Source organism: Chiloscyllium punctatum, chromosome 13 (assembly GCF_047496795.1).
Source record: "Chiloscyllium punctatum isolate Juve2018m chromosome 13, sChiPun1.3, whole genome shotgun sequence".
Lineage (NCBI taxonomy): Eukaryota > Metazoa > Chordata > Chondrichthyes > Orectolobiformes > Hemiscylliidae > Chiloscyllium > Chiloscyllium punctatum.
In genome coordinates, this window is record NC_092751.1 from 32,820,663 (window position 1) to 32,892,751 (window position 72,089).

A 72,089-nucleotide genomic window follows, 5' to 3' on the forward strand; every position below is an offset into this window, starting at 1 on the left:
GAGACAGACATGGGGGCTAGAGAGAGATCGGGGCGATGAGACAGACTGGGGTCGAGAGAGAGATCGGGGTGTTGAGACAGACCGGGGGCTAGAGAGAGATCGGGTCGATAAGACAGACCGGGGGTGAGAGAGAGATTGGGGTGATGAGACAGACCGGGGGCTAGAGAGAGAGATCGGGGTGATGAGACAGACCGGGGCTGAGAGAGAGATCGGGGCGATGAGACAGTCTGGCGTCGAGAGAGAGATCGGGCGTTGAGAGACAGGGAGCGAGAGAGAGATCGGGGCGATGAGACAGTCCGGGGGCAAGAGAGAGAGATCGGGGTGATGAGACAGACCGGGGGCTAGAGAGAGAGATCGGGGTGATGAGACAGACCGGGGGCGAGAGAGATTTCGGTGTGATGAGACACACTGGGGGCGAGAGAGAGACCGGGGTGATGATACAGACCGGGGGCTAGAGAGAGAGATCGGGGTGATGAGACAGACCGGGGGCGAGAGAGATTTCGGTGTGATGAGACACACTGGGGGCGAGAGAGAGACCGGGGTGATGAGACAGACCGGGGGCTAGAGAGAGAGATCTGGGTGATGAGACAGACCAGGGGCGAGAGAGAGATCGGGGTGATGCGACAGTCCGGGGGTGAGAGAGAGATCGGGGCGATGAGACAGACCGGGGTCGAGGGAGAGATCGGGGCTATGAGACAGACCGGAGTGTGAAAGAGAGATTGGGGCGATGAGACAGACTGGGGGCTCGAGTGGGATCGGGTGATGAGACATACCGGGGTTGAGAGAGAGATCGGGGTGATGAGACAGACCGGGGGCGAGAGAGAGATCGGGGTGATGAGACCGACCGGGGGTGACAGAGAGATCGGGGCGATTAGACAGACCGGGGGTGAGAGAGTGATCGGGGCGATGCGACAGACTGGGGGCGAGAGAGAGATCGGGGTGATGAGACAGAACGGGGGCGAGAGGGACTTCAGGGGGATGAGACAGACATGGGGGCTAGAGAGAGATCGGGGCGATGAGACAGACCGGGGGCGAGAGAGAGATCGGGTCGATGAGATAGACCGGGGGCTAGAGAGAGAAATTGGGGTGATGAGACAGACCGGGGGCGAGAGTGATTTCCGGGCGATGCGACAGACCGGGGTTGAGAGACAGTTCGGGGCGATGAGACAGACTGGGGGCGAGAGAGAGATTGGGGTGATGAGACAGACTGGGGGCGAGAGAGAGACCGGGGTGATGAGACAGACCGGGGGCGAGAGAGAGATCGGGGGGATGAGACAGACATGGGGGCTAGAGAGAGATCGGGGCGATGAGACAGACTGGGGTCGAGAGAGAGATCGGGGTGTTGAGACAGACCGGGGGCTAGAGAGAGATCGGGTCGATAAGACAGACCGGGGGTGAGAGGGAGATTGGGGTGATGAGACAGACCGGGGGCTAGAGAGAGAGATCGGGGTGATGAGACAGACCGGGGCTGAGAGAGAGATCGGGGCGATGAGAGACAGGGAGTGAGAGAGAGATCGGGGCGATGAGACAGTCCGGGGGCAAGAGAGAGAGATCGGGGTGATGAGACAGACCGGGGGCTAGAGAGAGAGATCGGGGTGATGAGACGGACCGGGGGCGAGAGAGATTTCGGTGTGATGAGACACACTGGGGGCGAGAGAGAGACCGGGGTGATGAGACAGACCGGGGGCTAGAGAGAGAGATCTGGGTGATGAGACAGACCAGGGGCGAGAGAGATTTCGGGGCGATGAGACAGACCGGGGGTGAGAGAGAGATCGGGGCGATGAAACAGACTGGGGGCGAGAGAGAGATCGGGGCGATGAGACAGACCGGGGGCGAGAGAGAGATCGGGTCGATGAGACAGACCGGGGGTGAGAGTGAGAGACCGGGGTGATGAGACAGACCGGGGGTGAGAGAGAGAGACCGGGGCGATGAGATAGACTGGGGGCGAGAGAGAGATCGGGGTGATGCGACAGTCCGGGGGTGAGATAGAGATCGGGGCGATGAGACAGACCGGGGTCGAGGGAGAGATCGGGGCGATGAGACAGACCGGAGTGTGAAAGAGAGATTGGGGCGATGAGACAGACTGGGGGCTCGAGTGGGATCGGGTGATGAGACAGACCGGGGTTGAGAGACAGATCGGGGTAATGAGCCAGACCGGGGGCGAGAGAGAGATCGGGGTGATGAGACCGACCGGGGGTGAGAGAGAGATCGGGGCGATTAGACAGACCGGGGGTGAGAGAGTGATCGGGGCGATGCGACAGACTGGGGGCGAGAGAGAGATCGGGGTGATGAGACAGAACGGGGGCGAGAGGGACATCAGGGGGATGAGACAGACATGGGGGCTAGAGTGAGATCGGGGTGATGAGACAGACCGGGGGCGAGAGAGAGATCGGGTCGATGAGACAGACCGGGGGCTAGAGAGAGAAATTGGGGTGATGAGACAGACCAGGGGCGAGAGTGATTTCGGGGCAATGCGACAGACCGGGGGTGAGAGAGAGATCGGGGCGATGAGACAGACTGGGGGCGAGAGAGATATTGGGGTGATGAGACAGACTGGGGGTGAGAGAGAGACCGGGGTGATGAGACAGACCGGGGACGAGAGAGAGATCGGGGGGATGAGACAGACATGGGGGCTAGAGAGAGATCGGGGCGATGAGACAGACTGGGGTCGAGAGAGAGATCGGGGTGTTGAGACAGACCGGGGGCTAGAGAGAGATCGGGTCGATAAGACAGACCGGGGGTGAGAGAGAGATTGGGGTGATGAGACAGACCGGGGGCTAGAGAGAGAGATCGGGGTGATGAGACAGACCGGGGCTGAGAGAGAGATAGGGGCGATGAGACAGTCTGGCGTCGAGAGAGAGATCGGGCGATGAGAGACAGGGAGCGAGAGAGAGATCGGGGCGATGAGACAGTCCGGGGGCAAGAGAGAGAGATCGGGGTGATGAGACAGACCGGGGGCTAGAGAGAGAGATCGGGGTGATGAGACAGACCGGGGGCGAGAGAGATTTCGGTGTGATGAGACACACTGGGGACGAGAGAGACCGGGGTGATGAGACAGACCGGGGGCGATAGAGAGATCGGGGGGATGAGACAGACTGGGGTCGAGAGAGTGATCGGGGTGTTGAGACAGACCAGGGGTGAGAGAGAGATCGGGGCGATGAGACAGACTGGGGGCGAGAGAGAGATCGGTGTGATGAGACACACTGGGGGTGAGAGAGAGACCGGGGTGATGAAACAGACCGGGGGCGATAGAGAGATCGGGGGGATGAGACAGACTGGGGACGAGAGAGTGATCGGGGTGTTGAGACAGACCGGGGGCTAGAGAGAGATTGGGGCGATAAGACAGACCGGGGGTGAGAGAGTGATCGGAGTGATGAGACGAACCGGGGGTGAGAGAGAGATCGGGGTGATGAGACAGACCGGGGGTTAGAAAGAGAGATCGGGGCGATGAGACAGACCGGGGGTGAGAGAGACTAGGGTGAAGAGACAGACCGGGGGCGAGAGAGAGATCAGGGTGATGAGACAGACCGGGGGTGAGAGAGAATGATCGGGGCGATGAGACAGACCGGGGGTGAGAGAGAGATCGGGTGATGAGAGACAGAAGGCGAGAGAGAGATCGGGTTGAAGAGACAGTCCGGGGGCTAGAGAGAGAGATCGGGGTGATGAGACAGACTGGGGGCGAGAGAGAGATCGGGGCGATGAGACAGACCGGGGTCGAGAGAGAGATCGGGGTGATGAGAGACAGAGAGCGAGAGAGAGACCGGGGTGATGAGACAGACTGGGGTCGAGAGAGAGATCGGGGCGATGAGACAGACTGGGGTCGAGAGAGAGATCGGGGCGATGAGAGACACTGGGGGTGAGAGAGTGATCGGGGCGATGAGAAGACCGGGGGTGAGAGAGAGATCGGGGCAATGAGACAGACCGGGGGTGAGGGAGTAGATCAGGGTGATGAGACAGACCGGGGACGAGAGAGAGATCGGGGCGATGAGACAGACCGGGGGCTAGAGATAGACAGGGGCAATGAGACAGACCGGAGGCGAGAGAGAGACCGGGGTGATGAGACAACACCGGGGGCGTGAGAGAGACCGGGGTGATGAGACAGACCCGGGACGAGAGACAGATCGGGGCGATGAGGCAGACCGGGGGCTAGAGATAGACAGGGGCAATGAGACAGACCGAGGGCGAGAGAGAGACCGGGGTGATGAGACAGACCGGGGGCGAGAGAGAGAGCGGGGTGATGAGACAGACGGGGGGCGAGAGAGAGACCGGGGCAATGAGACAGACCGGGGGTGAGGGAGTAGATCAGGGTGATGAGACAGACCGGGGACGAGAGAGAGATCGGGGCGATGAGACAGACCGGGGGTGAGAGAGAGGTCGGGGCGATGAGACAGACCGGGGACGAGAGAGAGATCGGGGCGATGAGAGACACTGGGGGTGAGAGAGTGATCGGGGCGATGAGAAGACCGGGGGTGAGAGAGAGATCGGGGCAATGAGACAGACCGGGGGTGAGGGAGTAGATCAGGGTGATGAGACAGACCGGGGACGAAAGAGAGATTGGGGCGATGAGACAGACCGGGGGCTAGAGATAGACAGGGGCAATGAGACAGACCGGGGGCGAGAGAGAGACCGGGGTGATGAGACAACACCGGGGGCGAGAGAGAGACCGGGGTGATGAGACTGACCGGGGGTGAGAGAGAGATCGGGGTGATGAGACAGACCGGGGGGTGAGATAGAGATCGGGGTGATGAGACAGACCGTGGTCGAGAGAGAGAGATTGGGGCGATGAGACAGACCGGGGGTGAGAGAGAGAGATCGGCGCGATGAGACAAACCGGGGGCGAGATAGAGATCGGGCAGATGAGACAGACCGGGGACGAGAGAGAGATCGGGGTGATGAGACAGACCGGGGGTGAGAGAGAGATCGGGTGATGAGAGACAGAAGGCGAGAGAGAGATCGGGTTGAAGAGACAGTCCGGGGGCTAGAGAGAGAGATCGGGGTGATGAGACAGACTGGGGGCGAGAGAGAGATCGGGGCGATGAGACAGACCGGGGTCGAGAGAGAGATCGGGGTGATGAGAGACAGAGAGCGAGAGAGAGACCGGGGTGATGAGACAGACTGGGGTCGAGAGAGAGATCGGGGCGATGAGACAGACTGGGGTCGAGAGAGAGATCGGGGCGATGAGAGACACTGGGGGTGAGAGAGTGATCGGGGCGATGAGAAGACCGGGTGTGAGAGAGAGATCGGGGCAATGAGACAGACCGGGGGTGAGGGAGTAGATCAGGGTGATGAGACAGATCGGGGACGAGAGAGAGATCGGGGCGATGAGACAGACCAGGGGCTAGAGATAGACAGGGGCAATGAGACAGACCGGAGGCGAGAGAGAGACCGGGGTGATGAGACAACACCGGGGGCGTGAGAGAGACCGGGGTGATGAGACAGACCCGGGACGAGAGACAGATCGGGGCGATGAGGCAGACCGGGGGCTAGAGATAGACAGGGGCAATGAGACAGACCGAGGGCGAGAGAGAGACCGGGGTGATGAGACAGACCGGGGGCGAGAGAGAGAGCGGGGTGATGAGACAGACGGGGGGCGAGAGAGAGACCGGGGCAATGAGACAGACCGGGGGTGAGGGAGTAGATCAGGGTGATGAGACAGACCGGGGACGAGAGAGAGATCGGGGCGATGAGACAGACCGGGGGTGAGAGAGAGGTCGGGGCGATGAGACAGACCGGGGACGAGAGAGAGATCGGGGCGATGAGAGACACTGGGGGTGAGAGAGTGATCGGGGCGATGAGAAGACCGGGGGTGAGAGAGAGAGATCGGGGTGATGAGACAGACCGGGGGCTAGAGAGAGAGATCGGGGTGATGAGACGGACCGGGGGCGAGAGAGATTTCGGTGTGATGAGACACACTGGGGGCGAGAGAGAGACCGGGGTGATGAGACAGACCGGGGGCTAGAGAGAGAGATCTGGGTGATGAGACAGACCAGGGGCGAGAGAGATTTCGGGGCGATGAGACAGACCGGGGGTGAGAGAGAGATCGGGGCGATGAAACAGACTGGGGGCGAGAGAGAGATCGGGGCGATGAGACAGACCGGGGGCGAGAGAGAGATCGGGTCGATGAGACAGACCGGGGGTGAGAGTGAGAGACCGGGGTGATGAGACAGACCGGGGGTGAGAGAGAGAGACCGGGGCGATGAGATAGACTGGGGGCGAGAGAGAGATCGGGGTGATGCGACAGTCCGGGGGTGAGATAGAGATCGGGGCGATGAGACAGACCGGGGTCGAGGGAGAGATCGGGGCGATGAGACAGACCGGAGTGTGAAAGAGAGATTGGGGCGATGAGACAGACTGGGGGCTCGAGTGGGATCGGGTGATGAGACAGACCGGGGTTGAGAGACAGATCGGGGTAATGAGCCAGACCGGGGGCGAGAGAGAGATCGGGGTGATGAGACCGACCGGGGGTGAGAGAGAGATCGGGGCGATTAGACAGACCGGGGGTGAGAGAGTGATCGGGGCGATGCGACAGACTGGGGGCGAGAGAGAGATCGGGGTGATGAGACAGAACGGGGGCGAGAGGGACATCAGGGGGATGAGACAGACATGGGGGCTAGAGTGAGATCGGGGTGATGAGACAGACCGGGGGCGAGAGAGAGATCGGGTCGATGAGACAGACCGGGGGCTAGAGAGAGAAATTGGGGTGATGAGACAGACCAGGGGCGAGAGTGATTTCGGGGCAATGCGACAGACCGGGGGTGAGAGAGAGATCGGGGCGATGAGACAGACTGGGGGCGAGAGAGATATTGGGGTGATGAGACAGACTGGGGGTGAGAGAGAGACCGGGGTGATGAGACAGACCGGGGACGAGAGAGAGATCGGGGGGATGAGACAGACATGGGGGCTAGAGAGAGATCGGGGCGATGAGACAGACTGGGGTCGAGAGAGAGATCGGGGTGTTGAGACAGACCGGGGGCTAGAGAGAGATCGGGTCGATAAGACAGACCGGGGGTGAGAGAGAGATTGGGGTGATGAGACAGACCGGGGGCTAGAGAGAGAGATCGGGGTGATGAGACAGACCGGGGCTGAGAGAGAGATAGGGGCGATGAGACAGTCTGGCGTCGAGAGAGAGATCGGGCGATGAGAGACAGGGAGCGAGAGAGAGATCGGGGCGATGAGACAGTCCGGGGGCAAGAGAGAGAGATCGGGGTGATGAGACAGACCGGGGGCTAGAGAGAGAGATCGGGGTGATGAGACAGACCGGGGGCGAGAGAGATTTCGGTGTGATGAGACACACTGGGGACGAGAGAGACCGGGGTGATGAGACAGACCGGGGGCGATAGAGAGATCGGGGGGATGAGACAGACTGGGGTCGAGAGAGTGATCGGGGTGTTGAGACAGACCAGGGGTGAGAGAGAGATCGGGGCGATGAGACAGACTGGGGGCGAGAGAGAGATCGGTGTGATGAGACACACTGGGGGTGAGAGAGAGACCGGGGTGATGAGACAGACCGGGGGCGATAGAGAGATCGGGGGGATGAGACAGACTGGGGACGAGAGAGTGATCGGGGTGTTGAGACAGACCGGGGGCTAGAGAGAGATTGGGGCGATAAGACAGACCGGGGGTGAGAGAGTGATCGGAGTGATGAGACGAACCGGGGGTGAGAGAGAGATCGGGGTGATGAGACAGACCGGGGGTTAGAAAGAGAGATCGGGGCGATGAGACAGACCGGGGGTGAGAGAGACTAGGGTGAAGAGACAGACCGGGGGCGAGAGAGAGATCAGGGTGATGAGACAGACCGGGGGTGAGAGAGAATGATCGGGGCGATGAGACAGACCGGGGGTGAGAGAGAGATCGGGTGATGAGAGACAGAAGGCGAGAGAGAGATCGGGTTGAAGAGACAGTCCGGGGGCTAGAGAGAGAGATCGGGGTGATGAGACAGACTGGGGGCGAGAGAGAGATCGGGGCGATGAGACAGACCGGGGTCGAGAGAGAGATCGGGGTGATGAGAGACAGAGAGCGAGAGAGAGACCGGGGTGATGAGACAGACTGGGGTCGAGAGAGAGATCGGGGCGATGAGACAGACTGGGGTCGAGAGAGAGATCGGGGCGATGAGAGACACTGGGGGTGAGAGAGTGATCGGGGCGATGAGAAGACCGGGGGTGAGAGAGAGATCGGGGCAATGAGACAGACCGGGGGTGAGGGAGTAGATCAGGGTGATGAGACAGACCGGGGACGAGAGAGAGATCGGGGCGATGAGACAGACCGGGGGCTAGAGATAGACAGGGGCAATGAGACAGACCGGAGGCGAGAGAGAGACCGGGGTGATGAGACAACACCGGGGGCGTGAGAGAGACCGGGGTGATGAGACAGACCCGGGACGAGAGACAGATCGGGGCGATGAGGCAGACCGGGGGCTAGAGATAGACAGGGGCAATGAGACAGACCGAGGGCGAGAGAGAGACCGGGGTGATGAGACAGACCGGGGGCGAGAGAGAGAGCGGGGTGATGAGACAGACGGGGGGCGAGAGAGAGACCGGGGCAATGAGACAGACCGGGGGTGAGGGAGTAGATCAGGGTGATGAGACAGACCGGGGACGAGAGAGAGATCGGGGCGATGAGACAGACCGGGGGTGAGAGAGAGGTCGGGGCGATGAGACAGACCGGGGACGAGAGAGAGATCGGGGCGATGAGAGACACTGGGGGTGAGAGAGTGATCGGGGCGATGAGAAGACCGGGGGTGAGAGAGAGATCGGGGCAATGAGACAGACCGGGGGTGAGGGAGTAGATCAGGGTGATGAGACAGACCGGGGACGAAAGAGAGATTGGGGCGATGAGACAGACCGGGGGCTAGAGATAGACAGGGGCAATGAGACAGACCGGGGGCGAGAGAGAGACCGGGGTGATGAGACAACACCGGGGGCGAGAGAGAGACCGGGGTGATGAGACTGACCGGGGGTGAGAGAGAGATCGGGGTGATGAGACAGACCGGGGGGTGAGATAGAGATCGGGGTGATGAGACAGACCGTGGTCGAGAGAGAGAGATTGGGGCGATGAGACAGACCGGGGGTGAGAGAGAGAGATCGGCGCGATGAGACAAACCGGGGGCGAGATAGAGATCGGGCAGATGAGACAGACCGGGGACGAGAGAGAGATCGGGGTGATGAGACAGACCGGGGGTGAGAGAGAGATCGGGTGATGAGAGACAGAAGGCGAGAGAGAGATCGGGTTGAAGAGACAGTCCGGGGGCTAGAGAGAGAGATCGGGGTGATGAGACAGACTGGGGGCGAGAGAGAGATCGGGGCGATGAGACAGACCGGGGTCGAGAGAGAGATCGGGGTGATGAGAGACAGAGAGCGAGAGAGAGACCGGGGTGATGAGACAGACTGGGGTCGAGAGAGAGATCGGGGCGATGAGACAGACTGGGGTCGAGAGAGAGATCGGGGCGATGAGAGACACTGGGGGTGAGAGAGTGATCGGGGCGATGAGAAGACCGGGGGTGAGAGAGAGATCGGGGCAATGAGACAGACCGGGGGTGAGGGAGTAGATCAGGGTGATGAGACAGACCGGGGACGAGAGAGAGATCGGGGCGATGAGACAGACCAGGGGCTAGAGATAGACAGGGGCAATGAGACAGACCGGAGGCGAGAGAGAGACCGGGGTGATGAGACAACACCGGGGGCGTGAGAGAGACCGGGGTGATGAGACAGACCCGGGACGAGAGACAGATCGGGGCGATGAGGCAGACCGGGGGCTAGAGATAGACAGGGGCAATGAGACAGACCGAGGGCGAGAGAGAGACCGGGGTGATGAGACAGACCGGGGGCGAGAGAGAGAGCGGGGTGATGAGACAGACGGGGGGCGAGAGAGAGACCGGGGCAATGAGACAGACCGGGGGTGAGGGAGTAGATCAGGGTGATGAGACAGACCGGGGACGAGAGAGAGATCGGGGCGATGAGACAGACCGGGGGTGAGAGAGAGGTCGGGGCGATGAGACAGACCGGGGACGAGAGAGAGATCGGGGCGATGAGAGACACTGGGGGTGAGAGAGTGATCGGGGCGATGAGAAGACCGGGGGTGAGAGAGAGATCGGGGCAATGAGACAGACCGGGGGTGAGGGAGTAGATCAGGGTGATGAGACAGACCGGGGACGAAAGAGAGATTGGGGCGATGAGACAGACCGGGGGCTAGAGATAGACAGGGGCAATGAGACAGACCGGGGGCGAGAGAGAGACCGGGGTGATGAGACAACACCGGGGGCGAGAGAGAGACCGGGGTGATGAGACTGACCGGGGGTGAGAGAGAGATCGGGGTGATGAGACAGACCGGGGGGTGAGATAGAGATCGGGGTGATGAGACAGACCGTGGTCGAGAGAGAGAGATTGGGGCGATGAGACAGACCGGGGGTGAGAGAGAGAGATCGGCGCGATGAGACAAACCGGGGGCGAGATAGAGATCGGGCAGATGAGACAGACCGGGGACGAGAGAGAGATCGGGGTGATGAGACAGACCGGGGGTGAGAGAGAGATCGGGGGCGAGAGAGACTGGGGGCGAGAGAGAGACCAGGGTGATGAGAGAGACTGGAGGTGAGAGAGAGATCGGGGTGATGAGACAGACCAGGGGGTGAGAGAGAGATCGGGGTGATGAGACAGACCAGGGGTGAGAGAGTGATCGGGACGATGAGACAGACCGGGGGTGAGAGAGAGATCGGGGTGATGAGACAGACCGGGGAGGAGAGAGAGATCGGGGCGATGAGACAGACCAGGGGCTAGAGATAGACAGGGGCAATGAGACAGACCAGGGACGAGAGAGAGATCGGGGCGATGAGGCAGATCGGGGGCTAGAGATAGACAGGGGCAATGAGACAGACCGAGGGCGAGAGAGAGACCGGGGTGATGAGACAGACCGGGGGTGAGGGAGAAGATCAGGGCGATGAGACAGACCGGGGACGAGAGAGAGACCGGGGTGATGAGACAGACCGGGGGTGAGAGAGAGATTGGGGGCGAGCGAGACTGGGGACGAGAGAGAGATCGGGGCGATGAGGCAGATCGGGGGCTAGAGATAGACAGGGGCAATGAGACAGACCGAGGGCGAGAGAGAGACCGGGGTGATGAGACAGACCGGGGGTGAGGGAGAAGATCAGGGCGATGAGACAGACCGAGGGCGAGAGAGAGACCGGGGTGATGAGACAGACCGGGGGTGAGGGAGAAGATCAGGGCGATGAGACAGACCGGGGACGAGAGAGAGATCCGGGTGATGAGACAGACCGGAGGTGAGAGAGAGATCGGGGTGATGAGACAGACAGGGGGCTAGAGAGAGACCGGGGTGATGAGACAGACCGGGGATGAGAGAGAGATCGGGGCGATGAGACAGACCGGGGGTGAGAGAGAGATTGGGGTGATGAGATAGACCGGGCGCTAGAGAGAGAGATCGGAGCAATGAGACAGACCGGGGGCGAGAGAGAGATCGGGGTGATGAGACAGACCGGGGGTGAGAGAGAGATCAGGGCGATGAGACAGACTGGGGTTGAAAGAGAGATCGGGGCGATGAGACAGACCGGGGGCTCGAGAGGAATCGGGGTGATGACACAGACCGGGGGTGAGAGAGAGATTGGGGTGATGAGACAGACCGGGCGCTAGACAGAGAGATCGGAGCGATGAGACAGACCGGGGGCGAGAGAGAGATCGGGGTGTTGAGACAGACCGGGTGTTAGAGAGATTGATCGGTGTGATGAGACAGACCGGGGGTGAGAGAGCGATCGGGGCGATGAGACAGACCGGGTGCGAGAGAGAGATTGGGGTGATGAGAGACAGAGAGCGAGAGAGAGACCGGGGCGATGAGACAGACTGGGGTCGAGAGAGAGATCGGGGCGATGAGACAGACTGGGGTCGGGAGAGAGATCGGGGCGATGAGAGACACTGGGGGTGAGAGAGTGATCGGGGCGATGGGAAGACCGGGAGTGAGAGAGAGATCGGGGCGATGAGACAGACCGGGGACGAGAGAGAGATCGGGGTGATAAGACAGACCGGGGGTGAGAGAGAGATTGGGGGCGAGCGAGACTGGGGGTGAGAGAGAGACCAGGGTGATGAGAGAGACCAGAGGTGAGAGAGAGATCGGGGTGATGAGACAGACCGGGGGTGAGAGAGAGATCGGGGCGATGAGACAGACCGGGGGTGAGAGAGAGATTGGGGTGATGAGACAGACCGGGCGCTAGAGAGAGAGATCGGGGCGATGAGACAGACCGGGGGTGAGAGAGAGATACGTGCGAAGAGACAGACCGGGGGTGAAAGAGAGATCGGGGCGATGAGACAGACCGGGGGCTCGAGAGGGATCGGGGTGATGACACAGTCCGGGGGTGAGAGATAGATTGGGGTGATGAGACAGACCGGGGGTGAGAGAGAGATCAGGGCGATGAGACAGACCGGGGGTGAAAGAGAGATCGGGGCGATGAGACAGACCGGGGGCTCGAGAGGGATTGGGGTGATGAGACAGTCCGGGGGTGAGAGAGAGATTGGGGTGATGAGACAGACCGGGCGCAAGAGAGAGCGATCGGAGCGATGAGACAGACCGGGGGCGAGAGAGAGATCGGGGTGATGAGAGACATGGAGCGAGAGAGAGATCGGGGTGATGAGACAGATGGGGGGCGAGAGAGAGATCGGGGTGTTGAGACAGACCGGGTGTGAGAGAGATTGATCGGGGTGATGAGACAGACCGGGGGTGAGAGAGAGATCGGGGCGATGAGACAGACCGGGGGCGAGAGAGAGAGACCGGGGTGATGAGACTGACCGGGGGGGAGAGAGAGAGATCAGGGCGATGAGACAGACTGGGGTCGAGAGAGAGATTGGGGTGATGAGAGACAGAGAGCGAGAGAGAGACCGGGGCGATGAGACAGACTGGGGTCGAGAGAGAGATCGGGGCGATGAGACAGACTGGGGTCGAGAGAGAGATCGGGGCGATGAGAGACACTGGGGGTGAGAGAGTGATCGGGGCGATGAGAAGACCGGGGGTGAGAGAGAGATCGGGGCAATGAGACAGACCGGGGGTGAGGGAGTAGATCAGGGTGATGAGACAGACCGGGGACGAGAGAGAGATCGGGGCGATGAGGCAGACCGGGGGCTAGAGATAGACAGGGGTAATGAGACAGACCGAGGGCGAGAGAGAGACCGGGGTGATGAGACAGACCGGGGGCGAGAGAGAGAGCGGGGTGATGAGACAGACGGGGGGCGAGAGAGAGAGACCGGGGCAATGAGACAGACCAGGGGTGAGGGAGTAGATCAGGGTGATGAGACAGACCGGGGACGAGAGAGAGATCGGGGCGATGAGACAGACCGGGGGTGAGAGAGAGGTCGGGGCGATGAGACAGACCGGGGACGAGAGAGAGATCGGGGCGATGAGAGACACTGGGGGTGAGAGAGTGATCGGGGCGATGAGAAGACCGGGGGTGAGAGAGAGATCGGGGCGATGAGACAGACCGGGGGCTAGAGATAGACAGGGGCAATGAGACAGACTGGGGGCGAGAGAGAGACCGGGGTGATGAGACAGACTGGGGACGAGAGAGAGATCGGGGTGATGAGACCGACCAGGGGTGAGAGAGAGATCGGGGTGATGAGACAGCCCAGAGGCGATAGAGAGAGACTGGTGTGAAGAGACAGACCGGGGGCTAGAGATAGACAGGGGTGATGAGACAGACCGGGGGCGAGAGAGAGATCGGGGTGATGAGACAGCCCAGAGGCGATAGAGAGAGACTGGTGTGAAGAGACAGACCGGGGGCTAGAGATAGACAGGGGTGATGAGACAGACCGGGGGCGAGAGAGAGATCGGGGTGTTGCGACAGACCGGCGTCTAGAGAGAGATCGGGGCGATAAGACAGACCGGGGGTGAGAGAGAGATCGGGGTGATGAGACAACACCGGGGGCGAGAGAGAGACCGGGGTGATGAGACTGACCGGGGGTGAGAGAGAGATCGGGGTGATGAGACAGACCGGGGGGTGAGATTGAGATCGGAGTGATGAGATAGACCGTGGTCGAGAGAGAGAGATTGGGGCGATGAGACAGACCGGGGTTGAGAGAGAGAGATCGGCGCGATGAGACAAACCGGGGGCGAGATAGAGATCGGGCAGATGAGACAGACCGGGGACGAGAGAGAGATCGGGGTGATGAGACAGACCGGGGGTGAGAGAGAGATCGGGGGTGAGAGAGACTGGGGGCGAGAGAGAGACCAGGGTGATGAGAGAGACTGGAGGTGAGAGAGAGATCGGGGTGATGAGACAGACCAGGGGGTGAGAGAGAGATCGGGGTGATGAGACAGACCAGGGGTGAGAGAGAGATTGGGGTGATGAGACAGACAGGGGTCTAGAGAGAGATCGGGGTGATGAGACAGACCGGGGGTGAGAGAGAGATCGGGGCGATGAGACAGACCGGGGGTGAGAGAGAGAGAATGGGGTGATGAGACAGACAGGGCGCTAGAGAGAGATCGGGGTGATGAGACAGACCGGGGGTGAGAGAGAGATCGGGGCGATGAAACAGACCGGGGGCTAGAGAGAGAGACCGGGGTGATGAGACAGACCAGGGGTGAGAAAGAGATCGGGGCGATGAGACAGACCGGGGGCTAGAGAGAGAGACCGGGGCGATGAGACAGACCGGGGGTGAGAGAGAGAGAACGGGGCGATGAGACAGACCGGGGGTGAGAGAGAGATCGAGGCAATGAGACAGACCGGGGGCAAGAGAGAGAGACCGGGATGATGAGATAGACCGTGGTGGGGGCTGGTGGGGATAGACCAGGGTGATGAGACAGACCAGGGGTGAGAGAGAGATCGGGGGGATGAGACAGACTGGGGGCTAGAGAGAGATCGGGGCGATGACACAGACTGGGGACGAGAGAGAGATCGGGGTGTTGAGACAGACCGGGGGCTAGAGAGAGATCGGGGCGATAAGACAGACCGGGGGTGAGAGAGAGGTCGGGGTGATGAGACAGACCGGGGGCTAGAGAGAGAGATCGGGATGATGAGACAGACTGGGGCTGAGAGAGAGATCGGGGCGATGAGACAGTCTGGCGTCGAGAGAGAGATCGGGCGATGAGAGACAGGGAGCGAGAGAGAGATCGGGGCGATGAGACAGTCCGGGGGAAACACAGAGAGATCGGGGTGATGAGACAGACTGGGGTCGAGAGAGAGATTGGGTCGATGAAACAGACCGGGGGCGAGAGAGAGACCGGGGTGATGAGACAGACCGGGGGCTAGAGAGAGAGATCTGGGTGATGAGACAGACCAGGGGCGAGAGAGTGATCGGGGTGTTGAGACAGACCGGGGGTGAGAGAGAGATCGGGGCGATGAAACAGACTGGGGGCGAGAGAGAGATCGGGGCGATGAGACAGACCGGGTTTGAGAGAGAGATCGGGGCGATGAGACAGACCGGGGGTGAGAGTGAGAGACCGGGGTGATGAGACCGACCGGGGGTGAGAGAGAGAGACCGGGGTGATGAGATAGACTGGGGGCGAGAGAGAGATCGGGGTGATGCGACAGTCCGGGGGTGAGAGAGAGATCGGGGCGATGAGACATACCGGGGTCGAGGGAGAGATTGGGGCGATGAGACAGACCGGAGTGTGAAAGAGAGATTGGGGCGATGAGACAGACTGGGGGCTCGAGTGGGATCGGGTGATGAGACAGACCGGGGTTGAGAGACAGATCGGGGTGATGAGCCAGACCGGGGGCGAGAGAGAGATCGGGGTGATGAGACCGACCGGGGGTGAGAGAGAGATCGGGGCGATTAGACAGACCGGGGGTGAGAGAGTGATCGGGGCGATGTGACATACTGGGGGCGAGAGAGAGATCGGGGTGATGAGACAGAACGGGGGCGAGAGGGACATCAGGGGGTTGAGACAGACATGGGGGCTAGAGAGACATCGGGGCGATGAGACAGACCGGGGGCGAGAGAGAGATCGGGTCGATGAGACAGACCGGGGGCTAGAGAGAGAAATTGGGGTGATGAGACAGACCGGGGGCGAGAGTGATTTCGGGGCGATGCGACAGACCGGGGGTGAGAGAGAGATCGGGGCGATGAGACAGACTGGGGGCGAGAGAGAGATTGGGGTGATGAGACAGACTGGGGGTGAGAGAGAGACCGGGGTGATGAGACAGAACGGGGGCGAGAGGGACATCAGGGGGATGAGACAGACATGGGGGCTAGAGAGAGATCGGGGCGATGAGACAGACCGGGGGCGAGAGAGAGATCGGGTCGATGAGACAGACCGGGGGCTAGAGAGAGAAATTGGGGTGATGAGACAGACCGGGGGCGAGAGTGATTTCGGGGCGATGCGACAGACCGGGGGTGAGAGAGAGATCGGGGCGATGAGACAGACTGGGGGCGAGAGAGAGATTGGGGTGATGAGACAGACTGGGGGTGAGAGAGAGACCGGGGTGATGAGACAGAACGGGGGCGAGAGGGACATCAGGGGGATGAGACAGACATGGGGGCTAGAGAGAGATCGGGGCGATGAGACAGACTGGGGTCGAGAGAGAGATCGGGGTGTTGAGACAGACCGGGGGCTAGAGAGAGATCGGGTCGATAAGACAGACCGGGGGTGAGAGAGAGATTGGGGTGATGAGACAGACCGGGGGCTAGAGAGAGAGATCGGGGTGATGAGACAGACCGGGGCTGAGAGAGAGATCGGGGCGATGAGACAGTCTGGCGTCGAGAGAGAGATCGGGCGTTGAGAGACAGGGAGCGAGAGAGAGATCGGGGCGATGAGACAGTCCGGGGGCAAGAGAGAGAGATCGGGGTGATGAGACAGACCGGGGGCTAGAGAGAGAGATCGGGGTGATGAGACAGACCGGGGGCGAGAGAGATTTTGGTGTGATGAGACACACTGGGGGCGAGAGAGAGACCGGGGTGATGAGACAGACCGGGGGCTAGAGAGAGAGATCGGGGTGATGAGACAGACCGGGGGCGAGAGAGATTTCGGTGTGATGAGACACACTGGGGGCGAGAGAGAGACCGGGGTGATGAGACAGACCGGAGGCTAGAGAGAGAGATCTGGGTGATGAGACAGACCAGGGGCGAGAGAGAGATCGGGGTGATGCGACAGTCCGGGGGTGAGAGAGAGATCGGGGCGATGGGACAGACCGGGGTCGAGGGAGAGATCGGGGCTATGAGACAGACCGGAGTGTGAAAGAGAGATTGGGGCGATGAGACAGACTGGGGGCTCGAGTGGGATCGGGTGATGAGACATACCGGGGTTGAGAGAGAGATCGGGGTGATGAGACAGACCGGGGGCGAGAGAGAGATCGGGGTGATGAGACCGACCGGGGGTGACAGAGAGATCGGGGCGATTAGACAGACCGGGGGTGAGAGAGTGATCGGGGCGATGCGACAGACTGGGGGCGAGAGAGAGATCGGGGTGATGAGACAGAACGGGGGCGAGAGGGACTTCAGGGGGATGAGACAGACATGGGGGCTAGAGAGAGATCGGGGCGATGAGACAGACCGGGGGCGAGAGAGAGATCGGGTCGATGAGATAGACCGGGGGCTAGAGAGAGAAATTGGGGTGATGAGACAGACCGGGGGCGAGAGTGATTTCCGGGCGATGCGACAGACCGGGGTTGAGAGACAGTTCGGGGCGATGAGACAGACTGGGGGCGAGAGAGAGATTGGGGTGATGAGACAGACTGGGGGCGAGAGAGAGACCGGGGTGATGAGACAGACCGGGGGCGAGAGAGAGATCGGGGGGATGAGACAGACATGGGGGCGAGAGAGAGATCGGGGCGATGAGACAGACTGGGGTCGAGAGAGAGATCGGGGTGTTGAGACAGACCGGGGGCTAGAGAGAGATCGGGTCGATAAGACAGACCGGGGGTGAGAGGGAGATTGGGGTGATGAGACAGACCGGGGGCTAGAGAGAGAGATCGGGGTGATGAGACAGACCGGGGCTGAGAGAGAGATCGGGGCGATGAGACAGTCTGGCGTCGAGAGAGAGATTGGGCGATGAGAGACAGGGAGTGAGAGAGAGATCGGGGCGATGAGACAGTCCGGGGGCAAGAGAGAGAGATCGGGGTGATGAGACAGACCGGGGGCTAGAGAGAGAGATCGGGGTGATGAGACGGACCGGGGGCGAGAGAGATTTCGGTGTGATGAGACACACTGGGGGCGAGAGAGAGACCGGGGTGATGAGACAGACCGGGGGCTAGAGAGAGAGATCTGGGTGATGAGACAGAGCAGGGGCGAGAGAGATTTCGGGGCGATGAGACAGACCGGGGGTGAGAGAGAGATCGGGGCGATGAAACAGACTGGGGGCGAGAGAGAGATCGGGGCGATGAGACAGACCGGGGGCGAGAGAGAGATCGGGTCGATGAGACAGACCGGGGGTGAGAGTGAGAGACCGGGGTGATGAGACAGACCGGGGGTGAGAGAGAGAGACCGGGGCGATGAGATAGACTGGGGGCGAGAGAGAGATCGGGGTGATGCGACAGTCCGGGGGTGAGATAGAGATCGGGGCGATGAGACAGACCGGGGTCGAGGGAGAGATCGGGGCGATGAGACAGACCGGAGTGTGAAAGAGAGATTGGGGCGATGAGACAGACTGGGGGCTCGAGTGGGATCGGGTGATGAGACAGACCGGGGTTGAGAGACAGATCGGGGTAATGAGCCAGACCGGGGGCGAGAGAGAGATCGGGGTGATGAGACCGACCGGGGGTGAGAGAGAGATCGGGGCGATTAGACAGACCGGGGGTGAGAGAGTGATCGGGGCGATGCGACAGACTGGGGGCGAGAGAGAGATCGGGGTGATGAGACAGAACGGGGGCGAGAGGGACATCAGGGGGATGAGACAGACATGGGGGCTAGAGTGAGATCGGGGTGATGAGACAGACCGGGGGCGAGAGAGAGATCGGGTCGATGAGACAGACCGGGGGCTAGAGAGAGAAATTGGGGTGATGAGACAGACCAGGGGCGAGAGTGATTTCGGGGCAATGCGACAGACCGGGGGTGAGAGAGAGATCGGGGCGATGAGACAGACTGGGGGCGAGAGAGATATTGGGGTGATGAGACAGACTGGGGGTGAGAGAGAGACCGGGGTGATGAGACAGACCGGGGACGAGAGAGAGATCGGGGGGATGAGACAGACATGGGGGCTAGAGAGAGATCGGGGCGATGAGACAGACTGGGGTCGAGAGAGAGATCGGGGTGTTGAGACAGACCGGGGGCTAGAGAGAGATCGGGTCGATAAGACAGACCGGGGGTGAGAGAGAGATTGGGGTGATGAGACAGACCGGGGGCTAGAGAGAGAGATCGGGGTGATGAGACAGACCGGGGCTGAGAGAGAGATAGGGGCGATGAGACAGTCTGGCGTCGAGAGAGAGATCGGGCGATGAGAGACAGGGAGCGAGAGAGAGATCGGGGCGATGAGACAGTCCGGGGGCAAGAGAGAGAGATCGGGGTGATGAGACAGACCGGGGGCTAGAGAGAGAGATCGGGGTGATGAGACAGACCGGGGGCGAGAGAGATTTCGGTGTGATGAGACACACTGGGGACGAGAGAGACCGGGGTGATGAGACAGACCGGGGGCGATAGAGAGATCGGGGGGATGAGACAGACTGGGGTCGAGAGAGTGATCGGGGTGTTGAGACAGACCAGGGGTGAGAGAGAGATCGGGGCGATGAGACAGACTGGGGGCGAGAGAGAGATCGGTGTGATGAGACACACTGGGGGTGAGAGAGAGACCGGGGTGATGAGACAGACCGGGGGCGATAGAGAGATCGGGGGGATGAGACAGACTGGGGACGAGAGAGTGATCGGGGTGTTGAGACAGACCGGGGGCTAGAGAGAGATTGGGGCGATAAGACAGACCGGGGGTGAGAGAGTGATCGGAGTGATGAGACGAACCGGGGGTGAGAGAGAGATCGGGGTGATGAGACAGACCGGGGGTTAGAAAGAGAGATCGGGGCGATGAGACAGACCGGGGGCGAGAGAGACTAGGGTGAAGAGACAGACCGGGGGCGAGAGAGAGATCAGGGTGATGAGACAGACCGGGGGTGAGAGAGAATGATCGGGGCGATGAGACAGACCGGGGGTGAGAGAGAGATCGGGTGATGAGAGACAGAAGGCGAGAGAGAGATCGGGTTGAAGAGACAGTCCGGGGGCTAGAGAGAGAGATCGGGGTGATGAGACAGACTGGGGGCGAGAGAGAGATCGGGGCGATGAGACAGACCGGGGTCGAGAGAGAGATCGGGGTGATGAGAGACAGAGAGCGAGAGAGAGACCGGGGTGATGAGACAGACTGGGGTCGAGAGAGAGATCGGGGCGATGAGACAGACTGGGGTCGAGAGAGAGATCGGGGCGATGAGAGACACTGGGGGTGAGAGAGTGATCGGGGCGATGAGAAGACCGGGGGTGAGAGAGAGATCGGGGCAATGAGACAGACCGGGGGTGAGGGAGTAGATCAGGGTGATGAGACAGACCGGGGACGAGAGAGAGATCGGGGCGATGAGACAGACCGGGGGCTAGAGATAGACAGGGGCAATGAGACAGACCGGAGGCGAGAGAGAGACCGGGGTGATGAGACAACACCGGGGGCGTGAGAGAGACCGGGGTGATGAGACAGACCCGGGACGAGAGACAGATCGGGGCGATGAGGCAGACCGGGGGCTAGAGATAGACAGGGGCAATGAGACAGACCGAGGGCGAGAGAGAGACCGGGGTGATGAGACAGACCGGGGGCGAGAGAGAGAGCGGGGTGATGAGACAGACGGGGGGCGAGAGAGAGACCGGGGCAATGAGACAGACCGGGGGTGAGGGAGTAGATCAGGGTGATGAGACAGACCGGGGACGAGAGAGAGATCGGGGCGATGAGACAGACCGGGGGTGAGAGAGAGGTCGGGGCGATGAGACAGACCGGGGACGAGAGAGAGATCGGGGCGATGAGAGACACTGGGGGTGAGAGAGTGATCGGGGCGATGAGAAGACCGGGGGTGAGAGAGAGATCGGGGCAATGAGACAGACCGGGGGTGAGGGAGTAGATCAGGGTGATGAGACAGACCGGGGACGAAAGAGAGATTGGGGCGATGAGACAGACCGGGGGCTAGAGATAGACAGGGGCAATGAGACAGACCGGGGGCGAGAGAGAGACCGGGGTGATGAGACAACACCGGGGGCGAGAGAGAGACCGGGGTGATGAGACTGACCGGGGGTGAGAGAGAGATCGGGGTGATGAGACAGACCGGGGGGTGAGATAGAGATCGGGGTGATGAGACAGACCGTGGTCGAGAGAGAGAGATTGGGGCGATGAGACAGACCGGGGGTGAGAGAGAGAGATCGGCGCGATGAGACAAACCGGGGGCGAGATAGAGATCGGGCAGATGAGACAGACCGGGGACGAGAGAGAGATCGGGGTGATGAGACAGACCGGGGGTGAGAGAGAGATCGGGGGCGAGAGAGACTGGGGGCGAGAGAGAGACCAGGGTGATGAGAGAGACTGGAGGTGAGAGAGAGATCGGGGTGATGAGACAGACCAGGGGGTGAGAGAGAGATCGGGGTGATGAGACAGACCAGGGGTGAGAGAGTGATCGGGACGATGAGACAGACCGGGGGTGAGAGAGAGATCGGGGTGATGAGACAGACCGGGGAGGAGAGAGAGATCGGGGCGATGAGACAGACCGGGGGCTAGAGATAGACAGGGGCAATGAGACAGACCAGGGACGAGAGAGAGATCGGGGCGATGAGGCAGATCGGGGGCTAGAGATAGACAGGGGCAATGAGACAGACCGAGGGCGAGAGAGAGACCGGGGTGATGAGACAGACCGGGGGTGAGGGAGAAGATCAGGGCGATGAGACAGACTGGGGACGAGAGAGAGATCGGGGCGATGAGACAGACCGGGGGTGAGAGAGAGATCGGGGCGATGAGACAGACCGGGGACGAGAGAGAGATCGGGGTGATGAGACAGACCGGGGGTGAGAGAGAGATTGGGGGCGAGCGAGACTGGGGGCGAGAGAGAGACCAGGGTGATGAGAGAGACCGGAGGTGAGAGAGAGATCGGGGTGATGAGACAGACAGGGGGCTAGAGAGAGACCGGGGTGATGAGACAGACCGGGGATGAGAGAGAGATCGGGGCGATGAGACAGACCGGGGGTGAGAGAGAGATTGGGGTGATGAGACAGACCGGGCGCTAGAGAGAGAGATCGGAGCAATGAGACAGACCGGGGGCGAGAGAGAGATCGGGGTGTTGAGACAGACCGGGGGTGAGAGAGAGATCAGGGCGATGAGACAGACTGGGGTTGAAAGAGAGATCGGGGCGATGAGACAGACCGGGGGCTCGAGAGGAATCGGGGTGATGACACAGACCGGGGGTGAGAGAGAGATTGGGGTGATGAGACAGACCGGGCGCTAGAGAGAGAGATCGGAGCGATGAGACAGACCGGGGGCGAGAGAGAGATCGGGGTGTTGAGACAGACCGGGTGTTAGAGAGATTGATCGGTGTGATGAGACAGACCGGGGGTGAGAGAGCGATCGGGGCGATGAGACAGACCGGGTGCGAGAGAGAGATTGGGGTGATGAGAGACAGAGAGCGAGAGAGAGACCGGGGCGATGAGACAGACTGGGGTCGAGAGAGAGATCGGGGCGATGAGACAGACTGGGGTCGGGAGAGAGATCGGGGCGATGAGAGACACTGGGGGTGAGAGAGTGATCGGGGCGATGGGAAGACCGGGAGTGAGAGAGAGATCGGGGCGATGAGACAGACCGGGGACGAGAGAGAGATCGGGGTGATAAGACAGACCGGGGGTGAGAGAGAGATTGGAGGCGAGCGAGACTGGGGGTGAGAGAGAGACCAGGGTGATGAGAGAGACCAGAGGTGAGAGAGAGATCGGGGTGATGAGACAGACCGGGGGTGAGAGAGAGATCGGGGCGATGAGACAGACCGGGGGTGAGAGAGAGATTGGGGTGATGAGACAGACCGGGCGCTAGAGAGAGAGATCGGGGCGATGAGACAGACCGGGGATGAGAGAGAGATCAGGGCGATGAGACAGACCGGGGGTGAAAGAGAGATCGGGGCGATGAGACAGACCGGGGGCTCGAGAGGGATCGGGGTGATGACACAGTCCGGGGGTGAGAGATAGATTGGGGTGATGAGACAGACCGGGGGTGAGAGAGAGATCAGGGCGATGAGACAGACCGGGGGTGAAAGAGAGATCGGGGCGATGAGACAGACCGGGGGCTCGAGAGGGATTGGGGTGATGACACAGTCCGGGGGTGAGAGAGAGATTGGGGTGATGAGACAGACCGGGCGCAAGAGAGAGCGATCGGAGCGATGAGACAGACCGGGGGCGAGAGAGAGATCGGGGTGATGAGAGACATGGAGCGAGAGAGAGATCGGGGTGATGAGACAGATGGGGGGCGAGAGAGAGATCGGGGTGTTGAGACAGACCGGGTGTGAGAGAGATTGATCGGGGTGATGAGACAGACCGGGGGTGAGAGAGAGATCGGGGCGATGAGACAGACCGGGGGCGAGAGAGAGAGACCGGGGTGATGAGACTGACCGGGGGGGAGAGAGAGAGATCAGGGCGATGAGACAGACTGGGGTCGAGAGAGAGATTGGGGTGATGAGAGACAGAGAGCGAGAGAGAGACCGGGGCGATGAGACAGACTGGGGTCGAGAGAGAGATCGGGGCGATGAGACAGACTGGGGGTGAGAGAGTGATCGGGGCGATGAGAAGACCGGGGGTGAGAGAGAGATCGGGGCAATGAGACAGACCGGGGGTGAGGGAGTAGATCAGGGTGATGAGACAGACCGGGGACGAGAGAGAGATCGGGGCGATGAGGCAGACCGGGGGCTAGAGATAGACAGGGGTAATGAGACAGACCGAGGGCGAGAGAGAGACCGGGGTGATGAGACAGACCGGGGGCGAGAGAGAGAGCGGGGTGATGAGACAGACGGGGGGCGAGAGAGAGACCGGGGCAATGAGACAGACCAGGGGTGAGGGAGTAGATCAGGGTGATGAGACAGACCGGGGACGAGAGAGAGATCGGGGCGATGAGACAGACCGGGGGTGAGAGAGAGGTCGGGGCGATGAGACAGACCGGGGACGAGAGAGAGATCGGGGCGATGAGAGACACTGGGGGTGAGAGAGTGATCGGGGCGATGAGAAGACCGGGGGTGAGAGAGAGATCGGGGCGATGAGACAGACCGGGGGCTAGAGATAGACAGGGGCAATGAGACAGACTGGGGGCGAGAGAGAGACCGGGGTGATGAGACAGACTGGGGACGAGAGAGAGATCGGGGTGATGAGACCGACCAGGGGTGAGAGAGAGATCGGGGTGATGAGACAGCCCAGAGGCGATAGAGAGAGACTGGTGTGAAGAGACAGACCGGGGGCTAGAGATAGACAGGGGTGATGAGACAGACCGGGGGCGAGAGAGAGATCGGGGTGATGAGACAGCCCAGAGGCGATAGAGAGAGACTGGTGTGAAGAGACAGACCGGGGGCTAGAGATAGACAGGGGTGATGAGACAGACCGGGGGCGAGAGAGAGATCGGGGTGTTGCGACAGACCGGCGTCTAGAGAGAGATCGGGGCGATAAGACAGACCGGGGGTGAGAGAGAGATCGGGGTGATGAGACAACACCGGGGGCGAGAGAGAGACCGGGGTGATGAGACTGACCGGGGGTGAGAGAGAGATCGGGGTGATGAGACAGACCGGGGGGTGAGATTGAGATCGGGGTGATGAGACAGACCGTGGTCGAGAGAGAGAGATTGGGGCGATGAGACAGACCGGGGTTGAGAGAGAGAGATCGGCGCGATGAGACAAACCGGGGGCGAGATAGAGATCGGGCAGATGAGACAGACCGGGGACGAGAGAGAGATCGGGGTGATGAGACAGACCGGGGGTGAGAGAGAGATCGGGGGCGAGAGAGACTGGGGGCGAGAGAGAGACCAGGGTGATGAGAGAGACTGGAGGTGAGAGAGAGATCGGGGTGATGAGACAGACCAGGGGGTGAGAGAGAGATCGGGGTGATGAGACAGACCGGGGGTGAGAGAGAGATTTGGGTGATGAGACAGACAGAGGGCTAGGGAGAGATCGGTGTGATGAGACAGACCGGGGGTGAGAGAGAGATCAGGGCGATGAGACAGACTGGGGTTGAAAGAGAGATCGGGGCGATGAGACAGACCGGGGGCTCGAGAGAGAGACCGGGGTGATGAGACAGACCAGGGGTGAGAAAGAGATCGGGGCGATGAGACAGACCGGGGGCTAGAGAGAGAGACCGGGGCGATGAGACAGACCGGGGGTGAGAGAGAGAGAACGGGGCGATGAGACAGACCGGGGGTGAGAGAGAGATCGAGGCAATGAGACAGACCGGGGGCAAGAGAGAGAGACCGGGATGATGAGATAGACCGTGGTGGGGGCTGGTGGGGATAGACCAGGGTGATGAGACAGACCAGGGGTGAGAGAGAGATCGGGGGGATGAGACAGACTGGGGGCTAGAGAGAGATCGGGGCGATGACACAGACTGGGGACGAGAGAGAGATCGGGGTGTTGAGACAGACCGGGGGCTAGAGAGAGATCGGGGCGATAAGACAGACCGGGGGTGAGAGAGAGGTCGGGGTGATGAGACAGACCGGGGGCTAGAGAGAGAGATCGGGATGATGAGACAGACTGGGGCTGAGAGAGAGATCGGGGCGATGAGACAGTCTGGCGTCGAGAGAGAGATCGGGCGATGAGAGACAGGGAGCGAGAGAGAGATCGGGGCGATGAGACAGTCCGGGGGAAACACAGAGAGATCGGGGTGATGAGACAGACTGGGGTCGAGAGAGAGATTGGGTCGATGAAACAGACCAGGGGCGAGAGAGAGACCGGGGTGATGAGACAGACCGGGGGCTAGAGAGAGAGATCTGGGTGATGAGACAGACCAGGGGCGAGAGAGTGATCGGGGTGTTGAGACAGACCGGGGGTGAGAGAGAGATCGGGGCGATGAAACAGACTGGGGGCGAGAGAGAGATCGGGGCGATGAGACAGACCGGGTTCGAGAGAGAGATCGGGGCGATGAGACAGACCGGGGGTGAGAGTGAGAGACCGGGGTGATGAGACCGACCGGGGGTGAGAGAGAGAGACCGGGGTGATGAGATAGACTGGGGGCGAGAGAGAGATCGGGGTGATGCGACAGTCCGGGGGTGAGAGAGAGATCGGGGCGATGAGACAGACCGGGGTCGAGGGAGAGATTGGGGCGATGAGACAGACCGGAGTGTGAAAGAGAGATTGGGGCGATGAGACAGACTGGGGGCTCGAGTGGGATCGGGTGATGAGACAGACCGGGGTTGAGAGACAGATCGGGGTGATGAGCCAGACCGGGGGCGAGAGAGAGATCGGGGTGATGAGACCGACCGGGGGTGAGAGAGAGATCGGGGCGATTAGACAGACCGGGGGTGAGAGAGTGATCGGGGCGAAGCGACATACTGGGGGCGAGAGAGAGATCGGGGTGATGAGACAGAACGGGGGCGAGAGGGACATCAGGGCGTTGAGACAGACATGGGGGCTAGAGAGACATCGGGGCGATGAGACAGACCGGGGGCGAGAGAGAGATCGGGTCGATGAGACAGACCGGGGGCTAGAGAGAGAAATTGGGGTGATGAGACAGACCGGGGGCGAGAGTGATTTCGGGGCGATGCGACAGACCGGGGGTGAGAGAGAGATCGGGGCGATGAGACAGACTGGGGGCGAGAGAGAGATTGGGGTGATGAGACAGACTGGGGGTGAGAGAGAGACCGGGGTGATGAGACAGAACGGGGGCGAGAGGGACATCAGGGGGATGAGACAGACATGGGGGCTAGAGAGAGATCGGGGCGATGAGACAGACCGGGGGCGAGAGAGAGATCGGGTCGATGAGACAGACCGGGGGCTAGAGAGAGAAATTGGGGTGATGAGACAGACCGGGGGCGAGAGTGATTTCGGGGCGATGCGACAGACCGGGGGTGAGAGAGAGATCGGGGCGATGAGACAGACTGGGGGCGAGAGAGAGATTGGGGTGATGAGACAGACTGGGGGTGAGAGAGAGACCGGGGTGATGAGACAGAACGGGGGCGAGAGGGACATCAGGGGGATGAGACAGACATGGGGGCTAGAGAGAGATCGGGGCGATGAGACAGACTGGGGTCGAGAGAGAGATCGGGGTGTTGAGACAGACCGGGGGCTAGAAAGAGATCGGGTCGATAAGACAGACCGGGGGTGAGAGAGAGATTGGGGTGATGAGACAGACCGGGGGCTAGAGAGAGAGATCGGGGTGATGAGACAGACCGGGGCTGAGAGAGAGATCGGGGCGATGAGACAGTCTGGCGTCGAGAGAGAGATCGGGCGTTGAGAGACAGGGAGCGAGAGAGAGATCGGGGCGATGAGACAGTCCGGGGGCAAGAGAGAGAGATCGGGGTGATGAGACAGACCGGGGGCTAGAGAGAGAGATCGGGGTGATGAGACAGACCGGGGGCGAGAGAGATTTCGGTGTGATGAGACACACTGGGGGCGAGAGAGAGACCGGGGTGATGAGACAGACCGGGGGCTAGAGAGAGAGATCGGGGTGATGAGACAGACCGGGGGCGAGAGAGATTTCGGTGTGATGAGACACACTGGGGGCGAGAGAGAGACCGGGGTGATGAGACAGACCGGGGGCTAGAGAGAGAGATCTGGGTGATGAGACAGACCAGGGGCGAGAGAGAGATCGGTGTGATGCGACAGTCCGGGGGTGAGAGAGAGATCGGGGCGATGAGACAGACCGGGGTCGAGGGAGAGATCGGGGCTATGAGACAGACCGGAGTGTGAAAGAGAGATTGGGGCGATGAGACAGACTGGGGGCTCGAGTGGGATCGGGTGATGAGACATACCGGGGTTGAGAGAGAGATCGGGGTGATGAGACAGACCGGGGGCGAGAGAGAGATCGGGGTGATGAGACCGACCGGGGGTGACAGAGAGATCGGGGCGATTAGACAGACCGGGGGTGAGAGAGTGATCGGGGCGATGCGACAGACTGGGGGCGAGAGAGAGATCGGGGTGATGAGACAGAACGGGGGCGAGAGGGACTTCAGGGGGATGAGACAGACATGGGGGCTAGAGAGAGATCGGGGCGATGAGACAGACCGGGGGCGAGAGAGAGATCGGGTCGATGAGATAGACCGGGGGCTAGAGAGAGAAATTGGGGTGATGAGACAGACCGGGGGCGAGAGTGATTTCCGGGCGATGCGACAGACCGGGGTTGAGAGACAGTTCGGGGCGATGAGACAGACTGGGGGCGAGAGAGAGATTGGGGTGATGAGACAGACTGGGGGCGAGAGAGAGACCGGGGTGATGAGACAGACCGGGGGCGAGAGAGAGATCGGGGGGATGAGACAGACATGGGGGCTAGAGAGAGATCGGGGCGATGAGACAGACTGGGGTCATAAGAGAGAGATCGGGGTGTTGAGACAGACCGGGGGCTAGAGAGAGATCGGGTCGATAAGACAGACCGGGGCTGAGAGAGAGATCGGGGCGATGAGACAGTCTGGCGTCGAGAGAGAGATTGGGCGATGAGAGACAGGGAGTGAGAGAGAGATCGGGGCGATGAGACAGTCCGGGGGCAAGAGAGAGAGATCGGGGTGATGAGACAGACCGGGGGCTAGAGAGAGAGATCGGGGTGATGAGACGGACCGGGGGCGAGAGAGATTTCGGTGTGATGAGACACACTGGGGGCGAGAGAGAGACCGGGGTGATGAGACAGACCGGGGGCTAGAGAGAGAGATCTGGGTGATGAGACAGACCAGGGGCGAGAGAGATTTCGGGGCGATGAGACAGACCGGGGGTGAGAGAGAGATCGGGGCGATGAAACAGACTGGGGGCGAGAGAGAGATCTGGGCGATGAGACAGACCGGGGGCGAGAGAGAGATCGGGTCGATGAGACAGACCGGGGGTGAGAGTGAGAGACCGGGGTGATGAGACCGACCGGGGGTGAGAGAGAGAGACCGGGGTGATGAGATAGACTGGGGGCGAGAGAGAGATCGGGGTGATGCGACAGTCCGGGGGTGAGATAGAGATCGGGGCGATGAGACAGACCGGGGTCGAGGGAGAGATCGGGGCGATGAGACAGACCGGAGTGTGAAAGAGAGATTGGGGCGATGAGACAGACTGGGGGCTCGAGTGGGATCGGGTGATGAGACAGACCGGGGTTGAGAGACAGATCGGGGTGATGAGCCAGACCGGGGGCGAGAGAGAGATCGGGGTGATGAGACCGACCGGGGGTGAGAGAGAGATCAGGGCGATTAGACAGACCGGGGGTGAGAGAGTGATCGGGGCGATGCGACAGACTGGGGGCGAGAGAGAGATCGGGGTGATGAGACAGAACGGGGGCGAGAGGGACATCAGGGGGATGAGACAGACATGGGGGCTAGAGTGAGATCGGGGTGATGAGACAGACCGGGTCGAGAGAGAGATCGGGTCGATGAGACAGACCGGGGGCTAGAGAGAGAAATTGGGGTGATGAGACAGACCAGGGGCGAGAGTGATTTCGGGGCAATGCGACAGACCGGGGGTGAGAGAGAGATCGGGGCGATGAGACAGACTGGGGGCGAGAGAGATATTGGGGTGATGAGACAGACTGGGGGTGAGAGAGAGACCGGGGTGATGAGACAGACCGGGGACGAGAGAGAGATCGGGGGGATGAGACAGACATGGGGGCTAGAGAGAGATCGGGGCGATGAGACAGACTGGGGTCGAGAGAGAGATCGGGGTGTTGAGACAGACCGGGGGCTAGAGAGAGATCGGGTCGATAAGACAGACCGGGGGTGAGAGAGAGATTGGGGTGATGAGACAGACCGGGGGCTAGAGAGAGAGATCGGGGTGATGAGACAGACCGGGGCTGAGAGAGAGATCGGGGCGATGAGACAGTCTGGCGTCGAGAGAGAGATCGGGCGATGAGAGACAGGGAGCGAGAGAGAGATCGGGGCGATGAGACAGTCCGGGGGCAAGAGAGAGAGATCGGGGTGATGAGACAGACCGGGGGCTAGAGAGAGAGATCGGGGTGATGAGACAGACCGGGGGCGAGAGAGATTTCGGTGTGATGAGACACACTGGGGACGAGAGAGACCGGGGTGATGAGACAGACCGGGGGCGATAGAGAGATCGGGGGGATGAGACAGACTGGGGTCGAGAGAGTGATCGGGGTGTTGAGACAGACCAGGGGTGAGAGAGAGATCGGGGCGATGAGACAGACTGGGGGCGAGAGAGAGATCGGTGTGATGAGACACACTGGGGGTGAGAGAGAGACCGGGGTGATGAGACAGACCGGGGGCGATAGAGAGATCGGGGGGATGAGACAGACCGGGGGTTAGAAAGAGAGATCGGGGCGATGAGACAGACCGGGGGCGAGAGAGACTAGGGTGAAGAGACAGACCGGGGGCGAGAGAGAGATCAGGGTGATGAGACAGACCGGGGGTGAGAGAGAATGATCGGGGCGATGAGACAGACCGGGGGTGAGAGAGAGATCGGGTGATGAGAGACAGAAGGCGAGAGAGAGATCGGGTTGAAGAGACAGTCCGGGGGCTAGAGAGAGAGATCGGGGTGATGAGACAGACTGGGGGCGAGAGAGAGATCGGGGCGATGAGACAGACCGGGGTCGAGAGAGAGATCGGGGTGATGAGAGACAGAGAGCGAGAGAGAGACCGGGGTGATGAGACAGACTGGGGTCGAGAGAGAGATCGGGGCGATGAGACAGACTGGGGTCGAGAGAGAGATCGGGGCGATGAGAGACACTGGGGGTGAGAGAGTGATCGGGGCGATGAGAAGACCGGGGGTGAGAGAGAGATCGGGGCAATGAGACAGACCGGGGGTGAGGGAGTAGATCAGGGTGATGAGACAGACCGGGGACGAAAGAGAGATTGGGGCGATGAGACAGACCGGGGGCTAGAGATAGACAGGGGCAATGAGACAGACCGGGGGCGAGAGAGAGACCGGGGCGATGAGACAACACCGGGGGCGAGAGAGAGACCGGGGTGATGAGACTGACCGGGGGTGAGAGAGAGATCGGGGTGATGAGACAGACCGGGGGGTGAGATAGAGATCGGGGTGATGAGACAGACCGTGGTCGAGAGAGAGAGATTGGGGCGATGAGACAGACCGGGGGTGAGAGAGAGAGATCGGCGCGATGAGACAAACCGGGGGCGAGATAGAGATCGGGCAGATGAGACAGACCGGGGACGAGAGAGAGATCGGGGTGATGAGACAGACCGGGGGTGAGAGAGAGATCGGGGGCGAGAGAGACTGGGGGCGAGAGAGAGACCAGGGTGATGAGAGAGACTGGAGGTGAGAGAGAGATCGGGGTGATGAGACAGACCAGGGGGTGAGAGAGAGATCGGGGTGATGAGACAGACCAGGGGTGAGAGAGTGATCGGGACGATGAGACAGACCGGGGGTGAGAGAGAGATCGGGGCGATGAGACAGACCAGGGGTGAGGGAGAGATCAGGGTGATGAGACAGACCGGGGAGGAGAGAGAGATCGGGGCGATGAGACAGACCGGGGGCTAGAGATAGACAGGGGCAATGAGACAGACCAGGGACGAGAGAGAGATCGGGGCGATGAGGCAGATCGGGGGCGAGAGATAGACAGGGGCAATGAGACAGACCGAGGGCGAGAGAGAGACCGGGGTGATGAGACAGACCGGGGGTGAGGGAGAAGATCAGGGCGATGAGACAGACTGGGGACGAGAGAGAGATCGGGGCGATGAGACAGACCGGGGGTGAGAGAGAGATCGGGGCGATGAGACAGACCGGGGACGAGAGAGAGATCGGGGTGATGAGACAGACCGGGGGTGAGAGAGAGATTGGGGGCGAGCGAGACTGGGGGCGAGAGAGAGACCAGGGTGATGAGAGAGACCGGAGGTGAGAGAGAGATCGGGGTGATGAGACAGACAGGGGGCTAGAGAGAGACCGGGGTGATGAGACAGACCGGGGATGAGAGAGAGATCGGGGCGATGAGACAGACCGGGGGTGAGAGAGAGATTGGGGTGATGAGACAGACCGGGCGCTAGAGAGAGAGATCGGAGCAATGAGACAGACCGGGGGCGAGAGAGAGATCGGGGTGATGAGACAGACCGGGGGTGAGAGAGAGATCAGGGCGATGAGACAGACTGGGGTTGAAAGAGAGATCGGGGCGATGAGACAGACCGGGGGCTCGAGAGGAATCGGGGTGATGACACAGACCGGGGGTGAGAGAGAGATTGGGGTGATGAGACAGACCGGGCGCTAGAGAGAGAGATCGGAGCGATGAGACAGACCGGGGGCGAGAGAGAGATCGGGGTGTTGAGACAGACCGGGTGTTAGAGAGATTGATCGGTGTGATGAGACAGACCGGGGGTGAGAGAGCGATCGGGGCGATGAGACAGACCGGGTGCGAGAGAGAGATTGGGGTGATGAGAGACAGAGAGCGAGAGAGAGACCGGGGCGATGAGACAGACTGGGGTCGAGAGAGAGATCGGGGCGATGAGACAGACTGGGGTCGGGAGAGAGATCGGGGCGATGAGAGACACTGGGGGTGAGAGAGTGATCGGGGCGATGGGAAGACCGGGAGTGAGAGAGAGATCGGGGCGATGAGACAGACCGGGGACGAGAGAGAGATCGGGGTGATAAGACAGACCGGGGGTGAGAGAGAGATTGGGGGCGAGCGAGACTGGGGGTGAGAGAGAGACCAGGGTGATGAGAGAGACCAGAGGTGAGAGAGAGATCGGGGTGATGAGACAGACCGGGGGTGAGAGAGAGATCGGGGCGATGAGACAGACCGGGGGTGAGAGAGAGATTGGGGTGATGAGACAGACCGGGCGCTAGAGAGAGAGATCGGGGCGATGAGACAGACCGGGGGTGAGAGAGAGATCAGGGCGATGAGACAGACCGGGGGTGAAAGAGAGATCGGGGCGATGAGACAGACCGGGGGCTCGAGAGGGATCGGGGTGATGACACAGTCCGGGGGTGAGAGATAGATTGGGGTGATGAGACAGACCGGGGGTGAGAGAGAGATCAGGGCGATGAGACAGACCGGGGGTGAAAGAGAGATCGGGGCGATGAGACAGACCGGGGGCTCGAGAGGGATTGGGGTGATGACACAGTCCGGGGGTGAGAGAGAGATTGGGGTGATGAGACAGACCGGGCGCAAGAGAGAGCGATCGGAGCGATGAGACAGACCGGGGGCGAGAGAGAGATCGGGGTGATGAGAGACATGGAGCGAGAGAGAGATCGGGGTGATGAGACAGATGGGGGGCGAGAGAGAGATCGGGGTGTTGAGACAGACCGGGTGTGAGAGAGATTGATCGGGGTGATGAGACAGACCGGGGGTGAGAGAGAGATCGGGGCGATGAGACAGACCGGGGGCGAGAGAGAGAGACCGGGGTGATGAGACTGACCGGGGGGGAGAGAGAGAGATCAGGGCGATGAGACAGACTGGGGTCGAGAGAGAGATTGGGGTGATGAGAGACAGAGAGCGAGAGAGAGACCGGGGCGATGAGACAGACTGGGGTCGAGAGAGAGATCGGGGCGATGAGACAGACTGGGGTCGAGAGAGAGATCGGGGCGATGAGAGACACTGGGGGTGAGAGAGTGATCGGGGCGATGAGAAGACCGGGGGTGAGAGAGAGATCGGGGCAATGAGACAGACCGGGGGTGAGGGAGTAGATCAGGGTGATGAGACAGACCGGGGACGAGAGAGAGATCGGGGCGATGAGGCAGACCGGGGGCTAGAGATAGACAGGGGTAATGAGACTGACCGAGGGCGAGAGAGAGACCGGGGTGATGAGACAGACCGGGGGCGAGAGAGAGAGCGGGGTGATGAGACAGACGGGGGGCGAGAGAGAGACCGGGGCAATGAGACAGACCAGGGGTGAGGGAGTAGATCAGGGTGATGAGACAGACCGGGGACGAGAGAGAGATCTGGGCGATGAGACAGACCGGGGGTGAGAGAGAGGTCGGGGCGATGAGACAGACCGGGGACGAGAGAGAGATCGGGGCGATGAGAGACACTGGGGGTGAGAGAGTGATCGGGGCGATGAGAAGACCGGGGGTGAGAGAGAGATCGGGGCGATGAGACAGACCGGGGGCTAGAGATAGACAGGGGCAATGAGACAGACCGAGGGCGAGAGAGAGACCGGGGTGATGAGACAGACCGGGGGCGAGAGAGAGAGCGGGGTGATGAGACAGACGGGGGGCGAGAGAGAGACCGGGGCAATGAGACAGACCGGGGGTGAGGGAGTAGATCAGGGTGATGAGACAGACCGGGGACGAGAGAGAGATCGGGGCGATGAGACAGACCGGGGGTGAGAGAGAGGTCGGGGCGATGAGACAGACCGGGGACGAGAGAGAGATCGGGGCGATGAGAGACACTGGGGGTGAGAGAGTGATCGGGGCGATGAGAAGACCGGGGGTGAGAGAGAGATCGGGGCAATGAGACAGACCGGGGGTGAGGGAGTAGATCAGGGTGATGAGACAGACCGGGGACGAAAGAGAGATTGGGGCGATGAGACAGACCGGGGGCTAGAGATAGACAGGGGCAATGAGACAGACCGGGGGCGAGAGAGAGACCGGGGTGATGAGACAACACCGGGGGCGAGAGAGAGACCGGGGTGATGAGACTGACCGGGGGTGAGAGAGAGATCGGGGTGATGAGACAGACCGGGGGGTGAGATAGAGATCGGGGTGATGAGACAGACCGTGGTCGAGAGAGAGAGATTGGGGCGATGAGACAGACCGGGGGTGAGAGAGAGAGATTGGCGCGATGAGACAAACCGGGGGCGAGATAGAGATCGGGCAGATGAGACAGACCGGGGACGAGAGAGAGATCGGGGTGATGAGACAGACCGGGGGTGAGAGAGAGATCGGGGGCGAGAGAGACTGGGGGCGAGAGAGAGACCAGGGTGATGAGAGAGACTGGAGGTGAGAGAGAGATCGGGGTGATGAGACAGACCAGGGGGTGAGAGAGAGATCGGGGTGATGAGACAGACCAGGGGTGAGAGAGTGATCGGGACGATGAGACAGACCGGGGGTGAGAGAGAGATCGGGGCGATGAGACAGACCAGGGGTGAGGGAGAGATCAGGGTGATGAGACAGACCGGGGAGGAGAGAGAGATCGGGGCGATGAGACAGACCGGGGGCTAGAGATAGACAGGGGCAATGAGACAGACCAGGGACGAGAGAGAGATCGGGGCGATGAGGCAGATCGGGGGCGAGAGATAGACAGGGGCAATGAGACAGACCGAGGGCGAGAGAGAGACCGGGGTGATGAGACAGACCGGGGGTGAGGGAGAAGATCAGGGCGATGAGACAGACTGGGGACGAGAGAGAGATCGGGGCGATGAGACAGACCGGGGGTGAGAGAGAGATCGGGGCGATGAGACAGACCGGGGACGAGAGAGAGATCGGGGTGATGAGACAGACCGGGGGTGAGAGAGAGATTGGGGGCGAGCGAGACTGGGGGCGAGAGAGAGACCAGGGTGATGAGAGAGACCGGAGGTGAGAGAGAGATCGGGGTGATGAGACAGACAGGGGGCTAGAGAGAGACCGGGGTGATGAGACAGACCGGGGATGAGAGAGAGATCGGGGCGATGAGACAGACCGGGGGTGAGAGAGAGATTGGGGTGATGAGACAGACCGGGCGCTAGAGAGAGAGATCGGAGCAATGAGACAGACCGGGGGCGAGAGAGAGATCGGGGTGATGAGACAGACCGGGGGTGAGAGAGAGATCAGGGCGATGAGACAGACTGGGGTTGAAAGAGAGATCGGGGCGATGAGACAGACCGGGGGCTCGAGAGGAATCGGGGTGATGACACAGACCGGGGGTGAGAGAGAGATTGGGGTGATGAGACAGACCGGGCGCTAGAGAGAGAGATCGGAGCGATGAGACAGACCGGGGGCGAGAGAGAGATCGGGGTGTTGAGACAGACCGGGTGTTAGAGAGATTGATCGGTGTGATGAGACAGACCGGGGGTGAGAGAGCGATCGGGGCGATGAGACAGACCGGGTGCGAGAGAGAGATTGGGGTGATGAGAGACAGAGAGCGAGAGAGAGACCGGGGCGATGAGACAGACTGGGGTCGAGAGAGAGATCGGGGCGATGAGACAGACTGGGGTCGGGAGAGAGATCGGGGCGATGAGAGACACTGGGGGTGAGAGAGTGATCGGGGCGATGGGAAGACCGGGAGTGAGAGAGAGATCGGGGCGATGAGACAGACCGAGGACGAGAGAGAGATCGGGGTGATAAGACAGACCGGGGGTGAGAGAGAGATTGGGGGCGAGCGAGACTGGGGGTGAGAGAGAGACCAGGGTGATGAGAGAGACCAGAGGTGAGAGAGAGATCGGGGTGATGAGACAGACCGGGGGTGAGAGAGAGATCGGGGCGATGAGACAGACCGGGGGTGAGAGAGAGATTGGGGTGATGAGACAGACCGGGCGCTAGAGAGAGAGATCGGGGCGATGAGACAGACCGGGGGTGAGAGAGAGATCAGGGCGATGAGACAGACCGGGGGTGAAAGAGAGATCGGGGCGATGAGACAGACCGGGGGCTCGAGAGGGATCGGGGTGATGACACAGTCCGGGGGTGAGAGATAGATTGGGGTGATGAGACAGACCGGGGGTGAGAGAGAGTTCAGGGTGATGAGACAGACCGGGGGTGAAAGAGAGATCGGGGCGATGAGACAGACCGGGGGCTCGAGAGGGATTGGGGTGATGACACAGTCCGGGGGTGAGAGAGAGATTGGGGTGATGAGACAGACCGGGCGCAAGAGAGAGCGATCGGAGCGATGAGACAGACCGGGGGCGAGAGAGAGATCGGGGTGATGAGAGACATGGAGCGAGAGAGAGATCGGGGTGATGAGACAGATGGGGGGCGAGAGAGAGATCGGGGTGTTGAGACAGACCGGGTGTGAGAGAGATTGATCGGGGTGATGAGACAGACCGGGGGTGAGAGAGAGATCGGGGCGATGAGACTGACCGGGGGGGAGAGAGAGAGATCAGGGCGATGAGACAGACTGGGGTCGAGAGAGAGATTGGGGTGATGAGAGACAGAGAGCGAGAGAGAGACCGGGGCGATGAGACAGACTGGGGTCGAGAGAGAGATCGGGGCGATGAGACAGACTGGGGTCGAGAGAGAGATCGGGGCGATGAGAGACACTGGGGGTGAGAGAGTGATCGGGGCGATGAGAAGACCGGGGGTGAGAGAGAGATCGGGGCAATGAGACAGACCGGGGGTGAGGGAGTAGATCAGGGTGCTGAGACAGACCGGGGACGAGAGAGAGATCGGGGCGATGAGGCAGACCGGGGGCTAGAGATAGACAGGGGTAATGAGACTGACCGAGGGCGAGAGAGAGACCGGGGTGATGAGACAGACCGGGGGCGAGAGAGAGAGCGGGGTGATGAGACAGACGGGGGGCGAGAGAGAGACCGGGGCAATGAGACAGACCAGGGGTGAGGGAGTAGATCAGGGTGATGAGACAGACCGGGGACGAGAGAGAGATCGGGGCGATGAGACAGACCGGGGGTGAGAGAGAGGTCGGGGCGATGAGACAGACCGGGGACGAGAGAGAGATCGGGGCGATGAGAGACACTGGGGGTGAGAGAGTGATCGGGGCGATGAGAAGACCGGGGGTGAGAGAGAGATCGGGGCGATGAGACAGACCGGGGGCTAGAGATAGACAGGGGCAATGAGACAGACTGGGGGCGAGAGAGAGACCGGGGTGATGAGTCAGACTGGGGACGAGAGAGAGATCGGGGTGATGAGACCGACCAGGGGTGAGAGAGAGATCGGGGTGATGAGACAGCCCAGAGGCGATAGAGAGAGACTGGTGTGAAGAGACAGACCGGGGGCTAGAGATAGACAGGGGTGATGAGACAGACCGGGGGCGAGAGAGAGATCGGGGTGATGAGACAGCCCAGAGGCGATAGAGAGAGACTGGTGTGAAGAGACAGACCGGGGGCTAGAGATAGACAGGGGTGATGAGACAGACCGGGGGCGAGAGAGAGATCGGGGTGTTGCGACAGACCGGCGTCTAGAGAGAGATCGGGGCGATAAGACAGACCGGGGGTGAGAGAGAGATCGGGGTGATGAGACAACACCGGGGGCGAGAGAGAGACCGGGGTGATGAGACTGACCGGGGGTGAGAGAGAGATCGGGGTGATGAGACAGACCGGGGGGTGAGATTGAGATCGGGGTGATGAGACAGACCGTGGTCGAGAGAGAGAGATTGGGGCGATGAGACAGACCGGGGTTGAGAGAGAGAGATCGGCGTGATGAGACAAACCGGGGGCGAGATAGAGATCGGGCAGATGAGACAGACCGGGGACGAGAGAGAGATCGGGGTGATGAGACAGACCGGGGGTGAGAGAGAGATCGGGGGCGAGAGAGACTGGGGGCGAGAGAGAGACCAGGGTGATGAGAGAGACTGGAGGTGAGAGAGAGATCGGGGTGATGAGACAGACCAGGGGGTGAGAGAGAGATCGGGGTGATGAGACAGACCAGGGGTGAGAGAGAGATTGGGGTGATGAGACAGACAGGGGTCTAGAGAGAGATCGGGGTGATGAGACAGACCGGGGGTGAGAGAGAGATCGGGGCGATGAGACAGACCGGGGGTGAGAGAGAGAGAATGGGGTGATGAGACAGACAGGGCGCTAGAGAGAGATCGGGGTGATGAGACAGACCGGGGGTGAGAGAGAGATCGGGGCGATGAAACAGACCGGGGGCTAGAGAGAGAGACCGGGGTGATGAGACAGACCAGGGGTGAGAAAGAGATCGGGGCGATGAGACAGACCGGGGGCTAGAGAGAGAGACCGGGGCGATGAGACAGACCGGGGGTGAGAGAGAGAGAACGGGGCGATGAGACAGACCGGGGGTGAGAGAGAGATCGAGGCAATGAGACAGACCGGGGGCAAGAGAGAGAGACCGGGATGATGAGATAGACCGTGGTGGGGGCTGGTGGGGATAGACCAGGGTGATGAGACAGACCAGGGGTGAGAGAGAGATCTGGGGGATGAGACAGACTGGGGGCTAGAGAGAGATCGGGGCGATGACACAGACTGGGGACGAGAGAGAGATCGGGGTGTTGAGACAGACCGGGGGCTAGAGAGAGATCGGGGCGATAAGACAGACCGGGGGTGAGAGAGAGGTCGGGGTGATGAGACAGACCGGGGGCTAGAGAGAGAGATCGGGATGATGAGACAGACTGGGGCTGAGAGAGAGATCGGGGCGATGAGACAGTCTGGCGTCGAGAGAGAGATCGGGCGATGAGAGACAGGGAGCGAGAGAGAGATCGGGGCGATGAGACAGTCCGGGGGAAACACAGAGAGATCGGGGTGATGAGACAGACTGGGGTCGAGAGAGAGATTGGGTCGATGAAACAGACCGGGGGCGAGAGAGAGATCGGGGCGATGAGACAGACCGGGGGCGAGAGAGAGATCGGGGCGTTGAGACAGACCAGGGGCTAGAGAGAGAGATCTGGGTGATGAGACAGACCAGGGGCGAGAGAGATTTCGGGGCGATGAGACAGACCGGGGGTGAGAGAGAGATCGGGGCGATGAAACAGACTGGGGGCGAGAGAGAGATCGGGGTGATGAGACAGACCGGGGGCGAGAGAGAGATCGGGGCGATGAGACAGACCGGGGGTGCGAGAGAGAGATCGGGGTGATGCGACAGTCCGGGGGTGAGAGAGAGATCGGGGCGATGAGACAGACCGGGGTCGAGGGAGAGATCGGGGCGATGAGACAGACCGGAGGGTGAAAGAGAGATTGGGGCGATGAGACAGACTGGGGGCTCGAGTGGGATCGGGGTGATGAGACAGACCGGGGTTGAGAGAGAGATCGGGGTGATGAGACAGACCGGGGGCGAGAGAGAGATCGGGGTGATGAGACCGACCGGGGGTGAGAGAGAGATCGGGGTGATGAGACAGCCCAGAGGCGATAGAGAGAGACTGGTGTGAAGAGACAGACCGGGGGTGAGAGAGAGATCGGGGCGAATAGACAGACCGGGGGTGAGAGAGTGATCGGGGCGATGCGACAGACTGGGGGCGAGAGAGAGATCGGGGTGATGAGACAGAACGGGGGCGAGAGGGACATCAGGGGGATGAGACAGACATGGGGGCTAGAGAGAGATCGGGGCGATGAGACAGACTGGGGGCGAGAGAGAGATCGGGTCAATGAGACAGACCGGGGGCTAGAGAGAGAAATCGGGGTGATGAGACAGACCGGGGGCGAGAGAGATTTCGGGGCGATGCGACAGACCGGGGGTGAGAGAGAGATCGGGGCGATGAGACAGACTGGCGGCTAGAGAGAGAGATTGGGGGGATGAGACAGACCGGGGGCGAGAGAGAGACCGGGGTGATGAGACAGACCGGGGGCGAGAGAGAGATCGGGGGGATGAGACAGACATGGGGGCTAGAGAGAGATCGGGGCGATGAGACAGACTGCGGTCGAGAGAGAGATCGGGGCGTTGAGACAGACCGGGGGCTAGAGAGAGATCGGGTCGATAAGACAGACCGGGGTTGAGAGAGAGATTGGGGCGAAGAGACAGACCGGGGGCTAGAGAGAGAGATCAGGGTGATGAGACAGACCGGGGCTGAGAGAGAGATCGGGGCGATGAGACAGACCGGGGCTGAGAGAGAGATCGGGGCGATGAGACAGTCTGGCGTCGAGGGAGAGATCGGGCGATGAGAGACAGGGAGCGAGAGAGAGATCGGGGCGATGAGACAGTCCGGGGGCAAGAGAGAGAGATCGGGGTGATGAGACAGACCGGGGGCGAGAGAGCGTTTGGGTCGATGAAACAGACCGGGGGCGAGAGAGAGATCGGGGCGATGAGACAGACTGGGGCGAGAGAGAGATCGGGGCGATGAGACAGACCGGGGGCTAGAGAGAGAGATCGGGGTGATGAGACAGACCGGGGGCAAGAGAGATTTCGGGGGGATGAGACAGACCGGGGGTGAGAGAGAGATTGGGGCGATGAGACAGACTGGGGGCGAGAGAGAGATCGGTGTGATGAGACAGACTGGGGGCGAGAGAGAGACCGGGGTGATGAGACAGAACGGGGGCGATAGAGAGATCGGGGGGATGAGACAGACTGGGGTCAAGAGAGTGATCGGGGTGTTGAGACAGACCGGGGGCTAGAGAGAGATCGGGGCGATAAGACAGACCGGGGGTGAGAGAGAGATCGGGGTGATGAGACAGACCGGGGGTGAGGGAGAGATCGGGGTGATGAGACAGACCGGAGGTGAGAGAGAGAGATCGGGGCGATGTTTCAGACCGGGGGCGAGAGAGACTAGGGTGATGAGACAGACCGGGGGCGAGAGAGAGATCGGGGTGATGAGACAGACCAGGGGTGAGAGAGAATGATCGGGGCGATGAGACAGACCGGGGGTGAGAGAGAGATCGGGGCGATGAGACCGTCTGGGGTCGAGAGAGAGATCGGGTGATGAGAGACAGAAGGCGAGAGAGAGATCGGGTTGATGAGACAGTCCGGGGGCGAGAGAGAGAGATCGGGGTGATGAGACAGACTGGGGACGAGAGAGAGAGATCGGGGCGATGAGACAGACCGGGGGCGGGAGAGAGATCAGGGTGATGAGACAGACCGGGGTTGAGAGAGAGATCGGGGTAATGAGACAGACCGGGGGCGAGAGAGAGATCGGGGCGTTGAGACAGACCGGGGGCGAGAGAGAGATCGGGGCGATGAGACAGACCGGGGGTGAGAGAGAGAGACCGGGGTGATGAGCCAGACGGTGGGCGAGATAGAGATCGGGGCGATGAGACAGACCGGGGGCGAGAGAGAGATCGGGGTGATGAGACAGTCCGGGGTTGAGAGAGAGATCGGGGCGATGAAACAGACCAAGGTCGAGGGAGAGATCGGGGCGATGGGACAGACCGGAGGGTGAAAGAGAGATTGGGGTGATGAGACAGACCGGGGGTGAGAGAGAGATCGGCGTGATGAGACAGACCGGGGGTGAGAGAGAGTTCGGGGCGATGAGACAGACCGGAGGCGAGAGAGAGAGACCGGGGTGAAGAGACAGACCGGGGGTGAGAGAGAGATCGGGGTGATGAGACAGACCGGGGGCGAGAGAGAGATCGGGGTGATGAGACAGACCGGGGGTGAGAGAGAGATCGGGGTGATGAGACAGACCGGGGGTGAGAGAGAGATCGTGGTGATGAGACATACCGGGGGTGAGAGAGAAATCGGGGTGATGAGACAGACCGGGGTTGAGAGAGAGATCGGGGTGATGAGACAGACCGGGGGCGAGAGAGAGGTCGGGGTGATGAGACAGACCGGGGGTGAGAGAGAGATCGGGGCGATTAGACAGACCGGGAGTGAGAGAGAGATCGGGGCGATGAGAGACACTGGGGGTGAGAGAGTGATCGGGACGATGAGACAGACCGGGGGTGAGAGAGAGATCGGGGCGATGAGACAGACCGGGGGTGAGGGAGAGATCAGGGTGATGAGACAGACCGGGGAGGAGAGAGAGATCGGGGTGATGAGACAGACCGGAGGTGAGAGAGAGATCAGGGCGATGAGACAGACCGGGGGTGAAATAGAGATCGGGGTGATGACACAGACCGGGGCTGAGAGAGAGATCGGGGTGATGAGACAGACCGGGGTCGAGAGAGAGATTGGGGTGATGAGAGACAGAGAGCGAAAGAGAGACCGGGGCGATGAGACAGACTGGGGTCGAGAGAGAGATCGGGGCGATGAGACAGACTGGGGTCGAGAGAGAGATCGGGGCGATGAGAGACACTGGGGGTGAGAGAGTGATCGGGGCGATGAGAAGACCGGGGGTGAGAGAGAGATCGGGGCAATGAGACAGACCGGGGGTGAGGGAGTAGATCAGGGTGATGAGACAGACCGGGGGCGAGAGAGAGACCGGGGTGATGAGACAACACCGGGGGCGAGAGAGAGACCGGGGTGATGAGACAGACCAGGGACGAGAGAGAGATCGGGGCGATGAGGCAGACCGGGGGCTAGAGATAGACAGGGGCAATGAGACAGACCGAGGGCGAGAGAGAGACCGGGGTGATGAGACAGACCGGGGGCGAGAGAGAGAGCGGGGTGATGAGACAGACGGGGGGCGAGAGAGAGACCGGGGCAATGAGACAGACCGGGGGTGAGGGAGTAGATCAGGGTGATGAGACAGACCGGGGACGAGAGAGAGATCGGGGCGATGAGACAGACCGGGGGTGAGAGAGAGGTCGGGGCGATGAGACAGACCGGGGACGAGAGAGAGATCGGGGCGATGAGAGACACTGGGGGTGAGAGAGTGATCGGGGCGATGAGAAGACCGGGGGTGAGAGAGAGATCGGGGCGATGAGACAGACCGGGGGCTAGAGATAGACAGGGGCAATGAGACAGACCGGGGGCGAGAGAGAGACCGGGGTGATGAGACAACACCGGGGGCGAGAGAGAGACCGGGGTGATGAGACTGACCGGGGGTGAGAGAGAGATCGGGGTGATGAGACAGACCGGGGGGGTGAGATAGAGATCGGGGTGATGAGACAGACCGGGGTCGAGAGAGAGAGATTGGGGCGATGAGACAGACCGGGGTGAGAGAGAGAGATCGGCGCGATGAGACAAACCGGGAGCGAGATAGAGATCGGGCAGGTGAGACAGACCGGGGACGAGAGAGAGATCGGGGTGATGAGACAGACCGGGGGTGAGAGAGAGATCGGGGCGATGAGACAGACCGGGGGTGAGAGAGAGAGAATGGGGTGATGAGACAGACAGGGCGCTAGAGAGAGATCGGGGTGATGAGACAGACCGGGGGTGAGAGAGAGATCGGGGCGATGAAACAGACCGGGGGCTAGAGAGAGAGACCGGGGTGATGAGACAGACCAGGGGTGAGAAAGAGATCGGGGCGATGAGACAGACCGGGGGCTAGAGAGAGAGACCGGGGCGATGAGACAGACCGGGGGTGAGAGAGAGAGAACGGGGCGATGAGACAGACCGGGGGTGAGAGAGAGATCGAGGCAATGAGACAGACTGGGGGTGAGAGAGAGACCGGGGCGATGAGACAGACCGGGGGTGAGATTGAGATCGGGGTGATGAGACAGACCGGGGGTGAGAGAGAGATCGTGGGCGAGAGAGACTGGAGCGATGAGACAGACCGGGGGCGTGAGAGAGATCGGGGGTGAGAGAGACTGGTTTGGGGGGGAGAGACCAGGGTGATGAGACAGACCGGGGGCAAGAGAGAGAGACCGGGATGATGAGATAGACCGTGGTGGGGGCTGGTGGGGATAGACCAGGGTGATGAGACAGACCAGGGGTGAGAGAGAGATCGGGGGGATGAGACAGACTGGGGGCTAGAGAGAGATCGGGGCGATGACACAGACTGGGGACGAGAGAGAGATCGGGGTGTTGAGACAGACCGGGGGCTAGAGAGAGATCGGGGCGATAAGACAGACCGGGGGTGAGAGAGAGGTCGGGGTGATGAGACAGACCGGGGGCTAGAGAGAGAGATCGGGATGATGAGACAGACTGGGGCTGAGAGAGAGATCGGGGCGATGAGACAGTCTGGCGTCGAGAGAGAGATCGGGCGATGAGAGACAGGGAGCGAGAGAGAGATCGGGGCGATGAGACAGTCCGGGGGAAACACAGAGAGATCGGGGTGATGAGACAGACTGGGGTCGAGAGAGAGATTGGGTCCATGAAACAGACCGGGGGCGAGAGAGAGATCGGGGCGATGAGACAGACCGGGGGCGAGAGAGAGATCGGGGCGATGAGACAAGACCAGGGGCTAGAGAGAGAGATCTGGGTGATGAGACAGACCAGGGGCGAGAGAGATTTCGGGGCGATGAGACAGACCGGGGGTGAGAGAGAGATCGGGGCGATGAAACAGACTGGGGGCGAGAGAGAGATCGGGGTGATGAGACAGACCGGGGGCGAGAGAGAGATCGGGGCGATGAGACAGACCGGGGGTGCGAGAGAGAGATCGGGGTGATGCGACAGTCCGGGGGTGAGAGAGAGATCGGGGCGATGAGACAGACCGGGGTCGAGGCAGAGATCGGGGCGATGAGACAGACCGGAGGGTGAAAGAGAGATTGGGGCGATGAGACAGACTGGGGGCTCGAGTGGGATCGGGGTGATGAGACAGACCGGGGTTGAGAGAGAGATCGGGGTGATGAGACAGACCGGGGGCGAGAGAGAGATCGGGGTGATGAGACCGACCGGGGGTGAGAGAGAGATCGGGGTGATGAGACAGCCCAGAGGCGATAGAGAGAGACTGGTGTGAAGAGACAGACCGGGGGTGAGAGAGAGATCGGGGCGAATAGACAGACCGGCGGTGAGAGAGTGATCGGGGCGATGCGACAGACTGGGGGCGAGAGAGAGATCGGGGTGATGAGACAGAACGGGGGCGAGAGGGACATCAGGGGGATGAGACAGACATGGGGGCTAGAGAGAGATCGGGGCGATGAGACAGACTGGGGGCGAGAGAGAGATCGGGTCAATGAGACAGACCGGGGGCTAGAGAGAGAAATCAGGGTGATGAGACAGACCGGGGGCGAGAGAGATTTTGGGGCGATGCGACAGACCGGGGGTGAGAGAGAGATCGGGGCGATGAGACAGACTGGCGGCTAGAGAGAGATTGGGGGGATGAGACAGACCGGGGGCGAGAGAGAGACCGGGGTGATGAGACAGACCGGGGGCGAGAGAGAGATCGGGGGGATGAGACAGACATGGGGGCTAGAGAGAGATCGGGGCGATGAGACAGACTGCGGTCGAGAGAGAGATCGGGGCGTTGAGACAGACCGGGGGCTAGAGAGAGATCGGGTCGATAAGACAGACCGGGGTTGAGAGAGAGATTGGGGCGATGAGACAGACCGGGGGCTAGAGAGAGAGATCAGGGTGATGAGACAGACCGGGGCTGAGAGAGAGATCGGGGCGATGAGACAGACCGGGGCTGAGAGAGAGATCGGGGCGATGAGACAGTCTGGCGTCGAGGGAGAGATCGGGCGATGAGAGACAGGGAGCGAGAGAGAGATCGGGGCGATGAGACAGTCCGGGGGCAAGAGAGAGAGATCGGGGTGATGAGACAGACCGGGGGCGAGAGAGCGTTTGGGTCGATGAAACAGACCGGGGGCGAGAGAGAGATCGGGGCGATGAGACAGACTGGGGCGAGAGAGAGATCGGGGCGATGAGACAGACCGGGGGCTAGAGAGAGAGATCGGGGTGATGAGACAGACCGGGGGCAAGAGAGATTTCGGGGGGATGAGACAGACCGGGGGTGAGAGAGAGATTGGGGCGATGAGACAGACTGGGGGCGAGAGAGAGATCGGTGTGATGAGACAGACTGGGGGCGAGAGAGAGACCGGGGTGATGAGACAGAACGGGGGCGATAGAGAGATCGGGGGGATGAGACAGACTGGGGTCAAGAGAGTGATCGGGGTGTTGAGACAGACCGGGGGCTAGAGAGAGATCGGGGCGATAAGACAGACCGGGGGTGAGAGAGAGATCGGGGTGATGAGACAGACCGGGGGTGAGGGAGAGATCGGGGTGATGAGACAGACCGGGGGTGAGAGAGAGAGATCGGGGCGATGTTTCAGACCGGGGGCGAGAGAGACTAGGGTGATGAGACAGACCGGGGGCGAGAGAGAGATCGGGGTGATGAGACAGACCAGGGGTGAGAGAGAATGATCGGGGCGATGAGACAGACCGGGGGTGAGAGAGAGATCGGGGCGATGAGACAGTCTGGGGTCGAGAGAGAGATCGGGTGATGAGAGACAGAAGGCGAGAGAGAGATCGGGTTGATGAGACAGTCCGGGGGCGAGAGAGAGAGATCGGGGTGATGAGACAGACTGGGGACGAGAGAGAGAGATCGGGGCGATGAGACAGACCGGGGGCGGGAGAGAGATCAGGGTGATGAGACAGACCGGGGTTGAGAGAGAGATCGGGGTAATGAGACAGACCGGGGGCGAGAGAGAGATCGGGGCGTTGAGACAGACCGGGGGCGAGAGAGAGATCGGGGCGATGAGACAGACCGGGGGTGAGAGAGAGAGACCGGGGTGATGAGCCAGACGGTGGGCGAGATAGAGATCGGGGCGATGAGACAGACCGGGGGCGAGAGAGAGATCGGGGTGATGAGACAGTCCGGGGTTGAGAGAGAGATCGGGGCGATGAAACAGACCAAGGTCGAGGGAGAGATCGGGGCGATGGGACAGACCGGAGGGTGAAAGAGAGATTGGGGTGATGAGACAGACCGGGGGTGAGAGAGAGATCGGCGTGATGAGACAGACCGGGGGTTAGAGAGAGTTCGGGGCGATGAGACAGACCGGAGGCGAGAGAGAGAGACCGGGGTGAAGAGACAGACCGGGGGTGAGAGAGAGATCGGGGTGATGAGACAGACCGGGGGCGAGAGAGAGATCGGGGTGATGAGACAGACCGGGGGTGAGAGAGAGATCGGGGTGATGAGACAGACCGGGGGTGAGAGAGAGATCGTGGTGATGAGACATACCGGGGGTGAGAGAGAAATCGGGGTGATGAGACAGACCGGGGTTGAGAGAGAGATCGGGGTGATGAGACAGACCGGGGGCGAGAGAGAGGTCGGGGTGATGAGACAGACCGGGGGTGAGAGAGAGATCGGGGCGATTAGACAGACCGGGAGTGAGAGAGAGATCGGGGCGATGAGAGACACTGGGGGTGAGAGAGTGATCGGGACGATGAGACAGACCGGGGGTGAGAGAGAGATCGGGGCGATGAGACAGACCGGGGGTGAGGGAGAGATCAGGGTGATGAGACAGACCGGGGAGGAGAGAGAGATCGGGGCGATGAGACAGACCGGGGGCTAGAGATAGACAGGGGCAATGAGACAGACCAGGGATGAGAGAGAGATCGGGGCGATGAGGCAGACCGGGGGCTAGGGATAGACAGGGGCAATGAGACAGACCGAGGGCGAGAGAGAGACCGGGGTGATGAGAAAGACCGGGGGCGAGAGAGAGAGCGCGGGGTGATGAGACAGACGGGGGGCGAGAGAGAGACCGGTGCAATGAGACAGACCGCGGGTGAGGGAGTAGATCAGGGTGATGAGACAGACCGGGGACGAGAGAGAGATCGGGGTGATGAGACAGACCGGGGGCTAGAGATAGACAGGGGCAATGAGACAGACCGGGGGCGAGAGAGAGACCGGGGTGATGAGACTGACCGGGGGTGAGAGAGAGATCGGGGTGATGAGACAGACCGGGGGGTGAGATAGAGATCGGGGTGATGAGACAAACCGGGGTCGAGAGAGAGAGATTGGGGCGATGAGACAGACCGGGAGTGAGAGAGAGAGATCGGGGCGATGAGACAGACCGGGGACGAGAGAGAGATCGGGGTGATGAGACAGACCAGGGGTGAGAGAAAGATTGGGGGCGAGCGAGACTGGGGGCGAGAGAGATCCCAGGGTGATGAGAGAGACCGGAGGTGAGAGAGAGATCGGGGTGATGAGACAGACAGGGGGCTCGAGAGAGATCGGGGTGATGAGACAGACTGGGGGTGAGAGAGAGATCGGGGCGATGAGACGGACCAGGGGTGAGAGATAGATTGGGGTGCTGAGACAGACCGGGCACTAGAGAGAGAGATCGGGGCGATGAGACAGACCGGTGGTGAGAGAGAGATCGGGGTGATGAGACAGACCGGAGGTGAGAGAGAGATCAGGGCGATGAGACAGACCGGGGGTGAAATAGAGATCGGGGCGATGAGACAGACCGGGGGATCGAGAGGGATCGGGGTGATGACACAGACCGGGGCTGAGAGAGAGATCGGGGTGATGAGACAGACCGGGGTCGAGAGAGAGATTGGGGTGATGAGAGACAGAGAGCGAGAGAGAGACCGGGGCGATGAGACAGACTGGGGTCGAGAGAGAGATCGGGGCGATGAGACAGACTGGGGTCGAGAGAGAGATCGGGGCGATGAGAGACACTGGGGGTGAGAGAGTGATCGGGGCGATGAGAAGACCAGGGGTGAGAGAGAGATCGGGGCAATGAGACAGACCGGGGGTGAGGGAGTAGATCAGGGTGATGAGACAGACCGGGGGCGAGAGAGAGACCGGGGTGATGAGACAACACCGGGGGCGAGAGAGAGACCGGGGTGATGAGACAGACCAGGGACGAGAGAGAGATCGGGGCGATGAGGCTGACCGGGGGCTAGAGATAGACAGGGGCAATGAGACAGACCGAGGGCGAGAGAGAGACCGGGGTGATGAGACAGACCGGGGGCGAGAGAGAGAGCGGGGTGATGAGACAGACGGGGGGCGAGAGAGAGACCGGGGCAATGAGACAGACCGGGGGTGAGGGAGTAGATCAGGGTGATGAGACAGACCGGGGACGAGAGAGAGATCGGGGCGATGAGACAGACCGGGGGTGAGAGAGAGGTCGGGGCGATGAGACAGACCGGGGGCGGGAGAGAGATCAGGGTGATGAGACAGACCGGGGTTGAGAGAGAGATCGGGGTAATGAGACAGACCGGGGGCGAGAGAGAGATCGGGGCGTTGAGACAGACCGGGGGCGAGAGAGAGATCGGGGCGATGAGACAGACCGGGGGTGAGAGAGAGAGACCGGGGTGATGAGCCAGACGGTGGGCGAGATAGAGATCGGGGCGATGAGACAGACCGGGGGCGAGAGAGAGATCGGGGTGATGAGACAGTCCGGGGTTGAGAGAGAGATCGGGGCGATGAAACAGACCAAGGTCGAGGGAGAGATCGGGGCGATGGGACAGACCGGAGGGTGAAAGAGAGATTGGGGTGATGAGACAGACCGGGGGTGAGAGAGAGATCGGCGTGATGAGACAGACCGGGGGTTAGAGAGAGTTCGGGGCGATGAGACAGACCGGAGGCGAGAGAGAGAGACCGGGGTGAAGAGACAGACCGGGGGTGAGAGAGAGATCGGGGTGATGAGACAGACCGGGGGCGAGAGAGAGATCGGGGTGATGAGACAGACCGGGGGTGAGAGAGAGATCGGGGTGATGAGACAGACCGGGGGTGAGAGAGAGATCGTGGTGATGAGACATACCGGGGGTGAGAGAGAAATCGGGGTGATGAGACAGACCGGGGTTGAGAGAGAGATCGGGGTGATGAGACAGACCGGGGGCGAGAGAGAGGTCGGGGTGATGAGACAGACCGGGGGTGAGAGAGAGATCGGGGCGATTAGACAGACCGGGAGTGAGAGAGAGATCGGGGCGATGAGAGACACTGGGGGTGAGAGAGTGATCGGGACGATGAGACAGACCGGGGGTGAGAGAGAGATCGGGGCGATGAGACAGACCGGGGGTGAGGGAGAGATCAGGGTGATGAGACAGACCGGGGAGGAGAGAGAGATCGGGGCGATGAGACAGACCGGGGGCTAGAGATAGACAGGGGCAATGAGACAGACCAGGGATGAGAGAGAGATCGGGGCGATGAGGCAGACCGGGGGCTAGGGATAGACAGGGGCAATGAGACAGACCGAGGGCGAGAGAGAGACCGGGGTGATGAGAAAGACCGGGGGCGAGAGAGAGAGCGCGGGGTGATGAGACAGACGGGGGGCGAGAGAGAGACCGGTGCAATGAGACAGACCGCGGGTGAGGGAGTAGATCAGGGTGATGAGACAGACCGGGGACGAGAGAGAGATCGGGGTGATGAGACAGACCGGGGGCTAGAGATAGACAGGGGCAATGAGACAGACCGGGGGCGAGAGAGAGACCGGGGTGATGAGACTGACCGGGGGTGAGAGAGAGATCGGGGTGATGAGACAGACCGGGGGGTGAGATAGAGATCGGGGTGATGAGACAAACCGGGGTCGAGAGAGAGAGATTGGGGCGATGAGACAGACCGGGAGTGAGAGAGAGAGATCGGGGCGATGAGACAGACCGGGGACGAGAGAGAGATCGGGGTGATGAGACAGACCAGGGGTGAGAGAGAGATTGGGGGCGAGCGAGACTGGGGGCGAGAGAGATCCCAGGGTGATGAGAGAGACCGGAGGTGAGAGAGAGATCGGGGTGATGAGACAGACAGGGGGCTCGAGAGAGATCGGGGTGATGAGACAGACTGGGGGTGAGAGAGAGATCGGGGCGATGAGACGGACCAGGGGTGAGAGATAGATTGGGGTGCTGAGACAGACCGGGCACTAGAGAGAGAGATCGGGGCGATGAGACAGACCGGTGGTGAGAGAGAGATCGGGGTGATGAGACAGACCGGAGGTGAGAGAGAGATCAGGGCGATGAGACAGACCGGGGGTGAAATAGAGATCGGGGCGATGAGACAGACCGGGGGATCGAGAGGGATCGGGGTGATGACACAGACCGGGGCTGAGAGAGAGATCGGGGTGATGAGACAGACCGGGGTCGAGAGAGAGATTGGGGTGATGAGAGACAGAGAGCGAGAGAGAGACCGGGGCGATGAGACAGACTGGGGTCGAGAGAGAGATCGGGGCGATGAGACAGACTGGGGTCGAGAGAGAGATCGGGGCGATGAGAGACACTGGGGGTGAGAGAGTGATCGGGGCGATGAGAAGACCAGGGGTGAGAGAGAGATCGGGGCAATGAGACAGACCGGGGGTGAGGGAGTAGATCAGGGTGATGAGACAGACCGGGGGCGAGAGAGAGACCGGGGTGATGAGACAACACCGGGGGCGAGAGAGAGACCGGGGTGATGAGACAGACCAGGGACGAGAGAGAGATCGGGGCGATGAGGCTGACCGGGGGCTAGAGATAGACAGGGGCAATGAGACAGACCGAGGGCGAGAGAGAGACCGGGGTGATGAGACAGACCGGGGGCGAGAGAGAGAGCGGGGTGATGAGACAGACGGGGGGCGAGAGAGAGACCGGGGCAATGAGACAGACCGGGGGTGAGGGAGTAGATCAGGGTGATGAGACAGACCGGGGACGAGAGAGAGATCGGGGCGATGAGACAGACCGGGGGTGAGAGAGAGGTCGGGGCGATGAGACAGACCGGGGGCGGGAGAGAGATCAGGGTGATGAGACAGACCGGGGTTGAGAGAGAGATCGGGGTAATGAGACAGACCGGGGGCGAGAGAGAGATCGGGGCGTTGAGACAGACCGGGGGCGAGAGAGAGATCGGGGCGATGAGACAGACCGGGGGTGAGAGAGAGAGACCGGGGTGATGAGCCAGACGGTGGGCGAGATAGAGATCGGGGCGATGAGACAGACCGGGGGCGAGAGAGAGATCGGGGTGATGAGACAGTCCGGGGTTGAGAGAGAGATCGGGGCGATGAAACAGACCAAGGTCGAGGGAGAGATCGGGGCGATGGGACAGACCGGAGGGTGAAAGAGAGATTGGGGTGATGAGACAGACCGGGGGTGAGAGAGAGATCGGCGTGATGAGACAGACCGGGGGTTAGAGAGAGTTCGGGGCGATGAGACAGACCGGAGGCGAGAGAGAGAGACCGGGGTGAAGAGACAGACCGGGGGTGAGAGAGAGATCGGGGTGATGAGACAGACCGGGGGCGAGAGAGAGATCGGGGTGATGAGACAGACCGGGGGTGAGAGAGAGATCGGGGTGATGAGACAGACCGGGGGTGAGAGAGAGATCGTGGTGATGAGACATACCGGGGGTGAGAGAGAAATCGGGGTGATGAGACAGACCGGGGTTGAGAGAGAGATCGGGGTGATGAGACAGACCGGGGGCGAGAGAGAGGTCGGGGTGATGAGACAGACCGGGGGTGAGAGAGAGATCGGGGCGATTAGACAGACCGGGAGTGAGAGAGAGATCGGGGCGATGAGAGACACTGGGGGTGAGAGAGTGATCGGGACGATGAGACAGACCGGGGGTGAGAGAGAGATCGGGGCGATGAGACAGACCGGGGGTGAGGGAGAGATCAGGGTGATGAGACAGACCGGGGAGGAGAGAGAGATCGGGGCGATGAGACAGACCGGGGGCTAGAGATAGACAGGGGCAATGAGACAGACCAGGGATGAGAGAGAGATCGGGGCGATGAGGCAGACCGGGGGCTAGGGATAGACAGGGGCAATGAGACAGACCGAGGGCGAGAGAGAGACCGGGGTGATGAGAAAGACCGGGGGCGAGAGAGAGAGCGCGGGGTGATGAGACAGACGGGGGGCGAGAGAGAGACCGGTGCAATGAGACAGACCGCGGGTGAGGGAGTAGATCAGGGTGATGAGACAGACCGGGGACGAGAGAGAGATCGGGGTGATGAGACAGACCGGGGGCTAGAGATAGACAGGGGCAATGAGACAGACCGGGGGCGAGAGAGAGACCGGGGTGATGAGACTGACCGGGGGTGAGAGAGAGATCGGGGTGATGAGACAGACCGGGGGGTGAGATAGAGATCGGGGTGATGAGACAAACCGGGGTCGAGAGAGAGAGATTGGGGCGATGAGACAGACCGGGAGTGAGAGAGAGAGATCGGGGCGATGAGACAGACCGGGGACGAGAGAGAGATCGGGGTGATGAGACAGACCAGGGGTGAGAGAGAGATTGGGGGCGAGCGAGACTGGGGGCGAGAGAGATCCCAGGGTGATGAGAGAGACCGGAGGTGAGAGAGAGATCGGGGTGATGAGACAGACAGGGGGCTCGAGAGAGATCGGGGTGATGAGACAGACTGGGGGTGAGAGAGAGATCGGGGCGATGAGACGGACCAGGGGTGAGAGATAGATTGGGGTGCTGAGACAGACCGGGCACTAGAGAGAGAGATCGGGGCGATGAGACAGACCGGTGGTGAGAGAGAGATCGGGGTGATGAGACAGACCGGAGGTGAGAGAGAGATCAGGGCGATGAGACAGACCGGGGGTGAAATAGAGATCGGGGCGATGAGACAGACCGGGGGATCGAGAGGGATCGGGGTGATGACACAGACCGGGGCTGAGAGAGAGATCGGGGTGATGAGACAGACCGGGGTCGAGAGAGAGATTGGGGTGATGAGAGACAGAGAGCGAGAGAGAGACCGGGGCGATGAGACAGACTGGGGTCGAGAGAGAGATCGGGGCGATGAGACAGACTGGGGTCGAGAGAGAGATCGGGGCGATGAGAGACACTGGGGGTGAGAGAGTGATCGGGGCGATGAGAAGACCAGGGGTGAGAGAGAGATCGGGGCAATGAGACAGACCGGGGGTGAGGGAGTAGATCAGGGTGATGAGACAGACCGGGGGCGAGAGAGAGACCGGGGTGATGAGACAACACCGGGGGCGAGAGAGAGACCGGGGTGATGAGACAGACCAGGGACGAGAGAGAGATCGGGGCGATGAGGCTGACCGGGGGCTAGAGATAGACAGGGGCAATGAGACAGACCGAGGGCGAGAGAGAGACCGGGGTGATGAGACAGACCGGGGGCGAGAGAGAGAGCGGGGTGATGAGACAGACGGGGGGCGAGAGAGAGACCGGGGCAATGAGACAGACCGGGGGTGAGGGAGTAGATCAGGGTGATGAGACAGACCGGGGACGAGAGAGAGATCGGGGCGATGAGACAGACCGGGGGTGAGAGAGAGGTCGGGGCGATGAGACAGACCGGGGACGAGAGAGAGATCGGGGCGATGAGAGACACTGGGGGTGAGAGAGTGATCGGGGCGATGAGAAGACCGGGGGTGAGAGAGAGATCGGGGCGATGAGACAGACCGGGGGCTAGAGATAGACAGGGGCAATGAGACAGACTGGGGGCGAGAGAGAGACCGGGGTGATGAGACAACACCGGGGGCGAGAGAGAGACCGGGGTGATGAGACTGACCGGGGGTGAGAGAGAGATCGGGGTGATGAGACAGACCGGGGGGGTGAGATAGAGATCGGGGTGATGAGACAGACCGGGGTCGAGAGAGAGAGATTGGGGCGATGAGACAGACCGGGGTGAGAGAGAGAGATCGGCGCGATGAGACAAACCGTGGGCGAGATAGAGATCGGGCAGGTGAGACAGACCGGGGACGAGAGAGAGATCGGGGTGATGAGACAGACCGGGGGTGAGAGAGAGATCGGGGGCGAGAGAGACTGGGGGCGAGAGAGAGACCAGGGTGATGAGAGAGACTGGAGGTGAGAGAGAGATCGGGGTGATGAGACAGACCAGGGGGTGAGAGAGAGATTGGGGTGATGAGACAGACAGGGGGCTAGAGAGAGATCGGGGTGATGAGACAGACCGGGGGTGAGAGAGAGATCGGGGCGATGAGACAGACCGGGGGTGAGAGAGAGAGAATGGGGTGATGAGACAGACAGGGCGCTAGAGAGAGATCGGGGTGATGAGACAGACCGGGGGTGAGAGAGAGATCGGGGCGATGAGACAGACCGGGGGCTAGAGAGAGAGACCGGGGTGATGAGACAGACCAGGGGTTAGAAAGAGATCGGGGCGATGAGACAGACCGGGGGCTCGAGAGAGAGACCGGGGCGATGAGACAGACCGGGGGTGAGAGAGAGAGATCGGGGCGATGAGACAGACCGGGGGTGAGAGAGAGATCGAGGCGATGAGACAGACTGGGGGTGAGAGAGAGACCGGGGCGATGAGACAGACCGGGGGTGAGATTGAGATCGGGGTGATGAGACAGACCGGGGGTGAGAGAGAGATCGTGGGCGAGAGAGACTGGAGCGATGAGACAGACCGGGGGCGTGAGAGAGATCGGGGGTGAGAGAGACTGGGTTGGGGGGGAGAGACCAGGGTGATGAGACAGACCGGGGGCAAGAGAGAGAGACCGGGGTGATGAGATAGACCGTGGTGGGGGCTGGTGGGGATAGACCAGGGTGATGAGACAGACCAGGGGTGAGAGAGAGATCGGGGGGATGAGACAGACTGGGGGCTAGAGAGAGATCGGGGCGATGACACAGACTGGGGACGAGAGAGAGATCGGGGTGTTGAGACAGACCGGGGGCTAGAGAGAGATCGGGGCGATAAGACAGACCGGGGGTGAGAGAGAGGTCGGGGTGATGAGACAGACCGGGGGCTAGAGAGAGAGATCGGGATGATGAGACAGACCGGGGCTGAGAGAGTAATCGGGGCGATGAGACAGTCTGGCGTCGAGAGAGAGATCGGGCGATGAGAGACAGGGAGCGAGAGAGAGATCGGGGCGATGAGACAGTCCGGGGGCAAGAGAGAGAGATCGGGGTGATGAGACAGACCGGGGTCGAGAGAGAGATTGGGTCGATGAAACAGACCGGGGGCGAGAGAGAGATCGGGGCGATGAGACAGACCGGGGGCGAGAGAGAGATCGGGGCGATGAGACAGACCGGGGGCTAGAGAGAGAGAGATCTGGGTGATAAGACAGACCAGGGGCGAGAGAGATTTCGGGGCGATGAGACAGACCAGGGGGGAGAGAGAGATCGGGGCGATGAAACAGACTGGGGGCGAGAGAGATATCGCGGTGATGCGACAGTCCGGGGGTGAGAGAGAGATCGGGGCGATGAGACAGACCGGGGTCGAGGGAGAGATCGGGGCGATTAGACAGACCGGAGGGTGAAAGAGAGATTGGGGCGATGAGACAGACTGGGGGCTCGAGTGGGATCGCGGTGATGAGACAGACCGGGGTTGAGAGAGAGATCGGGGTGATGAGACAGACCGGGGGCGAGAGAGAGATCGGGGTGATGAGACCGACCGGGGGTGAGAGAGAGATCGGGGTGATGAGACAGCCCAGAGGCGATAGAGAGAGACTGGTGTGAAGAGACAGACCGGGGGTGAGAGAGAGATCGGGGCGAATAGACAGACCGGCGGTGAGAGAGTGATCGGGGCGATGCGACAGACTGGGGGCGAGAGAGAGATCGGGGTGATGAGACAGAACGGGGGCGAGAGGGACATCAGGGGGATGAGACAGACATGGGGGCTATAGAGAGATCGGGGCGATGAGACAGACCGGGGGCGAGAGAGAGATCGGGTCGATGAGACAGACCGGGGGATAGAGAGAGAAATCGGGGTGATGAGACAGACCGGGTGCGAGAGAGATTTCGGGGCAATGCGACAGACCGGGGGTGAGAGAGAGATCTGGGCGATGAGACAGACTGGCGGCTAGAGAGAGATTGGGGGGATGAGACAGACCGGGGGCGAGAGAGAGACCGGGGTGATGAGACAGACCGGGGGCGAGAGAGAGATCGGGGGGATGAGACAGACATGGGGGCTAGAGAGAGATCGGGGCGATGAGACAGACTGCGGTCGAGAGAGAGATCGGGGCGTTGAGACAGACCGGGGGCTAGAGAGAGATCGGGTCGATAAGACAGACCGGGGTTGAGAGAGAGATTGGGGTGATGAGACAGACCGGGGGCTAGAGAGAGAGATCAGGGTGATGAGACAGACCGGGGCTGAGAGAGAGATCGGGGCGATGAGACAGACCGGGGCTGAGAGAGAGATCGGGGCGATGAGACAGTCTGGCGTCGAGGGAGAGATCGGGCGATGAGAGACAGGGAGCGAGAGAGAGATCGGGGCGATGAGACAGTCCGGGGGCAAGAGAGAGAGATCGGGGTGATGAGACAGACCGGGGGCGAGAGAGCATTTGGGTCGATGAAACAGACCGGGGGCGAGAGAGAGATCGGGGCGATGCGACAGACTGGGGCGAGAGAGAGATCGGGGTGATGAGACAGACCAGGGGCAAGAGAGATTTCGGGGGGATGAGACAGACCGGGGGTGAGAGAGAGATCGGGGCGATGAGACAGACTGGGGGCGAGAGAGAGATCGGTGTGATGAGACAGACTGGGGGCGAGAGAGAGACCGGGGTGATGAGACAGACCGGGGGCGATAGAGAGATCGGGGGGATGAGACAGACTGGGGTCAAGAGAGTGATCGGGGTGTTGAGACAGACCGGGGGCTAGAGAGAGATCGGGGCGATAAGACAGACCGGGGGAGAGAGAGAGATCGGGGTGATGAGACAGACCGGGGGTGAGAGAGAGATCGGGGTGATGAGACAGACCGGGGGTGAGAGAGAGAGATCGGGGCGATGTTTCAGACCGGGGGCAAGAGAGACTAGGGTGATGAGACAGACCGGGGGCGAGATAGAGATCGGGGCGATGAGACAGACCGGGGGCGAGAGAGAGATCGGGGTGATGAGACAGTCCGGGGTTGAGAGAGAGATCGGGGCGATGAAACAGACCAAGGTCGAGGGAGAGATCGGGGCGATGGGACAGACCGGAGGGTGAAAGAGAGATTGGGGTGATGAGACAGACCGGGGGTGAGAGAGAGATCGGCGTGATGAGACAGACCGGGGGTGAGAGAGAGTTCGGGGCGATGAGACAGACCGGAGGCGAGAGAGAGAGACCGGGGTGAAGAGACAGACCGGGGGTGAGAGAGAGATCGGGGTGATGAGACAGACCGGGGGCGAGAGAGAGATCGGGGTGATGAGACAGACCGAGGGTGAGAGATAGATCGGGGTGATGAGACAGACCGGGGGTGAGAGAGAGATCGGGGTGATGAGACAGACCGGGGGTGAGAGAGAAATCGGGGTGATGAGACAGACCGGGGTTGAGAGAGAGATCGGTGTGATGAGACAGACCGGGGGCGAGAGAGAGGTCGGGGTGATGAGACAGACCGGGGGTGAGAGAGAGATCGGGGCGATTAGACAGACCGGGAGTGAGAGAGAGACCGGGGTGATGCGACAGACCGGGGGCGAGAGAGAGATCGGGGCGATGAGACAGACCGGGGGCTAGAGATAGACAGGGGCAATGAGACAGACCGGGGGCGAGAGAGAGACCGGGGTGATGCGACAGACCGGGGGCGAGAGAGAGACCGGGGTGATGAGACTGACGGGGGGTGAGAGAGAGATCGGGGTGATGAGACAGACCCGGGGGTGTTATAGAGATCGGGGTGATGAGACAGACCGTGGTCGAGAGAGAGAGATTGGGGCGATGAGACAGACCGGGAGTGAGAGAGAGAGATCGGGGCGATGAGACAGACCGGGGGTGAGAGAGAGATCGGGGCGATGAGACAGACCGGGGACGAGAGAGAGATCGGGGTGATGAGACAGACCGGGGGTGAGAGAGAGATTGGGGGAGAGCGAGACTGGGGGCGAGAGAGATCCCAGGGTGATGAGAGAGACCGGAGGTGAGAGAGAGATCGGGGTGATGAGACAGACAGGGGGCTAGAGAGAGATCGGGGTGATGAGACAGACTGGGGGTGAGAGAGAGATCGGGGCGATGAGACGGACCAGGGGTGAGAGATAGATTGGGGTGCTGAGACAGACCGGGCGCTAGAGAGAGAGATCGGGGCGATGAGACAGACCGGGGGTGAGAGAGAGATCAGTGTGATGAGACAGACCGGGGGTGAGAGAGAGATCAGGGCGATGAGACAGACCGGGGGTGAAATAGAGATCGGGGCGATGAGACTGACCGGGGGCTCGAGAGGGATCGGGGTGATGACACAGACCGGGGGTGAGAGAGAGATTGGGGTGATGAGACAGACCGGGCGCTAGAGAGAGAGATCGGAGCGATGAGACCGACCGGGGGAGAGAGAGAGTTCGGGGTGTTGAGACAGACCGGGTGTGAGAGAGATTGATCGGGGTGATGAGACAGACCGGGGGTGAGAGAGAGATCGGGGCGATGAGACAGACCGGGGGCGAGAGAGAGATTGGGGTGATGAGAGACAGAGAGCGAGAGAGAGACCGGGGCGCTGAGACAGACTGGGGTCGAGAGAGAGATCGGGGCGATGAGACAGACTGGGGTCGAGAGAGAGATCGGGGCGATGAGAGACACTGGGGGTGAGAGAGTGATCGGGGCGATGAGAAGACCTTGGGAGAGAGAGAGCTCGGGGCGTTGAGACAGACCGGGGACGAGAGAGAGATCGGGGTGATGAGACAGACCGGGGGTGAGAGAGAGATTGGGGGCGAGCGAGACTGGGGGTGAGAGAGAGAGACCAGGGTGATGAGACAGACCAGAGGTGAGAGAGAGATCGGGGTGATGATACAGACCGGGGGTGAGAGAGAGATCGGGGCGATGAGACAGACCGGGGGTGAGAGAGAGATTGGGGTGATGAGACAGACCGGGCGCTAGAGAGAGAGATCGGGGCGATGAGACAGACCGGGGGCGAGAGAGAGATCGGGGTGATGAGACAGACCGGGGGTGAGAGAGAGATCAGGGCGATGAGACAGACCGGGGGTGAAAGAGAGATCGGGGCGATGACACAGACCGGGGTTGAGAGAGAGATTGGGGTGATGAGACAGACCGGGCGCTAGAGAGAGATCGGGGTGATGAGAGACATGGAGCGAGAGAGAGATCGGGGTGATGAGACAGATGGGTGGCGAGAGAGATATCGGGGTGTTGAGATAGACCGGGTGTGAGAGAGATTGATCGGGGGGATGAGACAGACCGGGGGCGAGAGAGAGATCGGGGTGATGAGAGACATGGAGCGAGAGAGAGATCGGGGTGATGAGACAGATGGGGGGCGAGAGAGAGATCGGGGTGTTAAGACAGACCGGGTGTGAGAGAGATTGATCGGGGTGATGAGACAGACCGGGGGTGAGAGAGAGATCGGGGCGATGAGACAGACCGGGGGCGAGAGAGAGAGACCGGGGTGATGAGACTGAGAGGGGGGGAGAGAAAGAGATCAGGGCGATGAGACAGACTGGGGTCGAGAGAGAGATTGGGGTGATGAGAGACAGAGAGCGAGAGAGAGACCGGGGCGATGAGACAGACTGGGGTCGAGAGAGAGATCGGGGCGATGAGACAGACTGGGGTCGAGAGAGAGATCGGGGCGATGAGAGACACTGGGGGTGAGAGAGTGATCGGGGCGATGAGAAGACCGGGGGTGAGAGAGAGATCGGGGCAATGAGACAGACCGGGGGTGAGGGAGTAGATCAGGGTGATGAGACAGACCGGGGACGAGAGAGAGATCGGGGCGATGAGACAGACTGGGGGCTCGAGATAGACGGGGCAATGAGACAGACCGGGGGCGAGAGAGAGACCGGGGTGATGAGACAACACGGGGGGCGAGAGAGAGACCGGGGTGATGAGACTGACCGGGGGTGAGAGAGAGATCGGGGTGATGAGACAGACCGGGGGGTGATATAGAGATCGGGGTGATGAGACAGACCGTGGTCGAGAGAGAGAGATTGGGGCGATGAGACAGACCGGGGGTGAGAGAGAGAGATCGGCGCGATGAGACAAACCGGGGGCGAGAGAGAGATCGGGCAGATGAGACAGAGCGGGGACGAGAGAGAGATCGGGGTGATGAGACAGACCGGGGGTGAGAGAGAGATCGGGGGCGAGAGAGACTGGGGGCGAGAGAGAGACCAGGGTGATGAGAGAGACCGGAGGTGAGAGAGAGATCGGGGTGATGAGACAGACCAGGGGGTGAGAGAGAGATCGGGGTGATGAGACAGACCGGGGGTGAGAGAGAGATTGGGGTGATGAGACAGACCGGGGGCTAGAGAGAGAGACCGAGGCGATGAGACAGACCGGTGGTGAGAGAGAGAGATCGGGGCGATGAGACAGACCGGGGGTGAGAGAGAGATCGGGGCGATGAGACAGACTGGGGGTGAGAGAGAGATCGGGGCTATGAGACAGACCGGGGGTGAGATTGAGATCGGGGTGATGAGACAGACCGGGGGTGAGAGAGTGATCGTGGGCGAGAGAGACTGGAGCGATGAGACAGACCGGGGGCGTGAGAGAGATCGGGGGTGAGAGAGACTGGGTTGGGGGGGAGAGACCAGGGTGATGAGACAGGCCGGGGGCAAGAGAGAGAGAGACCGGTGTGATGAGATAGACCGTGATGGGGGCTGGCGGGGATTGACCAGGGTGATGAGACAGACCAGGGGGTGAGAGAGAGACCATGACAAGAGATAGAGACCGGGGGCAGTGAGAGAGACCGGGGTGATAAAGATCCGGGGTGAGAGAAAATGTGGGGTGAGAGAGAGACTGAGGGCGAGGAAGACCGGGGGTGAGAGAGAGGGGTTGACGAGAGAGACCAGGGTGACAAGACAGACCGGGAGCGAGAGAGAGAGACCGGGTGCGATGGAGAGTGGGGGGCGGGGGGGGTGGCGAGAGAGAGACCGGGGGAGACAAGAGAGACCGAGGCTGAGAGAGAGAGATTGGGACGATGAGACAGACCGCGGATGAGACAGAGATCGGGGCGATGAGACAGACCGGAGTCGAGAGAGAGATCGGGGCGATGAGACAGACCGGGAGTGAGAAAGAGATCGGGGCGATGAGAGACACGGAGCGAGAGAGAGACCGGGGTGATGAAGCAGACCGGGGGTGAGAGAGAGTGACCGAGGTGATGAGACAGACCTGGGGTGAGAGAGAGAGACCGGGGTGATGAGACAGACCGGGAGTGAGAGAGAGATCGGGGCGATGAGACAGACCGGGGGTGAGAGAGAGATCGGGGTGATGAGACAGACCGGGGGTGAGAGAGAGATCGGGGCGATGAGACAGACCAGAGGCGAGAGAGAGAGACAGGGGTGAAGAGACAGAGCGGGGGTGAGAGAGAGATCGGGGCGATTAGACAGACCGGGGGTGAGAGAGAGATCGGGGCGATGAGAGACACTGGGTGTGAGAGAGTGATCGGGGCGATGAGAAGACCGGGGGTGAGAGAGAGATTGGGGCGATGAGACAGACCGGGGGTGAGGGAGAGAGATTGGGGTGATGAGACAGACAGGGCGCTAGAGAGAGATCGGGGTGATGAGACAGACCGGGGATGAGAGAGAGATTGGGGCGATGAGACAGACCGGGGGCTAGAGAGAGAGACCGGGGTGATGAGACAGACCAGGGGTGAGAAAGAGATCGGGGTGATGAGACAGACCGGGGGGTGAGATAGAGATCGGGGTGATGAGACAGACCGGGGGTGAGATTGAGATCGGGGTGATGAGACAGACCGGGGGTGAGAGAGAGATCGGGGTGATGAGACAGACCGGGGATGAGAGAGAGATTGGGGCGATGAGACAGACCGGGGGCTAGAGAGAGAGACCGGGGTGATGAGACAGACCAGGGGTGAGAAAGAGATCGGGGTGATGAGACAGACCGGGGGGTGAGATAGAGATCGGGGTGATGAGACAGACCGGGGGTGAGATTGAGATCGGGGTGATGAGACAGACCGGAGGTGAGAGAGAGATTGGGGTGATGAGACAGACAGGGCGCTAGAGAGAGATCGGGGTGATGAGACAGACCGGGGGTGAGAGAGAGATTGGGGCGATGAGACAGACCAGGGGTGAGAAAGAGATCGGGGCGATGAGACAGACCGGGGGCTAGAGAGAGAGACCGGGGCGATGAGACAGACCGGGGGTGAGAGAGAGATCGGGGCGATGAGACAGACTGGGGGTGAGAGAGAGATTGGGGCGATGAGACAGACCGGGGGTGAGATTGAGATCGGGGTGATGAGACAGACCGGGGGTGAGAGAGAGATCGTGGGCGAGAGAGACTGTAGCGATGAGACAGACCGGGGGTGTGAGAGAGATCGGGGCGATGAGACAGACCGGGGGCGAGAGAGAGATCGGGGTGATGAGACAGACCGGGGGCGAGAGAGAGACCGGGGTGATTAGACAGACCGGGGGCGAGAGAGAGACCGGGGTGATGAGACTGACCGGGGGTGAGAGAGAGATCGGGGTGATGAGACAGACCGGGGGGTGAGATAGAGATCGGGGTGATGAGACAGGCCGGGTTCGAGAGAGAGAGATTGGGGCGATGAGACAGACCGGGGGTGAGAGAGAGAGATCGGGGCGATGAGACAGACCAGGGGCGAGAGTGAGATCGGGGCGATGAGACAGACCGGGGACGAGAGAGAGATCGGGGTGATGAGACAGACCGGGGGCTAGAGAGAGAGATCGGGGTGATGTGACAGACCAGGGGTGAGAGAGAGATCGGGGTGATGAGACAGACCGGGGGTGAGCGAGAGATCGGGGCGATGAGACAGACCGGGGGTGAGAGAGATTGGGGTGATGAGACAGACCGGGCGCTAGAGAGAGAGATCGGGGCGATGAGACAGACCGGGGGTGAGAGAGAGAGACCGGGGTGATGAGACAGACCGGGGGAGAGAGAGAGATCGGGGCAATGAGACAGACCGGGGGTGAGAGAGAGATCGGGGCGATGAGACAGATCGGGGGCTCGAGAGGGATCTGGGTGATGAGACAGACCGGGGGTGAGAGAGAGATTGGTGTGATGAGACAGACCGGGCGCTAGAGAGAGAGATCGGAGCGATGAGACAGACCGGGGGCGAGAGAGAGATCGGGGTGATGAGAGACATGGAGCGAGAGAGAGATCGGGGTGATGAGACAGACGGGGGGCGAGAGAGAGATCGGGGTGTTGAGACAGACCGGGGGCGAGAGAGAGAGATCGGGGCAATGAGACAGACTGGGGTCGAGAGAGAGATTGGGGTGATGAGAGACAGAGAGCGAGAGAGAGACCGGGGCGATGAGACAGACTGGGGTCGAGAGAGAGATCGGGGCGATGAGAAGACCGGGGGCGAGAGAGAGACCGGGGTGATGAGACAGTCCGGGGGTGAGAGAGAAATCGGGGTGATGAGACAGACCGGGGGGTGAGATAGAGATCGGGGTGATGAGACAGACCGGGGTCGAGAGAGAGAGATTGGGGCGATGAGACAGACCGGGGGTGAGGGAGAGAGATTGGGGTGATGAGACAGACAGGGCGCTAGAGAGAGATCGGGGTGATGAGACAGACCAGGGATGAGAGAGAGATTGGGGCGATGAGACAGACCGGGGGCTAGAGAGAGAGACCGGGGTGATGAGACAGACCAGGGGTGAGAAAGAGATCGGGGTGATGAGACAGACCGGGGGGTGAGATAGAGATCGGGGTGATGAGACAGACCGGGGGTGAGATTGAGATCGGGGTGATGAGACAGACCGGGGGTGAGAGAGAGATCGGGGTGATGAGACAGACCGGGGATGAGAGAGAGATTGGGGCGATGAGACAGACCGGGGGCTAGAGAGAGAGACCGGGGTGATGAGACAGACCAGGGGTGAGAAAGAGATCGGGGTGATGAGACAGACCGGGGGGTGAGATAGAGATCGGGGTGATGAGACAGACCGGGGGTGAGATTGAGATCGGGGTGATGAGACAGACCGGAGGTGAGAGAGAGATTGGGGTGATGAGACAGACAGGGCGCTAGAGAGAGATCGGGGTGATGAGACAGACCGGGGGTGAGAGAGAGATTGGGGCGATGAGACAGACCAGGGGTGAGAAAGAGATCGGGGCGATGAGACAGACCGGGGACTAGAGAGAGAGACCGGGGCGATGAGACAGACCGGGGGTGAGAGAGAGATCGGGGCGATGAGACAGACTGGGGGTGAGAGAGAGATTGGGGCGATGAGACAGACCGGGGGTGAGATTGAGATCAGGGTGATGAGACAGACCCGGGGTGAGAGAGAGATCGTGGGCGAGAGAGACTGTAGCGATGAGACAGACCGGGGGTGTGAGAGAGATCGGGGCGATGAGACAGACCGGGGGCGAGAGAGAGATCGGGGTGATGAGACAGACCGGGGGCGAGAGAGAGACCGGGGTGATTAGACAGACCGGGGGCGAGAGAGAGACCGGGGTGATGAGACTGACCGGGGGTGAGAGAGAGATCGGGGTGATGAGACAGACCGGGGGGTGAGATAGAGATCGGGGTGATGAGACAGGCCGGGTTCGAGAGAGAGAGATTGGGGCGATGAGACAGACCGGGGGTGAGAGAGAGAGATCGGGGCGATGAGACAGACCAGGGGCGAGAGTGAGATCGGGGCGATGAGACAGACCGGGGACGAGAGAGAGATCGGGGTGATGAGACAGACCGGGGGCTAGAGAGAGAGATCGGGGTGATGTGACAGACCAGGGGTGAGAGAGAGATCGGGGTGATGAGACAGACCGGGGGTGAGCGAGAGATCGGGGCGATGAGACAGACCGGGGGTGAGAGAGATTGGGGTGATGAGACAGACCGGGCGCTAGAGAGAGAGATCGGGGCGATGAGACAGACCGGGGGTGAGAGAGAGAGACCGGGGCGATGAGACAGACCGGGGATGAGAGAGAGATCGGGGCGATGAGACAGACTGGGGGTGAGAGAGAGATCGGGGCGATGAGACAGACCGGGGGTGAGAGAGAGACCATGACAAGAGATAGAGACCGAGGGCAGTGAGAGAGACCGGGGTGATAAAGACCCGGGGTGAGAGACAATGTGGGGTGAGAGAGAGACTGAGGGCGAGGAAGACCGGGGGTGAGAGAGAGGGGTTGACGAGAGAGACCAGGGTGACAAGACAGACCGGGAGCGAGAGAGAGAGACCGGGGGCGATGGAGAGTGGGGGGCGGGGGGGTGTGGCGAGAGAGAGACCGGGGGAGACAAGAGAGACCGAGGCTGAGAGAGAGAGATTGGGACGATGAGACAGACTGCGGATGAGACAGAGATCGGGGCGATGAGACAGACCGGAGTCGAGAGAGAGATCGGGGCGATGAGACAGACCGGGAGTGAGAAAGAGATCGGGGCGATGAGAGACAGGGAGCGAGAGAGAGACCGGGGTGATGAAACAGACCGGGGGTGAGAGAGAGAGAGACCGAGGTGATGAGACAGACCTGGGGTGAGAGAGAGAGACCGGGGTGATGAGACAGACCGGGAGTGAGAGAGAGATCGGGGCGATGAGACACACCGGGAGCAAGAGAGAGATCGGGGTGATGACACAGACCGGGGGTGAGAGAGAGATCGGGGCGATGAGACAGACCGGAGGCGAGAGAGAGAGACCGGGGTGAAGAGACAGAGCGGGGGTGAGAGAGAGATCGGGGCGATTAGACAGACCCGGGGTGAGAGAGAGATCGGGGCGATGAGAGACACTGGAGGTGAGAGAGTGATCGGGGCGATGAGAAGACCGGGGGTGAGAGAGAGATCGGGGCGATGAGACAGACCGGGGGTGAGGGAGAGATCGGGGCGATGAGACAGACCGGGGACGCGAGAGAGATCGGGGCGATGAGACAGACCGGGGGTGAGAGAGAGAGATTGGGGTGATGAGACAGACAGGGCGCTAGAGAGAGACCGGGCTGATGAGACAGACCGGGGGTGAGAGAGAGATCGGGGCGATGAGACAGACCGGGGGCTAGAGACAGAGACCGGGGTGATGAGACAGACCAGGGGTGAGAAAGAGATCGGGGCGATGAGACAGACCGGGGGTGAGATTGAGATCGGGGTGATGAGACAGACCGGGGTTGAGAGAGAGATCGTGGGCGAGAGAGACTGGAGCGATGAGACAGACCGGGGGCGTGAGAGAGATCGGGGGTGAGAGAGACTGGGTTGGAGGGGAGAGACCAGGGTGATGAGACAGACCAGGGGGTGAGAGAGAGACCATGACAAGAGATAGAGACCGGGGGCAGTGAGAGAGACCGGGGTGATAAAGACCCGGGGTGAGAGACACTGGGGGTGAGAGAGTGATCGGGGTGATGAGACAGACCGGGGTCGAGAGAGAGAGATTGGGGCGATGAGACAGACCGGGAGTGAGAGAGAGAGATCGGTGCGATGAGACAGATCAGGGGCGAGAGAGAGATCGGGGCGATGAGACAGACCGGGGACGAGAGAGAGATCGGGGTGATGAGACAGACCGGGGGTGAGAGAGAGATCGGGGGCGAGAGAGACTGGGGGCGAGAGAGAGACCAGGGTGATGAGAGAAACCGGAGGTGAAAGAGAGATCGGGGTGATGAGACAGACCAGGGGGTGAGAGAGACATCGGGGTGATGAGACAGACCGGGGGTGAGAGAGAGTTTGGGGTGATGAGACAGACAGGGGGCTAGAGAGAGATCGGGGTGATGAGACAGACCGGGGGTGAGAGAGAGATAGGTGCGATGAGACAGACCGGGGGTGAGAGAGAGATTGGGGTGATGAGACAGACAGGGGGCTAGAGAGAGATCGGGGTGATGAGACAGACCAGGGGTGAGAGAGAGATACGTGCGATGAGACAGACCGGCGGTGAGAGAGAGATTGGGGTGATGAGACAGACCGGGAGCGAGACAGAGATCGGGGTGATGAGACAGACCGGGGGTGAGAGAGAGAGACCGGGGTGATGAGACAGACCGGGGAAGAGAGAGAGATCGGGGCGATGAGACAGACCGGGGGCTCGAGAGGGATCGGGGTGATGACACAGACCGGGGGTGAGAGAGAGATTGGGGTGATGAGACAGACCGGGCGCTAGAGAGAGAGATCGGAGCGATGAGACAGACCGGGGGCGAGAGAGAGATCGGGGTGATGAGAGACATGGAGCGAGAGAGAGATCGGGGTGATGAGACAGACGGGGGGCGAGAGAGAGATCGGGGTGTTGAGACAGACCGGGTGTGAGAGAGATTGATCGGGGTGATGAGACAGACCGGGGGTGAGAGAGAGATCGGGGCGATGAGACAGACCGGGGGCGAGAGAGAGAGACCGGGGTGATGAGACTGACCGGGGGGGAGAGAGAGAGATCGGGACGATGAGACAGACTGGGGTCGAGAGAGAGATTGGGGTGATGAGAGACAGAGAGCGAGATAGAGACAGGGGCGATGAGACAGACCAGGGGTGCGACAGAGATCGGGGCGATGAGACAGACCGGGGGTGAGATTGAGATCGGGGTGATGAGACAGACCGGTGGTGAGAGAGAGATCGTGGGCGAGAGAGACTGGAGCGATGAGACAGACCGGGGGCGTGAGAGAGATCGGGGTGATGAGACAGTCCGGGGGTGAGAGAGAGATCGGGGTGATGAGACAGACCGGGGGGTGAGATAGAGATCGGGGTGATGAGACAGACCGGGGTCGAGAGAGAGAGATTGGGGCGATGAGACAGACCGGGAGTGAGAGAGAGAGATTGGGGTGATGAGACAGACAGGGCGCTAGAGAGAGATCGGGGCAATGAGACAGACCGGGGGTGAGAGAGAGATCGGGGCGATGAGACAGACCGGGGGCTAGAGAGAGAGACCGGGGTGATGAGACAGACCAGGGGTGAGAAAGATTTCGGGGCGATGAGACAGACCGGGGGCTAGAGAGAGAGACCGGGGTGATGAGACAGACCGGGGGTGAGAGAGAGAGATCGGGGCGATGAGACAGACCGGGGATGAGAGAGAGATCGGGGCGATGAGACAGACCGGGGGTGAGAGAGAGACCATGACAAGAGATAGAGACCGAGGGCAGTGAGAGAGACCGGGGTGATAAAGACCCGGGGTGAGAGACAATGTGGGGTGAGAGAGAGACTGAGGGCGAGGAAGACCGGGGGTGAGAGAGAGGGGTTGACGAGAGAGACCAGGGTGACAAGACAGACCGGGAGCGAGAGAGAGAGACCGGGGGCGATGGAGAGTGGGGGGCGGGGGGGTGTGGCGAGAGAGAGACCGGGGGAGACAAGAGAGACCGAGGCTGAGAGAGAGAGATTGGGACGATGAGACAGACTGCGGATGAGACAGAGATCGGGGCGATGAGACAGACCGGAGTCGAGAGAGAGATCGGGGCGATGAGACAGACCGGGAGTGAGAAAGAGATCGGGGCGATGAGAGACAGGGAGCGAGAGAGAGACCGGGGTGATGAAACAGACCGGGGGTGAGAGAGAGAGAGACCGAGGTGATGAGACAGACCTGGGGTGAGAGAGAGAGACCGGGGTGATGAGACAGACCGGGAGTGAGAGAGAGATCGGGGCGATGAGACACACCGGGAGCAAGAGAGAGATCGGGGTGATGACACAGACCGGGGGTGAGAGAGAGATCGGGGCGATGAGACAGACCGGAGGGGAGAGAGAGAGACCGGGGTGAAGAGACAGAGCGGGGGTGAGAGAGAGATCGGGGCGATTAGACAGACCGGGGGTGAGAGAGAGATCGGGGCGATGAGAGACACTGGGGGTGAGAGAGTGATCGGGGCGATGAGAAGACCGGGGGTGAGAGAGAGATCGGGGCGATGAGACAGACCGGGGGTGAGGGAGAGATCGGGGCGATGAGACAGACCGGGGACGCGAGAGAGATCGGGGCGATGAGACAGACCGGGGGCTAGAGAGAGATCGGGGTGATGAGACAGACCGGGGGTGAGAGAGAGATACGTGCGATGAGACAGACCGGCGGTGAGAGAGAGATTGGGGTGATGAGACAGACCGGGAGCGAGACAGAGATCGGGGTGATGAGACAGACCGGGGGTGAGAGAGAGAGACCGGGGTGATGAGACAGACCGGGGAAGAGAGAGAGATCGGGGCGATGAGACAGACCGGGGGCTCGAGAGGGATCGGGGTGATGACACAGACCGGGGGTGAGAGAGAGATTGGGGTGATGAGACAGACCGGGCGCTAGAGAGAGAGATCGGAGCGATGAGACAGACCGGGGGCGAGAGAGAGATCGGGGTGATGAGAGACATGGAGCGAGAGAGAGATCGGGGTGATGAGACAGACGGGGGGCGAGAGAGAGATCGGGGTGTTGAGACAGACCGGGTGTGAGAGAGATTGATCGGGGTGATGAGACAGACCGGGGGTGAGAGAGAGATCGGGGCGATGAGACAGACCGGGGGCGAGAGAGAGAGACCGGGGTGATGAGACTGACCGGGGGGGAGAGAGAGAGATCGGGACGATGAGACAGACTGGGGTCGAGAGAGAGATTGGGGTGATGAGAGACAGAGAGCGAGATAGAGACCGGGGCGATGAGACAGACCAGGGGTGCGACAGAGATCGGGGCAATGAGACAGACCGGGGGTGAGATTGAGATCGGGGTGATGAGACAGACCGGTGGTGAGAGAGAGATCGTGGGCGAGAGAGACTGGAGCGATGAGACAGACCGGGGGCGTGAGAGAGATCGGGGGTGAGAGAGACTGGGTTGGGGGGGAGAGACCAGGGTGATGAGACAGACCAGGGGGTGAGAGAGAGACCATGACAAGAGATAGAGACCGGGGGCAGTGAGAGAGACCGGGGTGATAAAGACCCGGGGTGAGAGACACTGGGGGTGAGAGAGTGATCGGGGTGATGAGACAGACCGGGGTCGAGAGAGAGAGATTGGGGCGATGAGACAGACCGGGGGTGAGAGAGAGAGATCGGTGCGATGAGACAGACCAGGGGCGAGAGAGAGATCGGGGCGATGAGACAGACCGGGGACGAGAGAGAGATCGGGGTGATGAGACAGACCGGGGGTGAGAGAGAGATCGGGAGCGAGAGAGACTGGGGGCGAGAGAGAGACCAGGGTGATGAGAGAGACCGGAGGTGAAAGAGAGATCGGGGTGATGAGGCAGACCAGGGGGTGAGAGAGACATCGGGGTGATGAGACAGACCGGGGGTGAGAGAGAGATTGGGGTGATGAGACAGACAGGGGGCTAGAGAGAGATCGGGGTGATGAGACAGACCGGGGGTGAGAGAGAGATAGGTGCGATGAGACAGACCGGGGGTGAGAGAGAGATTGGGGTGATGAGACAGACCGGGAGCGAGACAGAGATCGGGGCGATGAGACAGACCGGGGGTGAGAGAGAGAGAGGCCGGGGTGATGAGACAGACCGGGGAAGAGAGAGAGATCGGGGCGATGAGACAGACCGGGGGCTCGAGTGGGATCGGGGTGATGACACAGACCGGGGGTGAGAGAGAGATTGGGGTGATGAGACAGACCGGGCGCTAGAGAGAGAGATCGGAGCGATGAGACAGACCGGGGGCGAGAGAGAGATCGGGGTGATGAGAGACATGGAGCGAGAGAGAGATCGGGTGATGAGACAGACGGGGGGCGAGAGAGAGATCGGGTTGTTGAGACAGACCGGGTGTGAGAGAGATCGATCGGGGTGATGAGACAGACCGGGGGTGAGAGAGAGATCGGGGCGATGAGACAGACCGGGGGCGAGAGAGAGAGACCGGGGTGATGAGACTGACCGGCGGGGAGAGAGAGAGATCGGGGCGATGAGACAGACTGGGGTCGAGAGAGAGATTGGGGTGATGAGAGACAGAGAGCGAGAGAGAGACCGGGGCGATGAGACAGACTGGGGTCGAGAGAGAGATCGGGGCGATGAGACAGACTGGGGTCGAGAGAGAGATCGGGGCGATGAGAGACGCTGGGGGTGAGAGAGTGATCGGGGCGATGAGAAGACCGGGGGTGAGAGAGAGATCGGGGCGATGAGACAGACCGAGGTTGAGGGAGTAGATCAGGGTGATGAGACAGACCGGGGACGAGAGAGAGATCGGGGCGATGAGACAGACCGGGGGCTAGAGATAGACAGGGGCAATGAGACAGACTGGGGTCGAGAGAGAGATCGGGCGATGAGAGACGCTGGGGGTGAGAGAGTGATCGGGGCGATGAGAAGACCGGGGGTGAGAGAGAGATCGGGGCGATGAGACAGACCGAGGTTGAGGGAGTAGATCAGGGT